The 72,089-nt window shown below is 38.0% G+C and overlaps 1 protein-coding gene and 2 long non-coding RNA genes across 4 annotated transcripts; 2 read left to right on the top strand and 1 right to left on the bottom strand.

Annotated features, from left to right (window-relative positions):
• Positions 1-27,180: 27,180 nt before the first annotated feature.
• Positions 27,181-27,753, bottom strand: LOC141631387 (uncharacterized). The gene has a single exon (XM_074444065.1). It carries the CDS (start codon positions 27,751-27,753, stop codon positions 27,181-27,183), a length of 573 nt encoding a protein of 190 aa, XP_074300166.1.
• A 10,820-nt stretch (positions 27,754-38,573) lies between these two features.
• On the top strand, positions 38,574-47,484 carry LOC141633261 (uncharacterized). Its single transcript, XR_012538059.1, has 4 exons — positions 38,574-38,691; positions 38,823-38,993; positions 42,181-42,374; positions 47,398-47,484. It is a non-coding gene; the product is annotated as an uncharacterized LOC141633261 (long non-coding RNA).
• A 3,216-nt stretch (positions 47,485-50,700) lies between these two features.
• LOC141633260 (uncharacterized) lies at positions 50,701-54,915 on the top strand. Of its 2 annotated transcripts, XR_012538058.1 has the most exons (6): positions 50,701-50,800; positions 50,925-51,009; positions 51,132-51,226; positions 51,366-51,422; positions 54,028-54,106; positions 54,350-54,915. It is a non-coding gene; the product is annotated as an uncharacterized LOC141633260 (long non-coding RNA). The 2 variants fall into 2 exon arrangements; XR_012538057.1 differs by having other exon boundaries at positions 54,028-54,915.
• The last annotated feature ends 17,174 nt before the right edge of the window (positions 54,916-72,089 follow it).

The raw sequence follows: 72,089 nt of genomic DNA, 5'->3' as shown, positions 1-72,089 counted from the left end.
AAGCATTCATGAGAAGATGAAGCTCAATTAAAGATTGATCAAGCTTGGATAATGAAGTAGCCTACACTCGAAGATCTCCTAACGAAGATTAGAATAGCGTAGGTGATTATCTCGTAATGGTAACGTAAGAATGCGCTTCTTTGATTGGTAAAGTTATAGCTTCACAGCCATAACATTACTTGTTAAAGAGCTCAATGTTATAGCTCTTCTACTATAACATTGAGATGTGAAGTTTATAAAACACACGACAAAATAGTTTTTAAATTGTTTTTGGAAAACCGTTTTAAATGTTTTAGTAAAAGTATTTATTTTACAAGGGAGCTTATTTTAATATTGAGTATGGTTCTACTATGAGCTTATAATTAGTAATTATGATTGAATCAACTTATGAGTTGAGACATCTTGCTAATTAGGGTTTCTAGTTTCTACATACTCTATAATACCCTAAACCTAATTTATCTTACCTAGGGTTTCGTGAAAGAGGAATGGGCTTATGAGTCGTTTCTTTCTCTTACACGATGACTCTTTGTACAAGTTAGGGTTTTGTGTAAATCTTTATAATATTTGATTAGAGATTTAATATCTCTTTTATATTATTTTGATTTATTCTTTCCTAACTTATAAGATATTATTTTTGTAAAGATAGAAGGAAAAGATTAAGTAAATCTTTAAAAGAATATTTGATTAGAGATTTGTTATCTCTTTATTATTTGATTTATTCCTTTCTATCTTATAAAAATATTAGGGATGAATAGTGCTGTGTGAATAGTGCCCGTGAACAGTGCCGCGTGAATAGTAAACGTGAATAGTACTTTCCTTCTTGCACATCAAGTCTTTGCTTGGATAAGGGTTAAGGTATTAGGATAATATTTGTTAGAGATTTATTTATCTCCTTATATTATCTTTCCTAATCTCCAAGATATTGGTGAGTTGTTAAGATAGGAAAATATTATTTATTAAGGCAAGTCTTGGAAAAGAATTAAGGAAAGATTTAACCTAATTCTTTTCTTGCTTTACAAGGCTTCCACACGGCATCTAGGGCACACGGCATCTAGGGTTTTTAAACCGAAACCCTTGCTCCTCTTTTACTATAAATACTCCATACATTACATCATTAAAGTTAAGACCTTTGAGCATAACTTTCATATATTTACAAAAAGCAAAAACCGTGTTTTAGAGCAAAAACCGCTTTGTTATTTTTCAAGAAAGGTCGTGTGATTTATAGACTTGTGCATTCGTTCTTTCATTATCGTTATAAGATAATAGTGCTATAATTGATTGCTTACTTGTTCATTAACGTGAACTATTAGAAGAATCATTAGTGCTTTCTTATTAGCGTAAGTTAGTCACTCGAGTATTTAACGGTACTCATTGAGTTACTGCTAGAGTTAGTTGTACGAGTTGGGTTAGTAAATTTGTAATCCGGAGAAAGGTACTAAATTTATTAATCGAGAATAGTGGACGTAGGTTTCGACTTGTGAAACCGAACCACTTCAAAAATCCGTGTGTCTCTTCTTCTTTCGTTTGTTTCGTTTCTTTTGCTTACAATCATTAGTTGATTAGTTAAAGTTTAATCAATAAACTTTAAATAATCAATTACATACGCACAATCGAAAAAGCTTTCAAAAAGTTTTAAATCCTCAATTCACCCCCCCCTCTTGAGTATTTTGGATCAATAGACTCTTCAATTGGTATCAGAGCCTCGTGCTCTTGATTGCCTAACCGCAAAGAGGCTGATCTATCTTGTTTTTCATTTATCTTATCGTTTTATATTCCGCTGCCTATCACGTGATAAATGGATTCCAAATATCTCAAGTGTCCCGTCTTTGATGGGAAGAATTATGGATTATGGAAAAACATGATGACTCACTATGTGAAAGGACACGATTGGGAGTCTTTGGAGGATTATTCAAAACGGACCGCATAAAATTCTTGTGGCATCCGAGGAAGGCACTACCTATGAAAAGAAAGAAGAGGACTATGTCGAGGCCGACTACAAGAAAGCTGAGAAGAACTCCAAAGCAATAAGTCTTCTGCAAAACGGAATGACTTCCACAGAGTTTGATCGGTTCTCCTCTTGTTCCACGGCCAAGGAGATATGGGATGGGCTCGAATTAGCTTATGAAGGTACTTCCATTGTTAGGAAGCACCGAATTGATTTGCTTATGCAAAAATATGAGCTATTCATCATGGAGCCTAATGAGTCTCTAGATAGTATGTCCGCAAGGTTTTCAAGCATCATCAACGAACTGAAAAACCTAGGTAGGAAATTCAGTACTGAGGACATTGCTAGAAAGGTTCTTAGGAGCCTTACTAAAAAGTGGCGTGCTAAGGTCACTGCAATGGAGGAATCACGAGATCTTGAAACCTTATCCTATCAAGAGCTCATAGGTGCTCTCATGGCCCATGAAATTACTCTTAACAAAGATGACGCTGAACCAAGCCGAAATAAGAGTATGGCCTTAAAGAGTGAAGAAGTGGACTCTGAATTAGAGGATGAAACTGTTCTGTTTGCACGCCGTTTCAAAAACAAAATATTTCGAAACAAACAAACAAAATCATCCTTTAACAACAACAACAACAAGTCATTCAACAAAAAGGTTAATGACTCAAAGTCGTCTTTCGCAAATAGAGGTTGCTTGGATGTGGAGAATCTGGTCATATGATCAAAGATTGTCCAACATGGGAGAAGATAAAGGACAAGACGAAACGTGAGAAGACAAAGAGAGAATTCAAGCAAGTTATGATGGCTTCGTGTTGGGGAGACCTTGGATCAGAAGATGACGAGGAATCTGAAGACGACGAAGTGGCTAACCTTTGTCCGAGCAAAGTGTTAGTCTTGACCTAATCTCCGACAAAGTGATGATGAAAGCACAACTTCTCACTCAAACTATTGTTTTCTTGGAGAATCGGACGAAGATGACGATGAAGAGGTAAGTTACCTTGAGCTTAAAAAACGTGTTAAGAAATTGTCTAAAAGTGCCCTAATTGAATTCTTTGAACAATCTCTTGATAAGTGCCATGAACAGGATTTGGAATTGAAAGATCTAAAGGAACAGATTCTCGATATTGCGGAAGAGAATCATAATCTCAAGACTAAAGCTAAGAAGTTGAAATCTAAAGTTACAAATTTGAGAAAGCTACAACATTAGATTCTACTATGGCTGAAAAGAAGGAATTAGAGTCCAAAGTTATAGCTAATGAAGCTATAACTTCCGACCTAAAGCTTAAAATCAAGCACCTTCAAGCCAAAGTTATAGCTAATGAAGCTATAACTTTAGAACTTAGAAAAGTCAAAGAAATCTTGGAAACTAAGGTCACATCTAATGAAGAAGTGATCTTGGATCAAAAGAAAGAGATAGACTCTCTTTCAAAGCAATTGAAAGAATCCAAGACCGATATGATCAATGTTAAGAAACACCACACCGACGTTGTGTTCATTCTTAACAAACGATTCCAAGACTTTCGTGACAACTTTAAAAGGACAATGATGTAGATCACACGAAATGTCAAGAGGAAATCAAAACCCTAAAAGACTTGCTTCTACACGCTAGAAAGGTCCATGATAAGTGGGAAGGTAGCACAAAAGTCCTGAACTTCCTAACCGAACAATCTGACAACAATATGAAGATGGGGTTAGGACATGAGTGCTACAGCCGTAGAGATCACTCTAAATGCAAGTCAACACCTTCGGATTTTGATTTTAGAAAAAGGAAGTATCTTTGATCTTCCGAATACTTGATTTGCAATTACTGTGGTCATACGGGTCACATCCAAATCAATTGTGTCAAAAAGGCTCATGACTTACGAAAAAATGCCGAACATGCCAAAACTGTTGACACAGTTGACGAGGATAAGGAAACTCCCACTGACGAACCTAACGAAGAAAGGAACAATAAATTCCGTTGGTTCTACGACATGGCCTTTGACTACTCTAAGAAACCTAGCACCTCTCAAAGCCCTTGTAGATCTCAACCCAGTAAACCTATTCACAAGACAACTAGTCAAGAGAGACCTAGAGAAGTTCCGAGACCTAGAGAAATTCCGAGACCTAGAGAAAACCCTAACCCTAGAACTCCTCCCAAGTCAAACAAACCTAAAATTAGAAAAACGGTCATTAGACGTGTTTGGGTTCGAAAGGATTTGGTATTTAGAGTAACTAATAATAAGGGACCCAACTTAGCTTGGGTACCTAAAAATTGTATCTAATTCTTTATGCAGGAAGTAGTGAAAGAAAACAACCAATGGTATCTTGACAGTGGATGTTCAAGACACATGACCGGAGACAAGAATCTATTTCTTTCACTCAAGCCCTTCAATGGAGGAAAAGTAACGTTCGGGGATAACAAAAAGGGAAAGGTTGTTGGCGTTGGCAAAATTGGAATCTCTAAGGCTCACGCAATAAGTGACGTTTATCTCGTAGATGGTCTAAAACACAACTTGCTAAGCATATCTCAACTATGCGACAAAGGTAACAAAGTAGTCTTTCATACTGATAGTTGTCGCATTATTATTGAAGGAACTAGCAATGTCATTCTTGAAGGCCACCGTAAAAGGAACGTGTATATGGTAGATTTAAATGCTGTGCCTACTAACTCTTTTTCGTGTATGAAAGTTACTCTTGATGATCCTTGTTTATGGCATAAACGATTCGGTCACATTAGCTCACTAACCTTGAATAAACTCAAGAAGTGGGACTTGGTTGAAGGACTGCCTAAGATAAAGTTCGACCAAGAAAAGATGTGTGACACATGTGCTAGATGTAAACAAGTAAGATCATCGTTCAAACCGAAACGAGTAGTGAGCACAAATGAAGCCTTGAACCGGTACATATGGATCTATGTGGACCTATGAAGGTAAGAAGTAGAGGAGGATCAAGGTACGTCTTTGTTCTTGTAGACGACTACTCAAGGTATGTATGGCCTATCTTTCTTCATTCAAAAGATGAAACTTTTGATGAATTTGATTGTCTTATGAAACGTGTTCAAAATAAATATAAGACTAATCTAGTATCTATTCGTACGGATCATGGCACCGAATTTGATAATCAAACCTTTATAGAATATTGTAGAGTTAATGGTGTAGGACATAACTTTTCCGCACCAAGAACTCCGCAACAAAACGGTGTCGTTGAACGTATGAATAGAACTTTAGAAGATATGGCACGTACAATGCTTCTGTGTAGTGGTTTACCTCGTAACTTTTGGGCCGAAGCCATTAGTACTTCTTGCTACATCCATAATCGTGCTATGATCCGACCTATCCTTAAGAAAACCCCATATGAACTCCTTAGAGGTCGAAAACCTAATATCTCTCATCTTCGTTGTTTTGGGAGTAAATGTTTTGTACATAATAACGGTAAAAACCGTTTAAGTAAGTTCGACCCTAGGAGTGATGAGGCGATTTTTATAGGATACTCAGATCATAGCAAGGCTTATAAAGTATTCAATAAGAGAACTCTCTGTATTGAAGAAAGTGTCCATGTTATCTTTGATGAAGATAACATGTTCGATAAGCCTTTACAGGATGAGGAAGAAGACTTGGATGAACCCGACTTCCGTCTCTCAAGAGATGATCCCCCGGATTTGGAATTAGAGGATAATGAAATTGAGGGAATAAACGATGAACTTGATCGTTCCTCAAAAGACAAAAAGGAGAAGGACAAAGTTATAGTTGATGATACTATAACATCTACTCAAAATAAGAACTCCCAAACCAATGTTATAGATGATGTTACTGTAACATTGAATCCAAATCAAGGTGTAGAGTCCGAGGTTATAATCGGCTCAAATACAACACCCGGATTGGATTCAGGGGGAACTTCCTCTAATTCCGAGCCAAATGAAGTCGGGACAAGCTCAAATAACGAGGAAGAACCAAGCACTTCGACGAAGTGGAAATACAAGAACTCACACCCCATGGACAATATTCTTGGGAATATTAAGAAGGGTGTTCAAACAAGACGGTCCTTAAACAACTTCTGTTCCTTCTACTCTTTCCTATCCATGGTCGAACCAAAGAACATCAATGAAGCTCTTCTTTGAATCAGATTGGATTGTCGCTATGCAAGAAGAGCTACGAGATTCGAAAGAAATAAGGTTTGGCATTTAGTTCCTAGACCAAAAGATCGAACAGTTATTGGAACTCGGTGGGTCTTCAGGAACAAATTAGACGATCCGAGTCATTGTCGAAAAACAAAGCAAGATTGGTGGTCCAAGGATATAATCAACAAGAAGGAATAGATTATGACGAGACTTTCGCACTGTTGCACGTCTTGAAGCTATTCGACTTCGATAGCATTCGCCGCACACAAAGGAATGAAGCTCTTCCGATGGATGTCAAGACGGCATTCTTGAACGGTTATCTACAAGAAGAAGTCTTCGTTGAACAACCTCCTGGTTTTAAGAATATCAAATTTGAGGATCACGTGTTCAAATTAGATAAAGCCCTATACGGATCGAAGCAAGCACCTAGGGCTTGGTACGACAGATTATCCAAGTTTCTACTTGACGGTGGATTGATAGAGGATCCGTCGACAAAACCCTATTTTTGAAAATCGAGGATTCGACCTTTTGGTTGTTCAAATATACGTCGATGATATCATCTTTGGATCAACCAACCGACGCCTATGCAAATACTTTTCTGAGTTGATGACTTCCGAGTTCGAGATGAGTATGATGGGAGAATTAAAATTCTTCCTAGGTCTGCAAATACAACAAACAGATGAAGGCATTAAGATCCATCAACAGAAATACATCAAAGAGTTGATTCGGAAATTCGGGATGGAAAATTCACACGCTATGCCTACTCCAATGGTCGAGAACAAGAAATTGACATTGGATGAAAACAGTAAATCGATTGATGAAACTACTTACCGTGGGATGATTGGGTCACTTGTTATATTTGACCGCAAGTAGACCGGATATCATGTTTAGCGTATGCGTTTGCGCGAGATATCAATCGTCTCCCAAAGAATCGCATATGACGGCCGTTAAACGGATTTTACGTTATTTAATTGGAACGGCCAACTTATATCTATGGTATCCTATGGAATGCAATTTTGACCTAGTCGGCTATTCTGATGCCGACTACGCGGGATGTTCTCTAGACAGAAAAAGCACGTCAGGTGTCGCCACTTTTATCGGACCATGTATCATCACGTGGGGTTCGAAGAAACAAAATTCGGTTGCTCTCTCAATCTTCAAGCCGAATATATTTTTCTGCAGGACTGGTATGTACTCAACTTTTATGGCTTAAGCAACAATTACGTGATTATGGTGTTGATGTAGGATGTATTCCTATTTTATGTGATAATACTAGCGCGATAATTATTTCTAAAAATCCCGCACAACATTCACGTACCAAACATATTGAAATAAGACACCATTTTATTAGAGACCATGTTGAGAAGGGGAATATAAAACTTGAATTTTGTAGTCTTTGAAAAACAATGGGCAGACATTTTGACAAAATCATTAGCTAGAGGACGTTTTGAGACTTTACGGTTGGAAATTGGTTTAATCGGTGGCACCTAAACTATCATAACTATTTCGTATCCGTATGATCGGCTAGTTAAGATGAGATTATATGACTGTGTTCGTATTTTCCGTTGCAAGTACATTCTTATATAGTATTTTATTATCTTATGAGAATATTCCATTTGCTAGTCTGTTATATTTTGTGTTGTATACAAACCATAACTCTTGTTCATCACATATACATTCTAAGGTTTAGAGATTCATAAACCAATGACATTCATGATTGGTTTCATTTAGGATGTGAGTAGTACTCCTTACATGGCATGTAACATCATAATTGCATAAGCATGAAATTTGTCTCTTATTACCTGTATACACTCGGGTTTGTGGTGGTTACACATGTGGAGAGGCAACCCTTCCTTTACGTTTTACCTATTAACCTCACATTAGCCAAATTTGCCTTGTTTTGACCTATTTATTCAACTACATTCCATATGGCCTACCCTTGTCAAGCTAGTCTTGTTGGTATATTTGGAAGTCTTGTTGTGGTCAATTTGGTTGGTGTTGTGATGAATATTGGAAGGAAGGAAGAAAAAGATGAACCGAAAAAAAAAAAAATGAAATGAAAAAAAATATACGAAAAAAAAAAAAAAAAAAAAAAAAAAAAAAAATGTTATTATAAAAGATGGAAAAGCAGAAATCTCTTATTACTCCTATTCTTATCATTCCATATTACTTGAGGAGAAGAACTTGTTGATGTGAGTGAGTTTGTGCCATACTTGGCATGGTGTATCATCCTTTATGTTGGGTTGGAAAGTGGAATATGGTTGCCTTTGGTTGTGATCGGTGCTAGCTTGGCTTTTACCTCCACATATCCAAATTATTTTACCCCTTCTTACCCAATTACCTCACCTCACATTCATATGTAAGTCCTCGGCATGTGTTTTGGACCTCGATTGGTTGGAGTGTATATGTACGGTTACTAGAGATATCTATCATGTTAGATTGCATGCATGCTTTTGTAGGTCGTAGTTAGGTGAGTGACTAATTTTCTTCTCTCCTACAAAATCTCTACTCATCTCGGTTTGTATTACACACTCTATATTTAGAGCTTGCTTATGTTGAAATCGTTCTTATACTATAATATGTGCTTTGATTAATATATATTTCTTGCCTCGGTTGATATCATTCTAGTCGTTTTATGTCTGTTCTCGTCTTTTCGATGATGTCAAGAGGGGGAAGAAATAACCATGATCTAGTATTTGCCTAAGCTTGCTCCTTGTCAAGACCAATTGTCTCTTAAAGTCCTTAAGTTTCGGTTTTTGAAAAATTGTCTTGATCTTGCGTTGATCTTTATCTATAAAGATAACGATATTATATTGAGGGGGAACTACATACTTAGTCACAATTTTAGGAGACTTGCCATCATCTAAAAGGGGGAATTTGTTGAACCATATAGGATATATGTTTATGTTTTGATGATGTCAAGAGTGCTTTATATTTTATATACTCGTTGCGCGTAATTGTTTGTTTTTTTTTTTGGTAAAAGGTAAATTTTATTAATTAAGCACAATTACATCAACTATTACTGCCTGGTCGATACTAGACAAAAACTATCACATTTTAATAACTTTACATGAGTTTTGCAATCCACATGAGATCCTTCCTAGCTAGCTTGCCTTTGAGTTGCTTGTTAATGGTAGTCCTGATTTCGTACTGTATCATAGCCACACACCCTTCAGGTCGAAGAAGTTTCATGTCGTGCCTGCATCCATTTCTTTGTCTCCACACATGATACGTCACAGCATTGAGAATGCTATGCAAGATGTCTACCTTCACTCTAGTCATGCTGCCATGCCTCCCCCAGTCATGATCCCTGGAATCAGGCATCACAACACCAGTCCATTCCTGAATACGCAGCCTTATTCCTTCACTATACGGGCATTTAAAGAACAGGTGTTGGGGTGTTTCCTCCTCATTTCCACAGATGCAGCAGAGATTGTCATTACTGATGTTGAGACGATAAAGCTTGTCTTTGGTGTTGAGACCTTGATGATGATACATCCACGCAATCATTCCATGCTTTGGTACAATCCAAGTATTCCATACCTGTTGGTGCCACCTTACTTCAGGGATAGCTCGTTGCAGCCAGTTGTAGCCTTTTCCAACTGTGTACTCTTTACCAGGTTCTATACTCCAAACATTCTGAGCATAGGCATGCTGCAGCTCATTTCTGAGTTTGCAGACCTTCTTCCACGTCCAGCTGACATCCATAGGGCACTGATATTCCCTCCAACCAGTCCTGCTTAGGTAGGTACTATGGATCCATTTAACCCAGAGTTTGTCAGGGTGAGCATGGATCCACCATAATAGTTTACCAACAGCAGCTTTATTGCGTATGCATTCGTCCTTCAGTCCCAAGCCACCTTGCTTCTTCTCTGTACAAATTTTATTCCAGGCCACTGTAGGTGATTTCGTGAACTCTGAACCTCCACTCCACAGGAAATTCCTGCATATAGCTTCTATTTTGACAATGACCCCCTTTGGGAGAATGAATATTGATGCCCAGTAAGAGTGAAGTGTCTTGTATACATTTTTAACCAGAATTAGTCTCCCTGCGTAGGACAGTTTTTTGGTGCCTAAACTCCTGATTCTTTCTAACACTTTGTCAATGATAGGTTGACAGTCTTTGATGCTCAGTTTAGAGGGTTTTATGGGGACCCCTAAATACTTGAACGGCAATGCTCCTTCAATGCAGCCAGACACTTGAACAATTTCACTTCTAATAGCAGCTGGCACCCCATTAAAATACACGTTGGACTTGCCCTTACTCATCTGTAAACCAGATGCCTGAGAGAATGTAGAGAAAGTTCTGAGCAATATCATCATGGATCCTACATCCCCTTTGCTGAACAGCAACAGATCGTCAGCAAACATAAGACTGCTCAACTTCATGGTTTTACAGAGTGGGTGGTACTTGAAGTTCATAGTAGAAGTTGTCAGAGCTAGTAGTCTGGTAAGGTATTCCATACAGATAGTGAAAAGCAGAGGGGAGAGAGGGTCGCCTTGCCTCAAGCCCCTTTGACCTTTAAACCACCCAAAAGAATCTCCATTCAGGGACAAGGTGTAGCTAGCTGAAGTGACACATTCCTTGATGAGCATAAGGAACTGATTAGGAAAATTGAGCTCAGCCATCACTTGGAACAAAAACTCCCATTCCACTGAGTCATAGGCTTTTTGAAGATCAATTTTAAATAGGCAACGTGGGGAGACTGCTTTCCTTCCATAGAGTTTTACCAAGTCTTGACAGATGAGGATATTCTCCATGATGCTACGCCCTTGGATAAATCCTCCCTGAGTTAGTGAGATGAGGTGGGGAAGGGTTTTGGCCAGACGAGAGCACAACAGTTTGGACACACACTTATATATCACATTACAGCATGCTATAGGACGAAATTGCATAACAGAAGAGGGGTTGGTGACTTTGGGGATAAGAGTTATGCTTGTAGCATTCATTTGTTTAAGAAGCTTGCCATTCCTGAAGAATTCCTGGATAGCATCACAGAAATCTCCCCCAATCAAGTCCCAGCTAGCTTTAAAGAATTGGCTTGAGTACCCATCTGGCCCTGGGGCTTTATCATTAGGGATGCTGAATAGGACTTCTTTAATTTCATCATTGGACACAGGCGCCATCAGCTGTTGGGTTTGCAGAAGCTCACATTTATTCCCATATTCCATTGCTTTCTTGCTTACCCTCACAGTGGAGTTACTTCTTCCCAGCAGGTTGGTATAGAATTGAATGAAACTTTCCTGGATACCATGGGGTGTCTCATGAAGCTCTCCTTTCTGATCAGTAATTTGGAGGATCTGATTTTGTCTTCTCCTGGTTTTGAGGATACCATGAAAGTATGCTGAATTAGTGTCCCCATCCAGGGTCCATTTGAGTTTGGTTTTTTGTTGAAGAAAATCCTGTTGTGCCTCAGCAAGTGTCGTGTATTCCTCCCTTAACTGGTTTTCTTGCTTGATGAGCTCCTGATCTTGTGGTCTAACCCCAAGTTCCTGCTGAGCCTGAGTTAGTTTGATAAATGCTATGTCTGCCCTCCTCTCAATATCAGAAAATTGGGAGGTATTCAATTTCTTCAGGTGGTGTTTCAGGTTTCTCAATTTCCCAACCACCTCAAACATTTGAGTGCCCTTCCTACTGGTCTGCCACCCCTCTTGGACCACATTTTTGAAGTTGGCTGCCTTACTCCACATATTGAAGTACCTAAAAGGTCTGACCTTGGTTGTCTGATGAACCCCATTCCTGAATAAGCATGGAGTATGATCGAAGAGCCCTTCAGGGAGGAAGGAAACAATCATTTCAGGGAAATTATCTTGCCAATCCTGGTTAATGAGCCATCTGTCCAGCTTGCTATACACTCTAGTTTCAGGGCATTGCTTGTTATTCCAAGTATAGAATGCCCCCTGATAAGGACTGTCCATAAGTTCACAGTGATGGATGCAATTCAGGAAGGGCTCAGCATCTGCTCTAGAAAACGCCCCCCCAATCCTTTCATCAGCATTTAAAACACAGTTAAAATCTCCTACCACACCCCAAGGACCCTGAGTATTGTTAGCAATTCTGGTGAGATTAGTCCAGAGGGATTCTCTTTCCTTTGGGCCATTAAAGGCATAGACAACAGTCCAGTGGAAGCTTACTTTATCAGGTTGAGTAATGATATGCATATGAATATACTGGGAATTGTACTCTATGAACTGAACATTGTAAAGATTGGCCTGCCATAGTATCCAAATACGCCCACCAGGGTGGTAGGCAGAATTTGTAGAAATGCTCCAGTTATTAAAAATAGCCATAGCCTTGTTCACATTAGTTGGTTTGATCTTGGTTTCTAACAATCCAAACATACCAACACTATTCTCTAGTAAAAATTTATTAATGACAAGCTGCTTATTCTTCCTATTCATACCTCGGACATTCCAGAATCCAAGGCTTAACATTAATTATTTTTTGGAGTTGTGTGACCCTCTCTCTCTATCAGATCTGACCCTGAGGTGCTTGGTGCTTCATGGTTGTCAGGGGGGGTCTTACTGTCATCCTTATGCACCTCAGTGGGTTGGTCTATACCCGGTGCTTCATCTGTTGGTAAACCAGGCTCAGTTACCAGGGGTTTATCAGTAGTAGGGGTAACTTTGATTACAGCTACTGGCCTCCAAGTCTTTGGAACAGGTTTCGCCTTTGGGGCAGGTTTGGTCTGTTTCTTGTTAAGGAATCTGCAATGCTCTTGTTCATGTCCTAACCTCTTGCACCCCTTGCATATAACTGGTTTCCACTCATATTCTATGTCAATCTCCGTCAGTTGTTGCTTCTCATCTACCACCTTAATTTTCTTAGGGAATTTCTGGTTTACTTGCACTTCTACCATGATCCTAGCATAGCCTAATCTGGCTTTGACATTTGTAGCACTATCATTTTGAATGTAGGTCCCTATGGCCCCTGCTAGTTTAGGTAGACTCTGTCCCCAGAATTTCAGTGGCAGCTTGTGTAGCCGCACCCATGTTGGGACACTCTTAACCTCCTCTTTCTCGAGGGGACTGTCCTCTTTCCATGGCTTAATAATAACTGGTTTACTATCAAACAAGTAATGACCAGCTTTAAGCACCTGCTCCTGCATATCTTTCGTTTGAAAACGAACAAGGAAAATTCCATTGGGCATAAAGGAGATTTTGTCAATGGTGTGTTTGTGCCATATACGTCGTAGGTATCCTTCTAATATGGCCATGGGAGGATTAGCTCCTAAGACAAAGCCATAAATGGCCTGTTTCCAATACTCCACTTCTTCACACACATCCTCACTAGTTATATGGACTACAGGAGCATCATCAGATTCAATTGCAGAGGAATTCTTACCTTGGACGTGTGTCCATTCTCCTTGTGTTTCCTTCGATTGATCTGCTTCTTTTTCATTCTGAATTGGTTCAGTATCCTCCTCAGTGGTATCAACAATTTCCTCATCATCATCCAGCTTGAATGGAGGGATACCAACTATACCCTGCAAACTAGCATGGTTCGTTGCCTCCTCTTCATTAGGATGTGTTTGTCCATTTTTTTTCGAGCTATTAGGTTGTTGTTGTTTCCCTTTTGAAGTCACTATCTTCCTCTTGGTGATGTTACGCAGCTTAGCAGATTTAGAAGCTGAATTCCTTGCCATTTTTGCAAGAAAAACGAGCTCTAAATCGCCAGGGGATCGCACTCACCAAGGGAAAGTTAGAGAGATGTTATCAAAAATGTAATTGTTTGTTTAGTCTCTTAGATTGGGCTTACTAATCGCAAGCATTAAAGAATTGTGACGGAAGTATACAAGAACATATCATGATCATGCCCTCAATCAAGGATCAAGATATTAAAGATAATGGAAGAATTGTTCAAGCATTCATGAGAAGATGAAGCTCAATTAAAGATTGATCAAGCTTGGATAATGAAGTAGCCTACACTCGAAGATCTCCTAACGAAGATTAGAATAGCGTAGGTGATTATCTCGTAATGGTAACGTAAGAATGCGCTTCTTTGATTGGTAAAGTTATAGCTTCACAGCCATAACATTACTTGTTAAAGAGCTCAATGTTATAGCTCTTCTACTATAACATTGAGATGTGAAGTTTATAAAACACACGACAAAATAGTTTTTAAATTGTTTTTGGAAAACCGTTTTAAATGTTTTAGTAAAAGTATTTATTTTACAAGGGAGCTTATTTTAATATTGAGTATGGTTCTACTATGAGCTTATAATTAGTAATTATGATTGAATCAACTTATGAGTTGAGACATCTTGCTAATTAGGGTTTCTAGTTTCTACATACTCTATAATACCCTAAACCTAATTTATCTTACCTAGGGTTTCGTGAAAGAGGAATGGGCTTATGAGTCGTTTCTTTCTCTTACACGATGACTCTTTGTACAAGTTAGGGTTTTGTGTAAATCTTTATAATATTTGATTAGAGATTTAATATCTCTTTTATATTATTTTGATTTATTCTTTCCTAACTTATAAGATATTATTTTTGTAAAGATAGAAGGAAAAGATTAAGTAAATCTTTAAAAGAATATTTGATTAGAGATTTGTTATCTCTTTATTATTTGATTTATTCCTTTCTATCTTATAAAAATATTAGGGATGAATAGTGCTGTGTGAATAGTGCCCGTGAACAGTGCCGCGTGAATAGTAAACGTGAATAGTACTTTCCTTCTTGCACATCAAGTCTTTGCTTGGATAAGGGTTAAGGTATTAGGATAATATTTGTTAGAGATTTATTTATCTCCTTATATTATCTTTCCTAATCTCCAAGATATTGGTGAGTTGTTAAGATAGGAAAATATTATTTATTAAGGCAAGTCTTGGAAAAGAATTAAGGAAAGATTTAACCTAATTCTTTTCTTGCTTTACAAGGCTTCCACACGGCATCTAGGGCACACGGCATCTAGGGTTTTTAAACCGAAACCCTTGCTCCTCTTTTACTATAAATACTCCATACATTACATCATTAAAGTTAAGACCTTTGAGCATAACTTTCATATATTTACAAAAAGCAAAAACCGTGTTTTAGAGCAAAAACCGCTTTGTTATTTTTCAAGAAAGGTCGTGTGATTTATAGACTTGTGCATTCGTTCTTTCATTATCGTTATAAGATAATAGTGCTATAATTGATTGCTTACTTGTTCATTAACGTGAACTATTAGAAGAATCATTAGTGCTTTCTTATTAGCGTAAGTTAGTCACTCGAGTATTTAACGGTACTCATTGAGTTACAGCTAGAGTTAGTTGTACGAGTTGGGTTAGTAAATTTGTAATCCGGAGAAAGGTACTAAATTTATTAATCGAGAATAGTGGACGTAGGTTTCGACTTGTGAAACTGAACCACTTCAAAAATCCTTGTGTCTCTTCTTCTTTCGTTTGTTTCGTTTCTTTTGCTTACAATCATTAGTTGATTAGTTAAAGTTTAATCAATAAACTTTAAATAATCAATTACATACGCACAATCGAAAAAGCTTTCAAAAAGTTTTAAATCCTCAATTCACCCCCCCCCCTCTTGAGTATTTTGGATCAATAGACTCTTCAGTAAGTGTTGAAAGATGGACCGTAGAAGGAAGGACGTTCTGGGATAGTGGGGTGGAGGAACAAGGTAACAGTAGAGGAACGAATGACCGGGAAGGTATCTAGAAGACTCGGTGAGTTGAACATGAACAGTTCCTAAGCTAGATTGTGACTAATCTATTTTTGATCTCTGTGGCCATTATTGCAACCTCTTGGTTTGATTTTTTAGTTCCGTCAACTTTATATATACTTACATTCCCTTTAATATATCCATTTGATCTTTTACGGTCTACGAAACGACACTTTGACCATGTTTTTCTTCATTTATATATTATTTTTCTGTATCGAAATTATAATTTTTCCGAGACCTCCTTTTATAACAACCGTAAATATGTCAATATTATATGTAAATTTTCAAAATACTAATGATTAGGGAAATTGTTCATATTTGATATGTCGTCGATGTAATGTATGCAATGCAACAAACATAGATTAATCCTAGCATGTGAGATTAGACTAAGTCGGTTAACACGTGTTTTAGCAAACAGTTTGGGTCGAAGTAAGAAGTTAGATTAATTACATGTGAGTGCCATACAATTAAATCATACATAAATAAACAATAAAGGAATACGAATTACAATAATTAAAATTACAAGTATTACATGGTTTATTTGATCTACGTCAAAAGCACGCTCGAAAACGGGGTTTCAAAGAAGAAAATAAAAGAAAATAAAAACTCAGAATTAAAATACAAAAATACGTCAGGTTAGAGGTGATAATACAAATAATAGTTGATTTAAACCGTAATTAGTAGCTACGCCAAAGCAAGAAAGAGTTTAGAGACAGAAACTAACCCAGAACAGGCGCAGCATCAGCTGCGTCCTCTGGAAGAGGTGCAGCGATCCCTGCGTCTGTTCTTGAGCTGGGCTCTTGCTTCCTTGAGCTAGCTAGCTTAGCCGGTTCATGAAGTTAGAACCGCAACAATGTTATCGTTCGTTGGTAGATTTAAGATTGATTATTGATATTAGACTCGAGTTGAAGTGTTTTAACCGATTATATGAATCTGGGCAAGTCATAAAACGAATTAAAAACGAGAAGTTACAACGGTTTACATGATTACGATGAACTCGTGTCGGAAATACAAAAGGGAAACTTGAGATTAGATTAAGATGGAATTAGAAAAATAAGACTCGAAAGAAAACTTATGTATCAAATTAGGATTCCAGAACCTCGACATGAACAAGTCGAAACCCTGAAGAATCGATTTGAATTAAAACGGCGAAAACCCGCAAGTATTGAATTACTCGGGATTAAGGACGAATTAAACGTTGTAATTAAAAGGATTTGTTAAAAACACGATTTACATACTGAAACAATGGAGAAAACAAAGAAAAAAATGAAAGAAAGAGAAACTTGCTGGAAGTCGAGGAATAAGAAAAAGAGCAGGAGCAGCAAGCAACCTCTGGAAGAGGCGCAGCTGCTGCTGCGTTTATTCTCGACGTCTGACCTCCGCTGTTTTTATAAAAACGGTTTTAAAAGATGGATTTTCGAACGTGATTTTGATATAGATCTACATTAATTGATACAAAATAAAAGTACAATAAAAAAAAGAATTTACACCTTCAGACTTACATGTTTGACGAAACGAGATTGACCAAAGTTATCGTTTTAGTGATTGCTCGACTCGAATATGCGTGGAAAGTGCCCTCGTTAGAGGATTTAGTAAATTGATTAGATTGATTAAAAGTGGAGTTGGTCAAATTGGTCGGTCTATGCAACGTGGCTGGGACTCAGAATGATCTGAGCCTACGTGGTCGATTGATCAAGCACGTAGGCGTGGAAAGCAATAGCGTAGTCTAGAATGCAAAGAGAGAAGAGAAGGGTGGAACACTCGCGTGTCAAATATGGAGGCAGAAGGCCTCTATTTATATTAAATATATGGAGGAGTTTAGGAATGACACGGATTTGGAAACAAATCACGGAAATATTCTAAAAAACGTGAAAAGAGGGCTGGAGAAGAGGCGCAGCAGCCACTGCGATCCTTAGAAGAGGCGCAGCACCTGCTGCGTCCTTTCCCCAGAGGTTTCCTCCTCAGCAAGAAAGAATTCCGCGTTTTATTATGGAATTTCGGTAGATATACACTTCCTTATTCCATAAAACACAACATACGGAATATATTTACGTAAAATATTAATTTTAATTAGGAATGAATATCCAGAGAATACTAGAACATTCCAGAATATTCCGACCCGGCACTTAAACGGTTTTTAGGAAATGAAGCGGTTTATTGACCCGGACTCCAATTGAACTCTAATTACTGTCAAAACGACCGTATCGGTGCGTAGATGACGACCAAGGGTTGACTCGAGTATTTGAGCTATCACTTAACGATGAACTTACGGACTGTCATAAATCGTTCCGTGTATCAAAAATGCGGCCCAATCATCACTGGGTGGTTGGCGGGAGGTGTAGAAATGAGGTATCTACAACAACAACAAAAACAACAACAACAACAACAAAAACAACAACAACAACAACAACAACAACAACAACAACAAAAAAAACAACAACAACAACAACAACAACAACAACAACAACAACAACAACAACAACAACAACAACAACAACAACAACAACAACAACATTAGAGCCTTAATCCCAAAACGATTTAGGGTCGGCTGACATGAATCATCCTTTAGAACCGTCACCATACTTTCCTCAAGCCCCAGAAATCTCATATCGTGCTCTATCACTCTCAACCATGTCTGTCTCGGCCTCCCTCTACCCCATAGGTCTCCTTCTCATATGTCCATGAAAGAGCATGACCCGAAATTTAATCTGAACATTTCCATATATCTATCCCCTCCCCTTCCGTTCAAAGTCGGGGTATATTTTACGAGGAATGACAATACTAAAAGCGAACAAATCGATCATGAACATTACCTATGAAAACTAGATTTAATTACTTAGGATGTAATGCAACTACTTATATTGCTTTTTACATTTAATTGAGCAACTAAATACATTAATATTGTCAAATATTTACAGCCTATCAGTGGGGGCAGTCGGCATCAAATTCTAGAATTCCATCTTTTTGTAGGTTATTAGAGTTGACAAGTTAAACTCATATTCTACCTAATATATGACTCATGTTTGAATAAGTCGGCCAATTATACTAAGTTAGATATTTCATGATAAATAGATAAGCTAAAACCAATCTTCGTTTTATTCATTTCACTTCATTAGTACTAAACATGTTTGTATATATTAGAAGTGAGTTTGTATTTTAATTTTGAAAATCGTAGGAGTATGTGTTCACCAACCCAATCTATTATCTATGTTGCATTTTATTTCTTTCGAGTGGCATTAAAGCGATCTCCGAGAGTCGAAGTTTTAAGAAATTATAGAAGCTATTAATAAAATATATAGAAAAGTAGCAAATGACCCTCTTAGCTTTGTTCAATGGTGAAATTAAGACATTTTAAGTTTCATTTGTAGCAATTAAGCACTTTAAGGCCGTAACTTATGAAAGAATTTTTAGAGCGATATTAGAGAGTCTAAATTAACTTTTGGAAGCAACTTTCAAGAAATATTAGAGAATTCGAATTTTGCAAACTACTAATTCTATAAAATAATGTATTTAGATGTGCAATAGTGAATGATCTTCATCGAAATTCCTACATGTATAAAAGCTATATGAACTGGGATGGGATACTGATACAAACAAGAGAACTACAATAAATCTAAAACTTCTAAATTTCTATCATTATCTTTTTTTTTATCATTATCTATCACTACATTTATGTATATATTGTGGTATAATACATGTTTGGACATCTATTTATAAGGACACCATTATTGATTTGTATATCATTTGATATGAATGCATCATTTAGAAATTTATTGTCTCTATCATTATTTTTAATTTACTTATATAGTTATACATGAGTGTTTGTTGATTAGAGTGACCATAGAATTGTTTTTTCGGTATTATTGATCGTTAAGTTACTTAATTGTATATTATATCGCACATAATGCTTGTACTTATATTCCATCTACGATTTCCATCCAATTTCTACGATTAGTAATGTAAATGTATTCACTAGGCCGGATTTTGTCGCTCTACAAAGGTTACTATTTGACCCTTGTGCGATCATATTAGTGGCTAAGTGTAGCGGAGTTCTAAAAATTTGTACAAGTAAAGCCAACATAAGACAATTTTTTTCTCAAATAAATGCACTATGTCACGGGTAAGAATCGAACCCCCAGAGATCATAAGACATTAGTACAAATTATAAAATACAAGAAAAAGAAACTCTCTACATTGCAACATTAAAGCATTTTTCATTATAAAATACTTCAAAGTAACCATCTCAAGATCAATATTTAGAAATTAATTTTTGATATTACCCGGCCAACGACCGAGCATGAAATCTAGTATAGTATTAAATTGGCCCAAAACATAAACAATATTACGTTGACAGTGGGAACTGCAGCCGCAACCCTTGATACATATTGGGTAAACCCCCGACTCCCCGAGTATACATGATACCAGGTAAAGGTGGAAATCGGGTCACTCGGGTCGGTTACGGGTCGGGTCAAGGCGGGTCGGGTCATATCGGTTTCGGGTTATGTCGAGTCAGTGACGGGTTCGGGTCGGTTCGGTTCATGTCGGGTCATCTTCGGTTCGGGTCATCAACGGGTGGCAAGTCGGGTCGGGTCATTAGTTGGTCAGTTTCGGGTCAGGTTATCAGCATATATTTTATCTTATATATTTACTTTTAGATGGTTATTTTATGTTTAAATAATGGGTAGGTGTATTAATTGTAGTTTTAAGTTAAAATAATTAAGATGAATGTCAATTTGGTGTTATTTAAACCATTATTAAGCTAATTCATTATCGGGTTGAAAATATCGGGTCACGGATCGGGTCGGGTCGGTTCAAGTCGGTTTCGGATTGGAAAAAATAAGGCTGCTATCGGTTATCAGGTCGGTTCGGGTCAGTTCTGTTTGGTTTCGGTTCACCCAATTTTCGGGTTTTATCGGCTCGGGTTTCGGTCGGGTCTGTTCGGTTTCGGTTCACCCTGTATTCGTTTTCATCGTCCATCCGAAAAAAAAATCATTACATTTTTTTTTAAGTTTTCTTATACTGTAATACCTCGGTGTTGAATTTTGGTTTTTTTTATATTTTTTTTTTGACAAATGTGTACTAGCATTATATATATATATATATATATATATATATATATATATATATAGAGAGAGAGAGAGAGAGAGAGAAGGGTTCTTATAAGGCCTTGATACCATATAAGGCCCTAAGTCATTATAAGAACCCTTGGATGGAAGGGATGGAGGGATGAGATTACATCTCAATGGATGGCCATAAATCTCCCTCCCTAATCTCTCTTCCTAATCCTTGTACAACTCTTCCTAATTTGTATAACTCTATCCTCATTCTAATTCTCCCAACTCACTCACCCATTATTCACTCTCTCACACTTCTCTCATCCTTCTTTCTCTCTCATTTTCCTCACATTCTCTCAAAACAAAAAAAAACCCAAATAAAAACAAACTAAAAAAAACCAAAACAAAAACCAAAAAACAAAAAATAAACTTGCTCTCCTCCTCCTCCTCACCCACGGCTCAACCGGGTACCACCATCCCGTCACCGTCGACCCTCCACCAGCCGGCTTCCCTTCTCCACCGGCAGCCACCATTGTCGCCTTCCATCTCCTCTTCTCCTTCTGTTACTTTCTTCGGCCGACCCTCCACCAACCACACACTGACCCGCACATCTCAACAACCACCGCACCACCGCAAACTATCCCACCACCATCCCGACTCACGCACCGCCTCCTCCCTTCCTCCTGCACCGCCTCCTCACGCCGTCACCCTCTCTCCTCTCTTTCTCGCCCCACACAACACCACTGCAACCGCAACAACAACAACACCAACCTTGCCGCTGTCTCCCTTCGCTGCCGACACCTCCATCTCCTCCTTTCAATTTTTTTTCTTTTTTCTTCCCAGATATGGCTGTGTTCCCTCCCTGCTCTTCCTTTCTCCCTTTCTCCTTTTTCCTTTCTCCCTCCCTGCTCTCCCTTTTTCCTTTTGTTCGTTCTTTTTTTTCTTCAATTTTTTTTTGTCAATTTTTTTTCGTCCTTTTTTTTCGTTCCTTTCATTTAATCAGTGTTTGTTTTTTTGTTTTTGTTTTGTTTATTGTTTTTTATTATTGTTATTTGGTTTTATTATTGTTATTTGGTTTTTTGTTATTGTTATTGTTATTGTTATTTGGTTATTTGGTTTTATTATTGTTTTCAGATTGAATATTTGTTGATTAATTACGATTTTTCATATTTATTTGGTTTTTATAAAAGTTATACTATTTACGACTAAAGTTATACACTTAAAACATTAAAGTTATACTATTTACGACTAAAGTTGTACACTTAAAACATTAAAGTTATACTATTTACGACTAAAGTTATACACTTAAAACATTAAAGTTATACTATTTACGACTAAAGTTATACCCTTAAAACATAAAAGTTATACAATTTACGACTAAAGTTATACCCTTTAAACATTAAAGTTATACTATTTTTTGTTATTTGGTTTATGGATTAATGTAGTATTGTTTAGTTTGTTTCTTCTTCTCATTTGTTTTTATTTTTCAGATTTAAAAATTAAACTTATATGTGCAACTTCAGTGGTCATTGTGTACAACTTCAATGCCCTTATGTACAACTTCAGTGATCATTGTTATTTGGTTTTTTTTGGACTAAAGTTATACATCTTGTCTATTAAAGTTATACACTGCGTGCATTAAAGTTATACGCACGATATATAAATTTGTCAAATTTAAATATTTAAATGTTTAGATCTGACGTTTTTTATTTCAATTATTGTTATTGTATTGTATTTCATTGTTATTTGGTTTTTTTCTTAGACTGGTTTTTTTTGTTAGATTGGCGGGTTTTTTTATTTTAGATCTAGTATTGGCAAGATTTGGTTTTTATTTTTTCAGTTTTGTTGGTTTTTTATTTTTGGACTAAAGTTATACAAATATGGACTAAAGTCATACAAAAATGGGCTAAAGTTATACAAAAAATTGGACTAAAGTTATACAAAAATGAACCAAAGTTATACAAAAATGAACCAAAGTTATACAAAAATAGACCAGAGTTATACAAAAATGCACCAAAGTTATACAAAAAATGGACTAAAGTTATACAAAAAATTGGACTAAAGTTATACAAAAATTGGACTAAAGTTATACAAAAATGAACCAAAGTTATACAAAAATGAACCAACGTTATACAAAAATAGACCAGAGTTATACAAAAATGCACCAAAGTTATACAACAAATGGACTAAAGTTATACAAAAAATTGGACTAAAGTTATACAAAAATTGGACTAAAGTTATACAAAAATGAACCAAAGTTATACAAAAATGAACCAAAGTTATACAAAAATGGACTAAAGTTAGTCCATATTTGTATAACTTTAATCCATATTTGTATAACTTTAGTCCATTTTTGTATAACTTTGGTTCATTTTTGTATAACTTTGGTTCATTTTTGTATAACTTTAGTCCAATTTTTTGTATAACTTTAGTCCAATTTTTGTATAACTTTAGTCTTTTTTTGTATAACTTTGGTCTATTTTTGTATAACTTTGGTTCATGTTTGTATAGCTTTAGTCCATTTTTGTATAACATTGGTTCATTTTTGTATAACTTTGGTCCATTTTTGTATAACTTTAGTCCTTATTTGTATAACTTTAACCCATATTTGTATAACTTTAGTCCATTTTTGTATAACTTTGGTCCATTTTTGTATAACTTTGGTTCATTTTTGTATAACTTTGGTTCATTTTTGTATAACTTTAGTCTAATTTTTTGTATAACTTTAGTCCAATTTTTGTATAACTTTAGTCTTTTTTTGTATAACTTTGGTCTATTTTTGTATAACTTTGGTTCATTTTTGTATAACTTTAGTCCATTTTTGTCTTAGATGAAAAAAAATTATCTCACAAAAAAAAACGAGATTTAAAACACGAAATCTTAAAAAAAACGTATAACAAGAAGAGATTTAAGAAAATGAATAAAAAATGAGAACTAACAAAATAAAAGACAACTAAAATAAAATAAAAGACAAAAAAATAATGAATGGAAAAAACAACTCAAAACATACAAATTAACACAAAACGAAAAAAAAAAAAAACCGAGTCAGCGGCGGTGTGGCGGCGGCGGTGGGGTGGCGGCGGCTGGGGTGGCGGCGGCGGGGGTGGTGGGTGGTTAGTTGGTGTCGGGTGGGGTGGTGGTGAATGAAGATGAGAGGAGTGGGTGATTTATTTGGGTTTTTTGATTTATTTGGATTTTTTGGGTTTTTTTATTTATTTGGATTTTTGGATTTTTTTATTTATTTGGATTTTTTGGGTTTTTTTTATTGAGGTTTTGAGAGAAGAGAAGAATGAAATGTGTGAGATGAGAGAGAAATGGGTGGGTAGAAAACAAATATATAGTAAATTAGTGGTTAATTAGGGTGGATTAGTAAAGTGTGTTAATTAGCTTCTATAATGACTTTGGGTGGGCTCATCTCATCCCTCCATCTCCCTCCATCCAATGGCTCATAATAGAACTTATGGACTCAAATATATAAGTGGCCTTAGTTGATCCTTACTCTCTCTCTCTCTCTCTCTCTCTCTCTCTCTCTCTCTCTATATATATATATATATATATATATATATATATATATATATATATATATATATATATATATATATATATATATATATATATATATATATATATATCAAAAACAAATTACAGAAAACCAATAACATACCAGGTTTGATTACTAGTAAGAAAAATCTTAATACGACTGATACTACTAAAAACAGCTGTAGGGACTTTATGTAACACGCCCATACACCAAGGTGTCTTACCAAGACAACCAAATGCATGAGAGTGCTTCCATCGCGGTTGCCCGAGGCAATGAATATCAAATAGACCATAAAAGAACGTACTTTAAGTAAATAAGTTTAGAGTGATTACATGTCAAAACTCAAAACTGCAAAGTATGATACAACTGTTCCAAAAACCAAACCAACAAAAGTGAATAAAATGTTCGACATAACAGCGGAAGACTCCTAGATGACTCATGGTGACTCATGCCCAGCTAATCCCTCCCGCATCCGAATCATACCTGCTCAACAACTGCTCACCATCCCCGGATGGATCACCACAATTTTTAAAACAATTAAACGGGGTCAGTTACTGCTTACACAATATAAGACAATACAACAATAATACACAAACACAATTACCAACACCGTCACATCACCAATCACCTGGGTAGCCTGAAGGTCTAGCCCTGCCAGATTACCAGTCGCAACCAGTAATCCACTCCGCCAGTGGGGGACTGCAGCCGTTCCCACCTAAGCCCCGCTCATCTTTACCGAGCGCAAACCCATGTTCCTTAATGTGCACATTCCCTCTTGTGGCGGGTTCCACAAGGGGCGAATCAAGGGTGTGAAGCCACTCCCGTAAGTGACCCCACTCAGCCGAGGGCGCACCTCGCGAACCACAGACCAACAACCACAACCAATTACAATATCAACAATACCAATTCAATTACGATATAAACAAATGCCACTAACCAACAACCAACAAACATCTCATAATCATGTAAAGAATAACTGAGTAGGAAACCATACCTGGAATGCAATCACCACAATCGACACAACAGCAGATAAAAAACGCTCCTCTACAAAATCACCTCCTATCAACATATAACCATACAATCACAATCTAATACCAATAATACTCCCCAAAACCCCCAAATTAACCAATTAACATTTAAACCAACGTTAATGAATCAACATAAAAATTGTACTAGGATCTTACCCACAATACGACGGTCTCAAAGGTGTAAAGAACTCTGCAATCCGATGACATTAGCCCTTTGGATTTGATAGCAATACGAGAGAAGATTCAACGTAGTTTTTTCTCTTATGTAAAATATTTAGAATGAAGTAAAAAGTAAAAAGAAACTTGTGAAAATACTTTATATACCATTCTCGCGTTGCTATAAAAACCCGGCCAAAAACCCGTAAAAACCCACGTACTCGATCGAGTAGCCCCTACTCGATCGAGTACCCAACAGACAGAACACTGTCCAGAATGCAAAATTCACTTACTCGACAGAGTACCCAACAACTCATAAAACCGTAGTATTACACTTTAGACCCGTCACTTTTAGTAAGCAACTGGAATGTGTTGCTGATTCTGAACAACACATTCTGCAGCCTACAAGAGGAGGCATGAGTCATAACTTCTAGTAAAGCGATAGTGGTAGCTTGAAGATGAGAATAACAGAAATAAAGAAGAACTTCATGAGTGATTTGGTTGTTGCAACGGATTCGAAAGGAGCAAGTCCAACTCGGTTTATTGAAAATCACAATAATTCTAAAGCAATGCTGAAAGAGATGTAGTGAATAGAGATGGGGGCTGGAATCAGCGTGTTTAGAAGGATCGTGCTCATTCCCAGTAAAGCGGGCTATAAAATCATGTTGCTGTTTGAAAAACATATCGAACTCTCGTAAAATGGCAACGGGATTCACAGGGCAATTACTAAAGATTACATTGTTTCTATGCTTCCAGGTAACAAAAAGAAGCAGAGAAAATTGCAATCTTGTGCCAGCTATATCCGAGTCTGTTTGGGTTAAATATCTCAAGAAGTTTTTAAACCATGCAAGAAAGGGTAAGTTGGTAACCTTATCAGTTCGAAGACCAAGGGAGCTAGCAAACCAAACATGTTTAATTATATCGCAGTCACGGAAAAGGTGTGCCATATTTTCAGAAGACAGATGGCAAAAAAAAATAAGAAGGGTTAACAACCAATCCCCTTCTTATTAGCGCGTCAGCTGTTGGTAAAATTTGATGAGCGATTTTCCAAAGAAAAATCTTGATATGAGGCTGACATGGGAGTTTCCAGATCAAATTCCACTGGAAATCAGAACATATATGCAAAGTAGAAGAAGTTGCAAGTTGATTTTTTCCAAGAAGGAACAAGTAACCAGAGCATGTCGAGTACAATCCATCTTCTGTTAATTTCCAATAAATATAATCATCCGTAGGTTGATGAGGAATCTCTAAGAACAAATATTATTTGCTGATGTTTTTGTAAAGACTTGGAAAATTATCTTATTGTTCCAGTGAGTTGAATCTAACAAAATATCATCAAAAGTGATTGTTGGAAGCGGCATCTGTGATTTAAACAATGGTTTATTACCCAAAATCCATGCGTCATTCTTAAGGTCAATTGATCTTCCATTTCCAAATTTTCACGCAATTCCATCGCGGAGTAAATAAGTGGTCTTTAAAACTCCTTTCCAGGCAAATGACGCTGCTGAATATTTTGAGATGTTGCCGGGGATTGGAAAATCTTTATGGTATTTCGAGCGAAGAACTTTGGAAACAAGTAAACACGGGTGCTCGTGACATCGCCAAAAGTTTTTCGTCAAAAGAGCTTGACTAGAATGTCTTTCATTTTTTAATCTAAGACCACCATCCAACTTAGGAAGCTGCAACTGTTCAAATGATAACTAATGTTGGGCATATTTATTATGAGCTTTCTTCCACCAGAAAATTTTAATCAGGTAATTGATTTTCGATGTGATTTGCTGAGGGATTGGAAGAATAAAGGCGACATAAGCAACTGATGCCAAGAGAATGGAATTAATAAGAATCAGCTTAGCAACTTGTGAAAATTTCGAAGGCCCCCATGATAATATCTTAGTGAAAATCTTGTCTAAGAGAAACTGAAAAGCAGATGTTTTCCTTCTTCCCAAATCAATAGGGATGCCAAGATATAGACCGAAGTTCTGTTTTGGTTGTACTTGTAAAATATCAAGAATATGCTCCTTAAAGTCGGACGAAGTATTGGGACTGAACTTGATATAAGATTTTTGATGCTTAATCATTTGGCCTGAAATAGAGCTGAAGTTATTCAAACTACTTCTAAGAGATTCACAACTCGCAGGTGTAAGACGGAGGCACAAAAGTGAGTCATCAACATATAAAAGATGAGAAATAGCTGGGCTCTGCCATGAGAGCTTGATACCCTCAATAAGACCATTTGTTTCAGCTTTGGTAATCATAAGAGACAAAATTTCCATGCAGAGGATAAACAGGTATGGCGAAATTGGGTCACCCTGTTGCAACCTGTTAGGACCTATTTGTTGATGATGACATGCCCAATTTAATCGTGTTTCTCAGTGTACCATTTCAGGAATAATGCAACCTCCTCAAGCAAGAATTAATCAATGTCAAAGTCAAGAATTATTGATAACTTGCTACCCAAGATTTAGAGTCGTTTTGTCATCCTATGTAAAGATGAAAGGGTAGAATACATGTAATGGTAACAGTCAAGTATACCGTTACTCATCACGGGTAACAGTGTGTTTGACTGTAACGTTTGACCCGTCACACTTGAAGCAAGTTTTTCATCTTGAATATTTCACTTTTATTAAAATGGCCTTTTATACATCAGATTTAAAATATAGTTTTAAGTTTGAAATATTTGAAGGGTGGTCTTTGGAAAAGGATATGCTAATTTCTAGTTCAAAAATTTTCCTAAAATGTGCTAAAACTTATCTTTGGCTTTTGTAAAACAAAGTTTCCTTTTTTCCATTTCTTCTCAAGATTTGTTTTATTGTGAATGTCTTTTCTCTTTGTTTATGAAAAAGCCAAAGCCTCTTAAGGAAAATTACAAATCCTCTTTTCCTCTTTTCTCTTCTTAGAAGGTAGCTCTTTTGGTGCAAACATGGGAAAGTTAAAGTCTTTGTTTCTTTTCAAATGCTTTGACTCACAAACCCTAGCCTGCCTCCTCTTGTGTGCTTCCTCTATAAAAGGAACCCTTCTCTTCACTTTGCAAGTAAGACTTTTCTTGAGAAATCAAAGTATTTTTGCAAAATCAGTTTTTAAGAACTCAAAGTTTTTCTTTGCAAAAAATCTTCTAAGTCTTCAAGTGTCTCAGTCATTACCAATGTTACTTCATAGTATTGTACTCTCTCATCTAGAAACGTTTCTATCAATAAGTTGTACTTCTCATTTTTTTATAAGAATCAGTCTAAGGAAACTTCGTTTGTAAACATTCTAGTTAGAGTGTAGAGTTCATAGACGAAGTAGTCTTAGAACTCGTGTCGCAATCGGAGTAGGTTGTTGGTCCTTTTATTGTAAGTGTCTTAAGTAGTCGGAGTAGATCACTTCACTTATCAATAAAAGAAGATTGGACGTAGGCCTTTAGAGTGTCGGCCGAACCAATTCAAAATCATTGTATTGATCTTTTCTTCGCTTTTAATTCCACTGCAATTTACTTACTCGTTTTTCTTTTACGATTTTGCTGGTAACAGTCCTGAAAAATGTCACTCCTGGTCTTCTATTTTTACTTCATAAACTAAGACCATTGGGTAACAGTCAGAACAACTGTCACTTCCAAACTTCACTCGTCTCCTCGATCTTTCGTGATACACATTTAATCATTTAATTTAATTGATGTATCCACTTGTTCTTCATATTGTTCATCAACTTATCTTTAAACAATAAAGATTTAAGTTAAACTTTTAAAAATATTACCTAATTCACCCCCTCCCCCTCCCCCTCCCCCTCTTAGGTACTTAGAATACTAAACTCTTCACAACCACATTGAGGAAAGATATGACCGGAAGGAGTACCATTAATAAGAACTTGTAACGAAAATGTTTTTGACACAGGCTTTGATAAGCTTTCTAAATACCTTTGGGAATCCAAAACACTTCAGTACTTTGAACAAGAATGGCCACGATACTCTATCAAAAGCTTTGTTCATATCGAGCTTAATAGCGCCATAACAACGCTTACCCCTTTTGCGTTGGTTAATGTTTGTCATAATTTTGTAGCCAAGAAAACCCCAATCACTAAATAAACGTCCAGGAATAAAGGCATTTTGATTTTGGCCAACAATACAGTCCATTACCTTTTTTAGCCTTAGAGTAATACATTTTGAGGCAGCTCTGTAGATGACATTACAAAGACTAATAGGGCGGAATTGAGAAATCGTCTCAGGTAGGTCGACCTTCGGTATGAGAACAACATGAGTGTTGTAGAATTTTGTCAATTGAGACTATAGTTTATTTTTCGTTTAAGGCATTTAGGCTGAGTTTAAGTTAACTCGTTTGATCGAAAAAGGTTAGAACACTAATTTATGTTGCTGTCAACTTACCATTATCTGATGTTACAATAAATTAGGATATTTATGCACAATTTTGTTATAAGGGGTTCTCAAAAAACTGTGGAATTCATGGTTACATTAGAAGAATACACACATTTTAAAAAATAGAACGGAACAATGGCCCGATTTATGATAGTGTATAGTCCATTCCTAAGCGAAGTAGCAACATTAAGTATAAAAAGGATTTCGCTTTGTTCCCATGTCTCCGATATGTCAAAATTAGTGTACTAGTAGAATATCATCGTCCACCATTACTATAACATTACCACCAAAAATTGCACTTTCTCTCTCTAGCCTAGAGAGCTCTTCTCCCAAATAAGGGAGCTTTTTTCGTGTAAATCAAAATCCAGAAACTAAATCAAAATCCAGAAACTAAAGATCCTATTTGAGTGATCAATCGTCTCATTTAAACTCTTGTGCTCAAGCTACAGCTAGCTCATGATTGTGAGCAAGTGTGTTTAATTGGTGGTCTTGTTTTCATAGAGTGCTTTTTTCTGGGAATCTTAAATTTATCCCTTTTGTTCTTTGATCTTCCCAATTAATTTCTTACAGTCTTTCTCTTCTTTGATTGGGGGTGGTTTTCTTTCACTTTTTCAGCTGCTAAACCTGCATTAATCATTACTGAAGTGCGTATTTAATTGGGGGTGTGTAACCCTAATTTTTTCTGGGCTTTTGCGAAGAGACGATTTTAGGTGCGTTTGGAAGAATCTTAATAGCTACCTATTTACTACTTCTATAAGTTACTGGTATTGGAGTTTTTTTGGTATATTGGGGGGCTCAAGAAGTTATTGGATTCTGATTGGTCATTTAGCTGCATTGATTAGCTAAGACGCTGCTTATTCTCCTTAGGAACGAGTGTCTGTTCGTTTGAGCTTTCCTATTTAAGTCGAACATAATGGCTCTAGGAGTTGTATCACAATCATCACATTCCATTAATCTTCTTCATTCCCATAAAAAATCACGATACAAGCTTCAGCTTCAAAACACTTCTCCAGCTTCTTCATCGCTAACTTCTTTATCTTCTTTGAGTATGGAGGGTGAGTTTTTACCAGAAAGTAATGATCATGCTATGGGGGTGAATGATTTGGGAGATCATCATGTGGATGGGCACCAACATGTTCAGCAACAGCCACCCTCAACTGAGTTTAATCCCAACAATTCACTTCATGCTAATATATGGAGATACCCTCGCTCAGGTGGGGTCATTAACATAGACCCATCTGAACTGGGTAAGTCCAGAGAGTTCTGGGGTAGGTGTGTCTTGGGGTTCCTGGTGGACTATCGGTTGTTTGAAGCAGAGCTCTTGAATGATGTTATTAGACGTAAATGGACTACTAATGGTAGGATCACGACTTTTCGCATGGGGGAGGTGTATGTCTTCCACTGTTCAGCAGTGGATGATATGAAGGCTCTGCTACAAAGGACCACAGCTACCATAGATGGAGCAGTGATGGTCTTTTCTAAGTGGTTCCCTGACACGGTGCCGCGCACTGTTAGGTTCCCTTATGCTGAAATTGGGGTACGTGTCTGTGGTCTACCATTCGAGTATCTGAATATGGAGGTTGCTAAGATTGCAGGTAAGCTGCTTAGTCATCAATTTCACATTGAGCCTTTCCATTTAGTACCTGATGAGGATTATTTGAAGTTGAGGGTGTATTTATGACTGAATGAACCACTGATGCCGGGTTTCTTCCTAGCTATGGAGGGGGGATACCTTTTATGGGTGCAATTCAAATATGAGGAAGTGTTCAAATATTGCATTAGGTGTGGTAAGATTGGTCATAAAGGGTCACAGTGTAGGGAGTCTTTAATGACGGTGGTATCGAGTGTAAATGGTATGTTAGATAGGTCTGTGGCAAGGGGATTTCCTGTTTATCAAGCAAATAGTAATCATACGATGTTCAATTTAGACCTTCGTGCCACTCCCTCAACAACCAAATTTCTGTCTTCACGGGTCAAATTAGGTGACCCTGCGAGGATGCCAAGGAGGAGAAGAAGATGGGAGTCTCCGGAAAGGGCTGTTGATTTTGAACTGGGTCTCACCCCAGGGGGCAGGGTCACACCTGGTATGATGTTTGCTGTCACGGCTCAGCCTTTTGCTGGGCCTGTGGTGTTCCATGTTGAGGAGAGGGCTGCTGAGGGGGTTGGAAACCAAGGGGTGAGGGTATCTGGAAATTCTGGTATTGGAATTAGGGGAGGTTTTCATTCTCAAGGGGGTATTAATGATTTTGGTATTAACAGGACTAGGGAAAATGAGGATGTGGTGATGACTGAAGTTCAGGAGGAGGGACGTGTGGGAGTGAGTAGGAGAGGAGAGGGTGCATCTCACGGTCAGGATGTGGAAATGACATCAGTAAATCATGGCATAACTGGTGGGGGAGTCCCAGGGGCTGGTGGGTGGTTGGAAGAAGAGGGTATGAATAATGATGAGTATCACACGGCTGGTGAGGAGTTAGAGGGGCCTGCTGAGCCAAATTTACTCCAGCAGGGGGTTTTGATGCAGTTGCAGGCTGAGGACCCATATGTTGTCTTCTCTAAACAAGACAGTTTGAGTGGTTTGGTGGATAGGGATCAAAGGATGCAGGATGCTATCTTGAATAGGATTGAAGGGGATATAGGGTGGGCAAGAATTGAGGATGAACAGAGGGGTTTTAATCAGACTTTTGAGCCTCCTGAAGGGGGCTTACCTAACTGGTATCATACTTCAGCTGGGTTTTCTACTAGAGAAGTGGGGCAATGTTCTAGGCCAAATGGGGAGGTAGCTGCTGAGGAGGAGATGATGGGTCTGCTTGTGGGTTCAGAGAATAATGTGGAAGATACTGGATTGGTTGGGGCAGGAGATCAACATGTTGCTGATGACATGGGGGATGCAGATGATGAAGCTTCCTCTGATTCTGAAGGCCCTGATTCTAATGGGACTTTGGCTATGGAGTCTTACTCCCATCATGATACGGCTAGTGACAGTGATAAAGAGATTATCATCATCTCTTCTGATGATTCTGATGGGGAGTCTGAGCTGAAGCAGGATGCTGTGGGGATGGGGTCTATTTCTGGGCAGCTGGGTTTCACTTCTTCTTTTCCTGAAGCTGAGTCTGATTTAAGGGCAATTCAGCAACCCTCCCTGGAATCAACTGCTATTTTAAGGAAAGGAAAGGAGCTTGATGAGGGCTCTTCAACTCTGGCTCCCCTTGAAAAATTATTTCAGGATGCAAATGAAAGGGAGGTAAGTCAAGTTAAGCAAGGACCGGGTAAAGGTAAGGAATTACGGTTTTTTGATATTCCTGCTGTTGGGAATAAGGCTAAGCTGATTGCGGAGTTACCAGTGGGAAGCTCATCTGATGGGTGCCTTGGGTTGGTGGATGCTTACCATATTTCTGATCTGCGTGAGGACTATAAAGATGTTATGGGAGCTGCTAGGAAAAGGAAGTGTTGTACTGATGTAGGGGATTATATTCTCCCTGAGGAGGCAAAGTTATCAATGGGAAATGCAATGGCGTATTTGTACCGCCTGGCTAAGAGGAGCAAGGGAAGTACTGGACCTGGGAAGGGAGATCAGGCAAAGACAGTGGCAGCAACTGCACAACAACCTTGGACTTTTAGGGTTAACATTGAAGATGTGGTTATGGTGGACTCTAGTGATTCATCAATTCCATCTGTGAACGGTGGAGCAGCTGATTTCGACGGCTTTGCGGAGGTTGGGCCTTCACAACCTCCTCGGTCGCCATGATGGGACTTGTGTGGAATTGTAGGGGTCTAAATAACACGCTCGCCCCTACAATTCCGAAGCTAAGAGCGTTATTAGGTAGTAAGTTTTATGATTTTGTTTTTCTAATGGAGACTAAATGTAGTCCGAGTCGTATTTTCCCTTTGTTTCGTTCTTCTGGCTTTGTGGAGAGTTTTGGGGTGGAGGCGGTTGGATCTTCGGGTGGTCTTTGGGTTGGGTGGAGAAGGGAGTCGAAGTTTAAGTTTGTCAAAGCTTGTAATAATTTTATCATCTTTCTAGTAGAGAAATATAATGGACGATTATGGTATCTTGTTCTTTTTTACGGTGCGCCGAATGTCCATAGGCGGGCACCGGTTCTTTTAGACCTAGAGAGTTGGCTCGATGCATGTTCTCTTCCCTTTCTTATTGTAGGGGATTTTAATCAAGTGGAATACCGAAGTGATAAACTTAGTACTAGTCAACGTCCGATTGAGGGTGTGGAGGATTTCTCTTTGTGGAAATTAAGAAATGAGTTGGTGGATATCCCTTATAAGGGGCCGCGGTTTACTTGGTGCAATAATAGAAAAGGGGATAAGCGAGTTTATGAAAGGTTGGACAAAGCCATGGGTTCTAAGGATTGGCTGTCTGCTTTCCCGGATACTGGTATTAAACACTACCCAATTCAACTTTCGGATCATGCCCCGATTGAGGTGGATCTGAATCTCACCCGTACTACCGGTAAACGACCCTTTAAACTGGATGCTTGGGCTTTGGATTATGAGGAGTGCTTGGAGCAGATTCGAAATGCATGGGTCATTGATGATAATGGGTCTCCGGCGTTTCGTATCACTCGAAAGCTGGCAAGAGTTCGAAGTTGTGTTAAAAAATGGACTTTGAATAAAAAGGCGGAGTGGAATGAGAAGTGGGATGACTTTGACCGGAAGTTAGAACATGGGATAACTGCTGCTTGTTTGGGGAGAGGTGAAGAGGATTATACGCGAGTCCATGAGGAGCTTAGGGAGTTCGCTATTGCTGCTGAAAAGTATTGGAAGCAACGGGCTAAGCTGCGGTGGACGGTGGAGGGAGATACTTGTACAAAGTTCTTCTTTAACTGGGTTAAAGGAAGGTCTGGAAGGAATCTCATTCACGGTATAAGAGGCGAGGATGGCCAGTGGAGGTATGATGACGTGGAGGTCGGCGGGATTTTTCAAAATGCTTTCATGGACTTGTATCAGGCTTCACGTCCTGATGTGGCTCCTGTTGATACAACGCCTTTGGAGCGCGTCATTAACCACGTGTCTTTACGACTTGATCATGATGAGGTTGATCGTGTAGCTAGACCTTTTTCGGCTAAGGAGGTACGTACCGCAGTTTTTCAAATGGGGGCTTTTAAAGCTCCGGGTCCGGATGGTATTCCCGCGTGTTTTTATCAAAAATGCTGGTCCATGGTCAAACAGGTTTTTACAAAGGCGGTGCTGTCAATTCTAAACTCGGGGAGAGTTTTACGGGAATCAAATAGAACTTTTATTACTCTTATCCCTAAGAATGACACTCCGGAAGGAGTGTCAGATTACCGTCCCATAAGCCTGTGTAATGTGATTATGCGTGTGGTCACCAAGTGCATTGCGAATAGGATTGCCAAGGTTATGGGTTCTCTTATTAGTGAATCCCAAAATGCTTTTATGCCGGGTCGGAATATTAGTGATAATATTTTGTTGGCACATGAGGCGATTCACAATATATCGCGTTTCAAGAAAGGCTCACAGGGGCGGTGTGCCTTTAAAGCTGATATGAGTAAGGCGTATGATAGGATACGCTGGGATTTTTTGGAAATGACGCTGATTAAGTTTGGCTTTCCGGTGAAGTTAGTAAGACTTATCATGAACTGTGTTACCACGGTGAGTTATGAGGTGCTCCTTAATGGTGTACCTTTACCTCAATTCAAGCCCAAATGTGGTCTTCGCCAGGGAGATCCTCTCTCTCCCTTTCTTTTCCTTTTGTGTATGGAAGTTCTTTCGGCTAATGTTGAATATGCCCGAGACTCTGGCAGATTGCATGGGTTTACTTTATGCAGGGGGGTACAGCCGATGACTCACTTGTTCTTTGCAGATGACGCGATTTTCTTTTTCAAGGATAAGGGAGATTCAGCCTCTCATCTTATAACTCTGATCAACGATTACTGTGAGGCCTCGGGGCAGAGGCTAAATACAGCAAAATCAGGACTCATCTTCAGCCCGAATATGACTCTGGCGGCGATACAACGAATCCTTAAAGGTTTCAATATTCGGAATAACAGAGGAATTGGGAATTATCTTGGTATACCTGCTGAATTTCAAGAGTCTAAGAAGGACATTTTTCAAACTTTGGTGGAGCATGTTACTAAGCGGATCTCTTCTTGGAATGGTATTTTTCTATCACCAGCGGGGCGCTTGACTCTAGTTTCCTCGGTCCTTTCCAATCTCTCAAATTTCTTTCTATCGGTCTTTAAGATTCCGGTAAGTGTGGCAAGAAAGATTAATTCTCTCTTGGCACAATTTTGGTGGACGGGGTGTAAACTGGGGAAGAGCGTTCACTGGTGTAGCAAAAACTTCTTGAGCCTTCCTAAATGTAAAGGAGGGTTGGGGATTCGCAATATTGAATGTTTGAATAAAGCTTTGTTGGCCAAGCATGGATGGCGTTTGATTTCGGGAGATAGGTCTTTTTTCAGCAAGGTTTTTAGGCAAAAACTTTTCGGGACCCAGATGGTTGATGCGGGATCGGTACCTTGTTCAGGTACTAGTTCCTCGTGGGGAGTTCGTAGTATTCTGTATGGTTTTCAGAATCTCAAAGGTTTTTTGGGGTGGAAGCCTGGTGGTAACTCCCGTTTAAATGTTTGGACGTCAAGGTGGGTGGGAGGTGAGTTCCCGGAACCCAAGGATTGCTGGCTAGGCCATGGGGATGTTCATCTTGTGGATTTGCAAGTGGGCCATCTTGTGTCTCCAAATGGGCAATGGAATGGAGAGCTCATAAGGTCCTTGTTCGTAGAGGAACATGCTGAAAGGATACTGGCAATCAGGCTTAGGACAGAGGGCCTGAATGATGAGGTGTATTGGCCTTTCTCCAACCATGGGTGTTTTACGGTAAAGAGCGGTTATGGGTTGTTTTTCGAGGAGTATATAAACAGAAAGGGGTCCCAAAAGGACTTCACTAGACTGGGTAAGCGTGGACAGATTTTTTGCCAAAAGCACCTATGGACTATGCCGATTCCTAACACTTGGAAAATTCTTATATGGAGGATTCTTACGGGTACGCTTTCTGTGGGAAGCGAATTTCAACGAAGAAATATGGGGGACGATGTTCTCTGTGGCTTCTGCGGGACCGAGCGTAGTATGTTGGAGACGGTCGAGCATCTGTTTAGGGACTGCGATTTCTCGGCTAGGGTCTGGGCAGGGTCGAATCTTGGTATCCGGGTAGAAGGCGCTAGACACCTCACTATGACCGACTGGTTTATTGACTGGGTCCTTTATCTGGGCAAGCAGGAGGAAGGATTGAAAAGAGTTATTCTATTCATTGCCATTATCTGGGGTATATGGGTTATTCGAAACAAGGTAAAATTTGACGGTTTGGTGACCAACTTTCAGGTTTTGAGTGGTGCCTTGTTTGATTCTATTAAGGAGAGGGTGCATCTTCTAGGCAAGCAGGTAGATAATAAGGGATCCTTCAAAGAGCCCGGAGGGAGCTGTGGGGACCAGATTGATCAGCTAAAATTAGACCTACGGAATGGGATTCCGTTTCACATGATCGGACAACGGGGCTTGTGTTCTGCACTTCAGATTAAGGTGGACGCGAGTTGGGATCGGTCTTTTAAGGCGGCTTTTGGATGGGTGGCATATGATGCGATGGGGCGTGAGTACATGCGCCGGCAGGTGAGTACTAGGGCGGAATCGGCTCTTCAGGCGGAGGCTCTCGGTGTCAGGGATGTGGTCTCTTGGGCGAGATCCGGAGGTGTACTCCACCTCGAAATTTCTTCGGATTGTCTACACTTGATCAATGTGATTGCTGAATCGACTAAAACCGATCATCTTATCAAGGACTTATTGGAGGAGATTCGTAGTTCTGCTAGGTTTTTTCATTGTTTGAGTTTTTGTTTTATTCCGAGGCACCTTAACAGTGTGGCACACGGCCTGGCTCGGCAGGCCATGAGACTGTAGAAATTTTCTTTACAGTTGTCAAAAAAAAAAAAAAAAAAACCATTACTATAACATTATTAGCTCAATATCTTAAACCCTCTTATAAACTAGTAGACTACGAGTTAAAGAAGGTTGAAATTAGCTACCTTAGAAGTTAGAACCCTATGTTGCCAAATATACGAAGGTTATACTCCCTCCTATTCACAATAAATTTCCCTATTTCCTTTTTCGTCTATTCACAATAACATCCTTATTTCCTTTTTTGGTAAGTATTTGTGTGGTCCAAATTTAATTGTATGGTGGGGTAGTGTATTTGTGTGGTCCAAATTTAATTATATGGTGGGGTAGTGTGTTTCCTTAATTTTTGTATCAAAATGAAAGGGGAAGTTTATTGTGAATAAGATGGAGTATATACGTTTCCCAGAATGAAAATCACAATTAATTATAGTATCAACCATTTAATAAATTATTTTACTTAATTCGATCATAACCACCGATAAAAAGTCACAAAAATCACCATCTCTCATGCAAAAACCAACAACTTTGCAAACTAAACACGCATTTGAACATGTTGAGTTATATTACTCGTGAAGATTTGTTAGAAATGAATTAACTATTCATGGATTTTCTAATCCAAAAAAAGCCTAAACTAAAACCATCATTTAAACTCAAATATTTATTTCTATATCTATACTCTTAAAAAACCCAAAGTCCTGTTACTGTAGCTGTAACAGTAACTTTGCATATTTCTGACGATTTTGCCCTTTTCTATTTTCATCTTATTCATTCCCATGTCCAGCCACTTCCGTCATCTGCTTAATTTTTCTCTTCTATTCTCTCTCCTCTCTTTTAATTTCATCATTCTTTCACGAGAGCTCTCACAATAGTTTTTCTTGAAGATCGGACACCATCGAGAAGCAAGACTAGCAATTTCATTCCCCCCTTTCATCTACTTTTGGTAGATCAATCACAGGTGAATTGCCCTCTCGATTCTTCTATTTCTTCTTCCTATTTTGTCCTATTACTGTAGCTGTAACAATTACTTTGCATATTTCTGACCATTTTGCCCTTTTTTATTTCCCTCTTATTCATTCCCATGTCAAGCCACTTCCATCTTCTGCTTAATTTCTCTCTTCTCTTCTCTCTCCTCTCTTTTAATATCATTCTTTCACAAGAACTCTCACAATAGTTTTTCTTGAAGACCGGACACCATGGAGAAACAAGACTACCAATTTCATTCCCCCCTTTCATCTACTTTTGGTAGATCAATCACAGGTGAATTGCCCTCTCGATTCCTTTGTTTCTTCTTCCTATTTTGTAGAGTTGTGAAGCATATTGAGATGAATTATTGACTGTGAGTTAATTTAAATAATTTAGGGTTTCATTTTTCCGTTTACATTGATTGCATGAATGATCTGGGCCATTTTTAAGATTTAAATTGATTGCTTGCAATAATTTGGGCAAATTGAAATTTCTGTGTTATTTTGGGAGTTAAGCAAGTACTTATGTGCCCAAATTATGGTTGAAATCGTTTCCTTCACTTGTTTTAGTGCATACTGCATGAATATCTGATGCTTTTGCTGTTCTTACGGGGGAAGGATTTTGAAACTTAACTATAGATTAGTTGGGCAGTGTGTTGGTAGCCTTATGGGTGTGTAATGGTTGTTCGCTGTGTAGATATACGGTGTTGTTGAATACGATATTTTGCTGTGCTTATTAGATAGTGGCCTTGTGAACTTTTGTACTTGTTACATTTTTGCATTGGGTTTGGATCATGCTTTGCTAACTATGTTAATTCAGTGATCACAGTTTATCGTTCATTCTGTTCTGTGAGTGGTAGGCATCCGGCTACTTCACTTGCGGCTGTAAATTCTTATTTGCGATTTTGTATTACCATTAAATAGTACCACCTCAATCTAATAGCCTTGGTTGTGCTAGAGATGTGATATTGACCATCACATAATTAGGAACAAATCGACTCTAAACTCTAAGAAATATGTTTTTTTAGTAATTAGTGTAGATTTCCCTCGTGGGAGCAAGTATTCATAATTCCATCTTTAAGGTAAAAAGTTATTTGGGCGTAATTAAGGAAATGGAAAGGAAAAGTAGGATTTGTACCATATTCTTCCAAGTAGGAGTAGGAGTAGAAGGGAAAAGGGAAGGAGAAGGAGAAGGAGAGGGTGATGATAACGTCATCGACCTTTGCGTAATTTCACAGTAAAGATTTGATAGAATTTTGAATTTTTTTGAGATATTTCAGGATAAAAGAATTGAATATTAACAATTCCATTGTTATTTTAACCAAATACTGGAAGAGGAGGAGGAGTGGAGGAAGGGGGACTAGGAGAAAGAGGAGGATGGGGAAGGGGAGGTCTTATGCTGTATGAACGTCAACTACTTCATGAATATAATGAATTAAAATGATGAAGATATAATATGGACGAAGAAGTAGAGAGAATATATATAGAGAGAAAAAATTATATTTTGTTATTTTGAAAGTTGTACAAGATGATCATATGTATTGCCTCTTTATACAAGATACTAACCGACTTGTAACAAACTCCAACAATTAGTTAACTAACTAATTATGTTAGTCTTAACTGTTAGTTGACTACTTAATTTCCCCCCCCCCCCCCCCCCCACCCCCCCCACGGCCCCGCCGCCCGAGCAGTACAGTCAGTCTAAGCTAGGTAGAAAGAGACTGATGTTCCAAAGCCCCTAAAAAGGGAGATAATCAATAATAGAGAATAATCAAGAGAATTAGGTTAACATTTGTTCTTCGTTAGATTCATCTCTCACTACTGAAGACTGCTCAGTATCACCCTATGGTAAGAAGTTAATTGCCCTTTCTCACAATAATTACTGTTTTAATGTTAAATTTATCCAATTTTGTCAAATTTTTGATCTTTTTGCTGCTCAAATTTGTGTCTTTTTCAATTAAACATATGGATTTTTTTGGGGGATTTCTTTAAAATTGGATAGTTGGTAGAATTGGATAATGGAGAGATATATAATGGGCAGTTGGTAAATTGTGATACCTGGATGAACATTCATCTTTATGAAGTTATCTTTACTTCTAAGGTAAATTTCACGTTTTCCACTTTAGCGTTTTTTTATCGTTTGATACACGGAGTAGTTATCTTATGATTGTTTTACTGGGTATCGAAATTAATATCGTTGATCTTTGATGATTGAATGAAGGATGTCGACCGGTTTTAGAGGATGCCTGAATGTTATCTTTGGGGGAACACTATCAATTATATTTGAGTTCCTTATGAGTTATAATTTTAAAACTATTCTTATAATCTTGTTTTGTTTTACTGACTTGAATGGTGAACTTATATTATGTATATGCTTTATAATAGGATTATTAGCTCTTTTTGAGGCACTTTTAACGTGTCATAGGGCTAGGGAAGGTAGTTACTACTGCTGCATTTGCAAAAGGTTTTTCTATGATGCTTGGTTTGTAAAGTGTAATCACAAGTGTCGTAGCTGCTACACGAGTTGCGTTTAACCATTCAAGGTCTTTCAACAAATTGTTGGCCGGAATCCACCATTTTCCTCACATAAAGTGGCATTCAAAATTCAGCAGCAATTTGTTTTTAAGAGGGGTGCCTTATGACTGTCACAAGTAAGAATTTGTGATTTAGAAATGTGACCATTATTTTGAGACAGATTAATGAATAGAAATGAAAGCCTTTATAATTGTTTGGCTAAAGTTATCCTTGATAACTGCTTATGTTAGAGTTTCATTCAATCTACTTAAATAGGGAAGCAAATGCAAGTTTAAAAGAAGAAGACATGGCTACAAGCTGTTTTTGCATCCCAAAGCATACATTTTATCAAAGCATCTCAAGTTACAAGGCATAAAAAAAAACAAAAAATTAGGGTACATTTCTGCTGTTAATTACCCCAATAAGTGGAAATAGTAATTATCTGTATAGCAGTAACAAATATTCGCTGGTGTTCCATGAATTAACAATGAGATATGTCACATGTTGATTTGATTACCTACTAAATGCCATAGTCATGAATGGGACTGTGGGAGTCTCAGCCTCTGTTGCTTAAAAGTTTTGTTTGTTCATTTCTGGTCAGTCTCGAAGGAATCGTGTTTTTGATTACTCTATTGTATTAAGTGATGTTTCTTTGAAGCCTGATTTCTGTAATAAACTAATGTTTTGGAAACTTCTACCCTTATAACCATAATCTTGTGAGCATGAACTCGAAGTGATCCAAAGTGCTTATCTTAATTGTTAGGTTTGATCCGATTTGTGTTGTGTTCGGGTTTTGGCGCTTTCATTTTTGTGAATGATGGACTATGATTATGGTCATTATCAACATTTCTGATCCTATTTCGGAGCATACGACTTCCAAATTATGAGTAATGTGACAATTGTATATTTGCGTGAAGTTTTACTTGTATAGATTCCTAATAAAGTCTAGAATATTTTAATTCCTTTAGAAATATGAAGAACGCAACCTGTTGTCAAATATGATAGGATATGATGAGTGGAGCCATGTTTAAACTATGGTTTGGCTCAAATTCATATATAATACATGACCAAAGATCAGCAAGCAAGCATTTATGCACATATAAAGTAAAGCCGATTCCATGAGACAGCTGAGGCAGAGAAAGAGTTTGCTGAGATTTGAGATGTACGTTTACTAGAAATGCTTTATACCCCTCCAATTCTTCATGTTCTTCCCATTTTTCAAATATCGCTTACATATTTTTAAGAGTGGTTACATAATGAAAAGGAAGTTAGTATAGAGTCTTTGATTATTGGATTGAATGCTCTTTGTTTTTGTTTAGCCCACTACTACAAATACAGGCAACCACAACGGCCCTTTAACAACGCTTATTCACGAAAATCATCAAAACACGTTGTAGAATTGATTCCGCGAATTTTACCAAACTTAATTACAACGGTTCTACGTTGTTAACCGTTATTATTGGTTTTAACAACGGGTCATACTTGAAAAACCGTTGTTAATGAAAAAACTAATAACAACGGTTAAATTTTAACCGTTGTTAATGGTTTGGCGCCAAATTAGTGAAAAGTAATCACAACGGTTATATTAGAACCCGTTTTTAATACTTTTTAACAACGGTTGTAGACTCAATAACCGTTGTTATTAATGTTATGAAAATCTTAAGAACAACAGATTGCTTTATTCTCGCTTATACGCTACAAAACACAAACACAAGCTAATCTCGCTACTACATCATCCTCCATTCCTCCCCGATCGTCTCTCTGTCTTCATCTCCGCCATCGTTGTCACCGTCTTTCTCTCCTCATCGTGTTTATCAATCGGTATATATATGTTTCTTAGCAACGCTTATAGATATAGTATTTTTTGGGTTATTATCTAATTTGTTGATAATTTAGCTTAATTGCTTTCCTGAATTTCGTTTATTTGTTTGCCTATTATTGTATTTTCTGAATTAGTTGCCTATTATTACGAATGTAGAATAATGACTCGAACTTGGATGATTGATGCAAATATGAGTGACCGTACCTACAAGGATGGTTTAGCTGAATTTTATGAATTCGTTTCGAACAATTTGAAAGGTTCTTCTAGTATTGCATGTCCTTGTAAAAGATGTGGTAATATTAGCTATATGGCTTTTCCGGACGTTAAAATACACCTAGAAAAGTGGAGATTTAGTCGATCCTATACACGTTGGATTGTTCATGGGGAATCATTAGAGGAAGAGAATAACTCTGAAGAAGATGATGTTGAGGTACACGAAAGGCCAACTGATGATCCTGAGTTTGCCGAGTTTTTTGAGTTGGAAGAGTTGGAAGTAGAGAAGTTGAATGTTTGGTCTATAGATAACGAAGAGAATGATGATGAGTCCATTGCTTTTGAAGATGTAGGTGGTGACACTAGTAATTGGGATGACATATGAGGCGAAAAAACTAATAAGAGGAGTGGGTATGAAATATGAGAAAATACATGCATGTCCAAATGATTGCATATTGTATCGGAAATTATATCAAAACTTAACCAATTGCCCTAAATGTTTGGAGTGGCGTTATAAGGATAAGGAAGGGATCCCGACTAAGGTGTTGTGGTATTTTCCATTGATACCAAGAGTCATAAGGATTTATGCGAATCCCGATGATGCAAAAATGTTAACTTGGCATGACACAGGAAGAATAAGTGATGGAAAGCTAAGACACCCGGCAGATGGTAAGCAATGGAAATCGTTCGACGCTAAGTATTCCGAGTTCGGCAATGAACCTAGAAACTTACGTCTAGCGTTGTCCACTGATGGAATGAACCCACACGAAAACATGAGTAGCCAACATAGTACTTGGCCAGTAGTGTTCGCTATTTATAACTTACCTCCATATGTGTGCACGAAAAGAAAGTATTTGATGTTGTCGTTGATAATTTCCGGCCCTAAACAACCTGGAAATGATATAGATGTATATTTGGAACCTCTTCTAGATGATTTGCGATTGTTGTGGGATAGAAGTATTTGATGCATATAAGAACGAAACTTTCAATTTGAGAGCGATGTTATTGTGTACAATATCTGACTATCCGGCTTATGGCGACCTTTCTGGGCACACAGTTCATGGGAAAGAGGCTTGTACATTGTGTGGGGAGGATATCGAGTCTGAATACTTGAAGTCTTCTCATAAGTATGTGTATATGGGAAATAGGAGGTTCTTGTATCATGACCATTGTTATCGCAAGATGCAGAAAGCATTCAATGGAAGACAAGAACTTCGTCAACCTCCTAAAATTTTGAGTGGTCATGAAGTTTATCAGAAAGTAAAGCATATTGAGATAGATTATGGGAAGAAGAGCGGCTCTAAATTATCTACTCGTGGGTATCCATATTGTTTGATAAACTTCCATATTGGCCTGACCTGGAGGTCAGGCATTGCCTCGATTTCATGCACATTGAGAAAAATGTCTGTGATAATATTATCAATACCCTTCTGAATGTTCCTGGTAAAACAAAGGATAACGCCACAGCTAGGGAAGATATGAACATGATGGGTATTAGGCTAGAGTTGGCACCACAGAAGAGAGGTAATTGTACATTTTTACCGCCAGCAGCTTATGCCCTTTCACGGAATGAGAAAAAAGAGTTCTGTGCATGTTTGAATGGAATTAAAGTGCCACATGGTTATTCGTCGAACATCAAAAGCCTAGTGTCGATGCAAGACCTAAAACTCACCGGGTTAAAGTCACATGATTGTCACACTTTGATGCAATAATTACTACCTGTGGCTATTCGTTCCATTTTACCTGAAAAGGTAAGATATGCTATAACTAGATTCTGTCTCTTCTTCCCGTCCATATGCGAGAAAGTCATCGATCCCGATGACGCGGATTCATTGCAGGACCTCGTTGTAACCTCTCTTTGTCAGTTGGAAATGTATTTTCCACCCTCTTTCTTCACTATCATGATTCATCTGACCATTCACTTGGTTAGGGAGATTTTGTATCTTGGGCCCGTGTACTTGAGATACCAGTATCCTTTCGAAAGATTGATGAAATTCTACAAGGACTATACATCTAATCGGTATCGTCCGGAAGTTTGTATTGCTGAACGCGCTATTTTAGATGAAGCTCTTTCATATTGTTACGCTCATCTCTCCCCTGAGAAGTTGATTGGCGTTCCTAAGAATCGTCATAGTGACTGGATGACCGGAAAAGGTATTAGGGGCCGGGTTGAAAAAATTGTGACACGTGAAATGTTGCATTTAGCACACACGTATGTGCTAAACAACGAAGATGAGGTGCAACCTTATATTCAACAACACAAAGATGAGCTCAAATACGATCACCCAAACAAGACCGAGAAGTGGATTGCGAACGAGCATACGAAGACGTTTGCAGAGTGGTTTAGGAATATTGTCTTAGAGTGTACTGATCAAACTGGTGATGACATCTCTCCTAGGTTACTACGTCTTGGTTTAGGTCCAAATGCCAGGGTCACCTTTTACAACAGTTTTGCCATTAATGGATATACTTTTTACATCCGCGAGCAAGATGAGTTGAGCACAATGCAAAATAGTGGTGTGAGTTCTGAATTTGAGGCAATGCACTTTGCTACTTCAAAAGATAAAAAGCCTATTTGGGGAAAATGCCTTTATTATGGTGTTATTCAAGAAATATTGGTACTAGATTACATTGATTTCACAATGCCTTTGTTTCGATGTAACTGGGTTGATAACAACATCCATTGTGTCCGAAAGGATAAGATGGGATTTACGTTGGTCAATTTGGGTAAGGTTGGCAATAATAAGGATGATCCTTTCATAATGGCCTCCCAAGCTAAACAAGTGTTCTATGTCACCGATCCTATGGATAAGAAGTGGTCGTTGTACTTGTCTATAAGGAGTAGAAGGAGTAGTCCATCCGATAATGGTGATGATGATCGGGATGTCGTTTTTGAGGGAATGGATCACTCTACCATTGTATCTTATTTCGACGATGTTGACACTGATCATGAGGACACCGAAAGCATCTATATGCGTGATGACCATGGTGAAGGTATTTGGGTTAACGAAGAAACTATGACATCCAAGAAACGCCCCGATCCCGAGATAGTTCATCGGACACGGTGATATGGACGACCAACATTTTGAGTCATTTTCGGACCAATAATTTGATGGTTTAATTTATTGGTAAATCAATAATGGTCATTGTTAAATAAAAATTCCCAAATTTGCATGGCATGGTAAATCCTGTAGCTTAGATATGCAAAAGATGCATGCATCTTTGGTGTTGTCTTATTTTCTTGATCTTATTATTAGATGTGGATCTTTGGTGTTGAAATTGCGGAATAATGTTGCAAAGATATGGTGCTTCTTTGTTAAAGTATGTATTGTTACAGTTTGGACTGTAATTGAATTCTGATAATTTAAAAAAAAAAAGGTTCAACAATAACAACGGTTATATTTAAATTACCCGTTGTTAATACTTTCAACAACGGGTATAGTTACATTACCCGTTGTTATTACTTTCAACAACGGTTGTAGTACCCCTACCCATTGTCATTGATTTTTTTGACATATTTCATTTTGGCGCAAATTTGGTGAAAATATATTACAACGGGTATATTTTAACCGTTGTAATAAAGTTTTGACAACGGTTGACTTTTATTGACCCGTTATTAACATATAACAACGGTTTTTCTTTGAGCACCCGCTGTCAATAGTTTGTCTTAATAAAAAACTAATTTACAAACACATACAGCATACCATACACAAACACACACAACATTAGTTCAACCGTTGGTATCCTGAGTTAATTCTTCTCTCTTCCTCGCTTTCTACATTCTCGTTGCCGGCCGTCACCCAATTTCCGACGCCCGGATTCCGTTCCCTTCCCTTATCATCCTGCTCGTTCTCTTTATCATCATCATCATCATCATCAGGTATGTTCACTTTAATTTTGTGTTTCGTCATTAGGGTTTTAAGACGATCATCTTTTTTCTTTTTCATGCATCTGTTTGTTTTTCGTCTTCTTTGTTATCTTTATCATCCCGCATCATCTACTTCACTCCTCTTATTAGGGTTTAGGATTTTAGAAGCTCAATTTGTTGTTTTAAATTTTCATTCCTATTAGGGTTTAGGGTTTTAGATAATACTCTGCATGTACGTTGTTAAGTTGTTCATTTCCTATATCATTCATATTTGGGTTTTAGGATTATCATGGGTGAAAAACGTAAAAGAAGTCAAAAGAATAATAAGCCTGAGGATAATAAGCCTGGTGAGAGGGGTGCTACGAAGTGCCGGAAAGTCCTTGCGACTATAGTCGCTAAACGGTAGTTGGAAATAACATGGAGCTCGAAGGGTTTCCCTAATGGTCCAAATGCGGGTTATTTCTCCAGTTGGATTGGATGTTGCACAAGACAGTTTGTGCCTATCCATTTAGATGATGTTAGAACTTTGAATCCAAAATTGGCGGAGTTATACTTGGCTCGTGTAAAGGAAGGCTTTATTATACCCGATAAAAGCCATGATAAGTATTTAATGCATAAGGCAGCGGATGTCCACAGGCAGTGGAGCTGTGACGTTGCTAGGGATTGGTTGTATGTGGACAAGGCAACGGGGGAGATGCGTAAGAGCCCACCGGAAAACAAGTGTCCCACCATCAGTCATGAACAATGGGATCTTTTCAAAAAGATGAGAACTACTGAGAAGTTTCAGGTTAAATATCCTCGCCTTTTAACGATTTACCTATCATTTTTTTAATTAATGAGTCCTTTATATAATCTTTTTATTATCTCATCTACTTGCGCTTTTATATAATTATTTGAAGGCCGTTAGCAGAAGAAATCGTGCTAACATTTCATGCAAGAAGGGGAAATGGTATGGTTCTCGAGGCGGTTCTGAGAAAGATAGAAGAGAACCTCGTAAGTAGCATGCATTATTCCCCTGTGAGACTTTATTTTTTTAATCACACTTAGACTTGCATTGATACACATTTACGTGTATAAATGTTACCATGTTAATGTGTAGGTGGCAAAGGGAGTGAAAGAGGTGGATCGGCATGTAACTTATACAGAAGGGCACACGCCTAAAGGATCCCGGTCGCGTGACAAATATGATGAGGAAGTGTTGGCCAACATAGTAAGCATTATTTTATTAAGACGAGTTCATTACTAACTTTATTATTTTAGTCACAAATATAATTTGAAGTTTATTTAATATATTATAGGACAACGTATTGAAAGAGGTAGAAGAAGGGAAATTCACTCCCAGTGGTCGTAATGACGTTCTTGCTAGAGCGATCGGCCGACCAACATCCGGTCGTTTGAGGGGCGTCCGTTTACAGGTTGAGTAACGAAATATTATGGGACAATCGCCCGATAAAGAAGAAAAGGAAGACTAAGTCTGAGAAGGCTGACATGGTACCATTTATTCTATTATTTTCATTTAAGTTCAATTCACATGTTATTGTTGGGATAAAAATTGCTGACACATTACATTCTTGGTACGTAGCTTCAGTTAATGACATCCGTACTACTAAAGATGAGTGCTGGAGGCAAGCTTTCCGAAGAAGAAGTGAAGATGATGGAGGATGTCATTTCTAAAGGGGGTAATAATAAGGTACAACAGATTGGTCAAGAGGCCGCTACTACCTTGGCAATACATGAGAAGGAAGTATCGGTCAACGAGATTCAGAAAGATCAGGTACCTAATGCTTCTGAAGTTGTAACAACTAAAGTCGATCAGGTACCTAATACTTCCTTATTTTTCTTTTCTTTTCTTTTGGGTAAGATCAGGGGGTGTGTTACCTGCTAGCTCTAATGCTATAACTTCTGACATGGTGCCATTGGTTAATTTTATTAGGTAAATAATGGGTCTGAAAAGGAGATGCAACTTGAGAAGACGGCTGATGGAAAAACAAAGATACATCCCTTTCAAGTCGGTTCCTGTTTTGTTAAGGTATGCATGAAGTGTTTAATTAGTTAAATTTATATGAATTCTATTAAATTTTGGGATATAATAATGTATGTGTATATTCTTCAGACGGTAAACAAGAGGCCGATTATTCTTCGACCCCTAAACCGAAAAGCCACATGTGCGTGTTGGCCGGGGTCTCGTAGAAATGCACACCAAATCAGCAGCAGCGAAAACTGTAGTTCATGGTGAAAAACTTTTGCCGAATCATACCAAAGTAGAGATAACTACAGTCTTTCCAGGCCATGAAAACTTTCAACTGCCTGTCCCAGTTCGTGACGACATTACCATTCTGGGAGATGCGGTTGGAAGTTTCATCCAATGGCCTGAAACTCACATCTACTTGGCTCGGCCGTCTCCGCCTCAGCAGCGGAAAGCAGTTGGGGTTAGAAGAAATACCTTTATATATATGTTAAATTTTTAATTGTTGAATGTTTTTATATGTTAAATTTATATGTTATTTTTTTTTGTAGGGAACAAAAAAGCCGGATTTGGCGGATAAGCCTAAGTCCACAGACATGCCAACGACCTCGTCGAGACAACAACTTGATGTGGTATTTAATTAACTTCTCCATTTTTTTAAAACCTCACTCCCTTTATTTATATTTTGTCTGTATTTATAAAAAGCATGGTAATTTTGTGTAGGGGACAAAAAAGACTGATAAGCCTAAGTCCCCAGTCTTACCTGCTACAACTACCTCATCATTGAAAGAGCAGGTTGACGAGGTATTTAATTAAGTACGCTTTTATTTTTATTACTCCAACTTGGATATGTTACCTTTGGATTTTTTATTATTTTAATTATCTACTACATGTGTAAGCTGGTGGTAGTAGCACAAAATCAAAGACTCATTCTTTCCCGGACCTGAAATAAGTTAGGAGTTTAAACTCCACACAATATACTAGGAAGGATTACATGCAAAAAGTAAGAACGGTGACGATGAGGAAACTGCATGAGGAGGCTGACCATCGCATAGCCACCGAGCAATTGATAGTTATTCCACTCGAGGAGAATATTCTAGGGGTTGAGCGCGAAGCACTTCTATCATGGAATATGCTAGCCATTTGGGCTGGCCTAGACCAGATTGATGTCCAACACCTATTTGTTTGGATGAAGTAAGTTTCTTAATAAATAATTTCATATTCTAATATTCTGACTACTAGATAGTGTTTTAAATACCGGAATTAATACCGTAATAATGTAGGATATTGAAATTGAGAGTGATCCCCGAGAATAGGATTCTAGGTGATCAATACGGATTCCTGTGCCCCTTTGTTTTATCTTTATTTATTACAGAATTCTCGTTCGAAGATCGGGTTGATTATATTGCTCAGCAATTGGCGACAACCAAGAAACTGGTTTTTGCCGCTTATAATGAAAAAGGGTAATAAACAAATTAATATTACGTTTCCCCTACAATTGCATTTTCATAACTAATATATATATATATATATATATATATATATATATATATATATATATATATATATATATATATATGTACTTGTTAATAATGATGATGTCTCTTGATGTAGGACTCATTGGGTGCTAGCGACCATCATCCCGACAAGGAATAAAGTTTTCTGGTTGGACTCTTTACATAATCAACCAAGCGAGACTTTTAAGCACTTGATTAATAAGTAAGTTTATAATACTGATTTATTTATAATAACATTAAGTTTCAATTTTTATTTATAGCAAAAAGCTCATTTTTGCTCCTAAAAAAATGAGTGTCTGCCTCCTTTTGTTTTTTTTTAAAATAAGGGCCTTTGAGAAGAGAAGAGCTAACGAGCAGGATCAACCCACGAAAGATTCTGATGATGACCCTAATTTTATTACGATAACAGGGGTACGTGCTCAAATACAATACATTAAGTGCAAAAATCTGTGTTTAATACTAATACAATACCTAAAGTTCAAGATTCTGATGTGAGCCTTCTCTCGTCTGTTTTTTTTTTATGTAATAATAAGCCCCTCGCCAGCCAGATAGCATACAATGTGGATACTACGTTTGTCGGTTCATGTTGGAGATTATTAGGCGAAGATATATCATTATTCCATAAAAGGTTAGTAATTTAATAATGTGTTTATTACTTTTTTTAAATTAGAGTTAATGTTGTCTTGCTTGCTGCTATATACACCATGATGTTGCTATGCAGTAATTGATGTTGTTACAATAATGTTTTCTCTTTGTTTTTTCCGCAGTATGTAATCAACCCATCACAACAGATTGAGCAGTACTCAAGTATAGATATAGACGAGGTAAGAGACATGTTGGGCAAATACGTCTTAGAAAATAGAAATGCATGATACTCAGAGTTTAGATCAGCTTATTAGTAAATTTTTTGTTGAAGTTAGGGAATGATTAGTACAAGTAATTTCAACTCCTTGTAAGTATATATATATATATATATATATATGATGCTGCTGTTGTGGTTGAATTGAATCTATTGAGTTCTGATAAACCCAACCATGATTTATCTTCAGTCTTTGGTATATGGTGTTTTTTGATATATGCGAGGTTTTGAATGGCATGAAACAAATTTAATTTTTCAAAACATTAGGAGTTCGTAATAAAAACGGTTACTAAAAAAAAACCGTTGTGAAGACCTTTCACAACGGTTAATAAAAAAAAACACCGTTGTGAATGACTTTCACAAATACCGCGCATAATATTCAACAACAGGTTTTAAACGAAGAACCGTTGTTAAAAGTCTTCACAATTTTGGAGGTAAAGTTACAACAATGGGTTTTAAACTAAGAACCGTTGTTACTTAAAATTTCAACAACGGGTATGTAGCATAAAACCGTTGTTAAAAGACTTCACAATTTTGGAGGGAAAGTTACAACAACGGTTATACATATGACAACCGTTGTTATATTATTCCTTCCAAATTTTTGAAACACTTTCCACAACGGAGAACACCCAACAACAACGGCTTTTAACCGTGGTGAATACTTTCGACAACGGTTTCATTAAATAACCAAACCGTTGTAAATACCTTCTACAACGACCGCTTTAACAACGTCCGCTTTTTGTTTTTACAACGGTTTTTACCTGTTGTTATAGCCTGTATCTGTAGTAGTGGCCTTAGTATATGATCCTTGTTTCTTTATTTTATATTATTAGCCTAGGTTGTAGAGCAAGTGAGCAACTAAAGTTGTTGAAATTTTCATTTGTCAATATGTCATACTTCAAACAAACATAACATATTTATTACCGAAGTTTTTTCATAACAAATTGAGAATTAAGAAGCAAACGATTTGTTTGTTTTGTGTATCCCTTACTTTTAACACTTAGAAAGCCTTCCTTTAAGAAGAAACAAACTAAGCATTTTATAATGTTAGACTCTTTTTTTTTTCCTTTTTGTATCTTTTCCTATTTACCTCATATCAAGATTTTCTTTAAGTATTGACTTCACACGGCCTTTCTTTCGGGCTGAAATTTATGGCATCATAAAGGTATATGACCTCAAAAAAACAATCTACAACTAACTTGAAGTTATGTTCCTATCTCCGTAGATTTCTTGTTGCATGGATAAGAGTTCACTTAGATGTCTTCCTTGAAATTGTTTTAAATCACTTTCTTTTTAGTGGTTCTCTTTTAATGGCTTGGTCACGGTTCCTCTCTTTACCGGACAAATTGGGGCCTGTCTGCTGATTTTGGCGCTCTAGGTTGTCTTCGGTAACAAATGAAATAAAGCATGTTACTTAGATTGGCTTCAAGTGTCGAACACGTGTGCATATCAACGTGTTAGACTTGGCAATTTTGTTGTAAAAAAAAATATCAGTCTTTGGCCTAAAATGAAAAGTCAATACACGAAACACGACCAAGGTGAAATGTTGATGTAAATAGGATAAACGTATTCTCTTCATTCATTCCTTTTATATTATGTAATCTTTTAGAATCTAAACCGAATCTCAAATTTAGAAGGAAATTTAGAACCACACAAGGAGCCTTGTGGATGGTAAAATAAAATTATATTTCTTCCTTTATCTTTCTCATATTGTTTTGTACCTTTCTGGTTCTGTAGTTGCATAATCAATGCCTAGGCAAACCATAATATTATCATATTGGGTTTTTATTAATGATTATTCTGCTAAGTAACAAGTGACTTAATCTTCAGTTTTTTTTTAGATGAATGCATATGCTAGAGACTATGAGATTCTGTTTGGATAAAGGCGAACATAAGTTAATTTGATATCGTTAACTATTACTTTTCATGTTAGGTGAATTTCATTAACTAGCTGAACTTAGTTTAATCACTAAATCACATAACCCAGGAAAATGGTAAACGAAACAAGGTGAACAATCACCTTTATCATTGTTAACCTAGGTTCTCCTCAAACCAAAGATACCTTAATTAGTTGATGTTTGACATTCTTTTTCACTGTAAATGCCTGATTGTTTTAATTACTGTTCAATTTTTCTAATGCTTACATTTCTTATATGCAATGTTGAGTTAATAATATGAAGATTAGTTAAATCCATGCTAGAATTAGGCTTCATTCTTTAAAATATATTATGTGAAAACTGAAAAACAATCTGTAGCCGTGAAAACTCTGTTCGCGAGGTCGTCCTTCTCGACTAGAGGTATACTTTACAAGTTGTTCTTTCGAACCTGACCCTTTACACTAGCGCCAATCTAACCCCATTTAAAATATAATAGTTTAGAGCAACCGGTTGTATTCTCGACATGGAATGAGATTGCGGAAACTGAATCCGACAAGTTGGCTTCACTGCCTCAACCATTCACAGTACTTGGTTTTACACCATTGCGAATGTCTCCCCATAAAGGTAATTTAATGAAAGCAGGCCTATACAAACTCTGTGTAGCATACTGATTGTGGTTCTTTTTTTGCATAGGTTTTTGGCTAACCACCACCAAGTCCACAGACATTTATTTTGCCCCAGGAGGTCCCAAAGAAATAGCCTTGGCTGAATGGTAGTGGTTTACTTTCCATTCCATACTTCAAAAAATTGTACAGGTGGAGAGTTTGCATGGCCTGCGGTCCCACACTATTTCTAAGCCTTTATTAAACTTGCTCTCTACTATAAGATCGGTTGATACGTGGATTTTATATGTCTTTTAATGCCTTTTATGCACGTATTTTTATGCGGTTCTCGTAGTTTTATATTACAAAATGCACCGAATATTCTACTTTGATTTGTTTGGCTTTAAATGCAGGAATGGACCCGAAAGTAGCGGAATCATGCCTTTCATTGCCCCTTTAGCTTGCATTTATGGAGATGGAAGAATTGGAGCGGAGATATCACTGCCTCGAGGTGCGTAAAGTTGCCTCGGAAGATAAATCACACGTTCCTTGGTCTATTTCAGTGGTAATCGATTCGATCGAGAGCTTGTGGATGGTGAGCAGTGCTCGATCGAGAGCTTTTGGTTGGTGAGCAGTGTTCGATCGAGACCCTGCTGAGCTCGATCGAGAAGTGGGATTTTGAGGTTCCTCGATCGAGTATGCCAAGTACTCGATCGAGAGGTTTTGTTAAGGATTTGTTCGATCGAGAAGAATTAAGTTGCTCGATCGAGAGGTTTTCTATCTGAACGCGAGATTTTATCGCGTGAACTTATTTATTTTGTTAAGTGCGAGTTTAATAAATATCTTTCCTATATAAAGGAAAGACGTCATTAGGTTTAGGTTATCTTTTATCATCTCTTAATTTACTCTTAAGCATTCAGTTTGCAGCATTAATCTTGTCAACGTTACCGGATCTTAAACTTTTGTAATCTCTATTTACTCTCTCTATTTTATTTAATTCTCCTTTGCATACTTTATATTGCTGTCTTTAATTTCTGCTTTATTAGTATTGTTATTAGTTTATGCAATTTTGACTTATTAATCTCTATATCATGTCTTCTATTATTTCATCAATCGTTATTGTTTCATTTACCGATATGCGTAGCTAAATACCTTAGTGCTAGGATAAGGGGAGCCATGATAGTAAAACAATAATGTTATAATTAGATTAGACGGTTTTGATTGTTTGAATAATATTCATAGCAATTTAATTATAATTGTTTAGTTGAGTGCACGCTTCTAAATCAATTAACTCGGTTAACTTCAGACCTAGATCGGAAGATTAGAATGAATAGACCTGTTATGAATAATAGATTACTCTGATGAGGGCAGAAGCTAAGTTAGTAGTATTTTAGGGCGGATAGCGGACCAGAAGGACCTTTCTTTTACCCTTCTCATATCAGACCGACTGACCTACCCTTAGCAAAATTGTGTGATATCATGGTGAACCGACATCTTAGCATTTCTCTCTACATTTGATCACATCCTCTCATCTCTATTAATTTTATTATTGTCTCTCTCTTTGCCTTTTATTTCGGTTATTAGTTTAGTAAAACAATTCAAACTCCCCCTAATTTGTTACTCTAACGGACCAGAATAACAAGTAGATACAATAGCCTCCCTGTGGAGTACGATACCCGACTTACCTCTACTATATTAGTTAGAGCCGGTTGGTTTATTTTTGATAGGGTTGCGACAGCCATGTCAAATTTTGGCGCCGTTGCCGGGGAGGCAACTATCCTATCTGCTTGGTTATTTTAGTTTGTTTTAGTCTCAAGGGATTTTTAATTCCTTGAGGAAGTTCTTATTCTTTTTCTTTCCTAGTTTTGTGTATGCCCAGGTCCAACAGGTCTGAATTAGTACCAGCTGATCTTGAACCGGAGCGGACTTTTCGCCGTAGACATAATTTGTTAAGAAAGATTCGTCAAGATGAAGTCTTGAGTACTCTTGAACCTGTTCTAGAAAATTTTACATTTGCGGAAGATAAGTCTTTAGAGGAAGACATTTCTATTTCTGCAACAAATCTGCGAAGATGCCTAACATTGCTAGTCATTCTGAGCCGACAGCTGAGTCTATTCGTAAAGGCTTCAAGCTTTCGACTGATGATGAGGGGAATACCTTTGACATTCGGCCCTCTTATATTAATATGGTGGAAAGAAACCTATACAGAGGAGTAGCTGGTGAGAATCTGAGGAAGCATATGGAGGTCTTCACGGATTATTGTTCTACCATTCCCGCTACTAAGGGAGTGACATAAGACAAGATAAAGGAAGTACTGTTTCCTTTTTCTCTTACTGATGGAGCCCGAGAGTGGTTAACTGATTTGGATAGGACTGCTGCTTGGATTACTGATTGGGAGACCTTGGCTCTTGTTTTTACAAAAGATACTTCCCTCCGCAGAGAACTAACGCATCGAGAGGGCAGATTAAGAGTTTCAAGCAGACTCCGACTGAGAATTTGTACGAAGCATGGGGTCGATTTAAAAAGTTGGTTCGGTCTTTCCCACATCACGGGTTTAGCCAGTGGTTTTTTTGCAACCAATTCTACAATGGGTTGTATGATGATCACCGCGCTATTTTAGATGCTGCAGCCAATTGTAGATTTCAGAAAAACATTGATGATGATAAGGGCTGGGGTATTATAGAAGAGATGGCCACCCATTGTGCTGAATATGGGAATCCTAGAAGCGATACTAGAAAGGTCTCTACAGATAATAGTGCACTTGTGGCTCAAATTGAAGCCATGAATGCAAGATTTGATAAGTTTGAGTTGCAGACCGCAGGAAATCAATAGACGGTTCACTTATTGACTAAACAAGAGACCGTCTCATGTGAGAGATATGGTAGTACTGATGGTCATACTGCACTGGAGAGTTTGGCTGAAAAGGAGCAAGTCTATGCCTTTCAACAATTCAGGCTAGGAGGCTCCTATTATAACAATCAAGCTGGAGTTCAACCCAACTTGAGGTGGACTAGCCAAAATGTGTTAAATCCTACACCTCCACCACAACAACAACAGACTTATGTACCGCCGCATCGTAATCAACAACAAGGCTTTCAAAAACCTCCTTCTTTCCCACCGCCGTAACAAGGTGCCTCTTCTAGTGGAAAAAGTTAAATAGCCGAGTTGAAGTCCATGGTGCAATCATTAACAATTCAATTGCAGAAAAGTGACCAAGCAATAGATGCTTCTATTAAGTCACTTGAATCCCAGATGGCTCAACTGGCTACTAATCAAGCTTCAAGACAACCGGGTCATTTACCGTCACAACCTGACAAGAAACCACACGAGACGGTGAATTTGATCAATCTGAGGAGAGGTCTTCCTTATGAGAGACCCAAAATGCCGACTGAAAATGCTGGATTTACAGACCTTGAAGTTGAAGTTGCTGTACATGAACCGTCGTCTTTTGACGAGAATGCTACTGTATCACGTGAAGTACTCGATCGAGGGGTTGTTGATGTTCGATCAAGTACAAATGATGAAAATTGGTAGATCGAGAGGATAGAAGTGCTTGATCGAGCACTGAGGAAAACACTGTTCTCGATCGAGTGGATCAAAGTGCTCGATCGAGCACTGTTGCTGGGAAAAGTACTCGATCGAGTGATTCTAATGCTGAATGTGACAATTCGTTGTCAAAGAAAAATGAAGACCTAGCTATTCCAATTACGGTCCCATTTCCGAGAAGATTGCAGAGCAAAAAGATTGAGCAACAATTCGAAAAGTTTGACGAAGTTTTGAAAAGTCCTCATGTTTTTGTACCATTTGCTGAGTTACTAACCCAAGTACCCTCCTATATGAAATTTATGAAAGACATTTTAGAGCGTAGGAGGCATATTAATGACCATGAGACAGTGGCTTTGACTTAAGCGAGCACTGCCCTTATTCAAAATAAGACCCCACCTAAGTTGTCTGACCTGGGTAGTTTCTTTATACCATGTCACATTGGAACCCATTTAATTGATAATCCTTTGTGCGATTTGGGAGCTAGCGTGAGTGTTTTACCATTGTCTCTAGCTAAGAGGCTTGGTTTAACCAAATTTCATTGTACTAATATGACCGCACAGATGGTCGATCGTACTGTATCACGGCCTTTAGGTATCTTAGAGGACATACCTGTCAAGATCGGGAAGTTTTTTATTCCCGTCGACTTCTTAGTCTTAGATATCCCCGAAGACTCTTATACTCCTATCATTTTAGGATGACCATTTCTATATACCGCTCGTGCAGAAATAGATGTCGGGGGGCAGACTTTGACTTTTCAGGTCGATGATGAGGAGTTGACCTTCTATCAGTCTAGTGTTCGTAGGGCCCCTATGTTGGTCAAGACTTGCAATGCTATTTCCTCTACAGACCCTGACACGGAACCTCCAATTGACAATATTGAGTCATGTGCTGCGATATTAACACCTCCGCCCCAGATTGGGAGCAATATGAAGGACCATTCTGTTATTTCTGTTGTTACAGGTCTAGGCGGATTTTCCATTGGAGATCCCGGTGATAAGCGTACATTAGAATTGGAGCTCGTTGCTGAAGACAGTGTCAAAGGCGCGAAAGGCGCGAAAGAAGAAGAAAAGGACAGGTCCGATAAAGAAAAGAAGAGAGTAAAGGCATACGTAGATGCGGACTACTCTCCTTTGATCAATTCAAGTACATGGAGGCCTAAAGGGACGGTCCGCGATGCTGAAGGGACCTCCTTCAGTCAGAAGCCCTCCTTCGGGCTGTTCAAGTGTTTCGGAAGATAAAACGGGACGTTATCCCGTTTGTAAAAACAATTTGTAATTTGAAACTTCCGTTAGACATTTTATTTTCTTATTAGTCATAGACAATAGCATTAGATTAGTTAGATTTAATTGCTTAAGACCGAATATAGACTGCGTACTGTTATTTTGGTATTTTTGCGAGAACTATTTTTGCGTAAAATGCAGGTTTTGGGAAGGTGATGATCATTGCGAAGCATTCCAAGAGGAAAACACTCAATCGAACACTTTAGTGTTCGATCGAGCAACTTTTCAAGAAAAACACGTCGATCGAGTAATGTAAAGCTCTCGATCGAGCAAGCAAAATGGGGGCTTTCGATCGAGTAAAAGAAGGCCTCGATTGAGCAAAAAAGGAGTAAAGTACTCGATCTAGTAACTTCAAAGTTCTCGATCAAGTAGAAAGGACGCATATACTCGAGGGAGTATCTCTTTTTCCTTATTCTAATTTCATTCTAATTTTAATCCTCACTTTGTCTTCCCCAATTCCTTCGACACCCTCTCATTCCCAACCTCAAATTTTCATTTTCTTCCCTTAATTTACCAATTAAACTACCCAAATACTCTTTATTAATCAATTAGACCATTTCCCCCTTATTTGCTTCATAAAATTTCGACTCAAATTGAAGATTTTGAAGCTGGGGTTTCGAAAAAAATCGAATTTATTTCGATAAAATTGTGTTTTTGTCGGTTTTAATTGATCCTTTTATTGGGTAATCATAAAAGTAAGTTCATTCCCCTTTTATTTAATGTTTAATTGCGATTTTACCTTAATTTTGTGCAAATTAGGGTTTCAGAAATCGATTTGGGGAAAATCCGATTGTGTTGATTGTATGTTAATTTAGAACTTACTTTTGTTTGTAGGATGGATAGTCGTATTTCGACAAGCTCTGCTTCTACTTCCGCTACTACTCCGTCCGTTTCACAGGCGGTGGTCCCTGCTGTTACCACCGCCACTGTCACCACCACCGCGGCTACTACTGCTGCTGCCGTTGTCACTGCAGTGGGGTCGACTCCTGCTGCGTCGACACCCACACCCGTGACCACTGCCCTTGTCCCTGCTACTGTTGTTTCTACTGTGGTCACTGCGTTGCTGCTTCGGGTTCACGCTCTAGGACGACTACGGGGTTTCGTGCCGCTGCACTACAGGCTGCTGCCCGACGCGAGATTGAAACTTCCACGGATACTTTACCTGAGTTTCCGCAGGTACGATTCATTTCCCCGTCCCACCAAACTCGATTTTTAAATTTAATGGAATGTGACATGACATCGACCAGTTTCTTGTGTCGATCATCCTTAGAGAAATTGGGAATTTTTGAGCCCGTTGTTGAGCTGCTCAACGGGACGGAAATGTCGGGATTGGCTAACCTGAAAGAGCTCATATATTGACAATCGACCTTAGAATTCTTCAGCTCTTTCACCTATGCGACTGACCACGGGAGCAAGTGCATTACTTTCAGACTGTTTAACACCACTTTCACCTGGACTTTAGCTGAGTTTGGGGGGGGGGGGGGGGGGGGTGGGTGGGTTGGGTTTACTTAGTGACGGTCTTCTGGAGCCTCCTAGGAAGCTTCTGGCTTGGCTTTGGCCTACACTTGCACACACTTCCTTCAGTCACCGACGTGTTGCTCACGTCCACTTACCCCCAGCCCGTTACTTTGTTCATCTGCTAGGAGAGACCATTTTTAGTCGTCACAAGCCCAACAATGTTAACAATATCGAGCTGTCCATTTTAGCGGGTTACTTGAAAATTGAAAGCGGTAACCCCTTTGTTTTTAACATTTCCTACTTGACTGCTCAACATTTTAACACTGTCGGACAGAAAGTGACGCGCACGATAGCTTGTGGTGGGTTAGTGACTCGCATCGCTCGCGGCCTTTTCCCCGACTTTCCCCGTGGTCTTCGTTTTTTAGGTAAGGATTATGTCATTGACATTCCCGTCATGCTTTCTATGCACTGGCTGGCAGCTGACCAAATGACGTGGAAGATAGGCACTTTTACGTCCGTGACTTTACCTTCACCCTCTCTACCCCGTCTTTTACCGTTGACTATTATGACGGGTAGACTGCCACCACCTCCACCTTCTTACCTCCTTGACCTCACCCATACCGCTTCTAGGAAGCGGAACAGGACTTCGCCTGCTGTTAGGGAAGTCGGTGAGGGGTCTAGACAGACACAGGCTGGGCACACGCACACACCCACGCCCACGTCCACGTCCACGTCCACGCCTACACCTACACCCTCCGTACCTTAGCTGGTTCTACCGGCTAATTTTGTTGCATCTCCTACTTTTAAGGCGCCTGAGGTCATGGATCAAGGGCGTCGTGATGGTCTTCTTTTGGATATATGTAGGAGATTGGCTCGTATGGAGCGGGATCAGGCACTTGCCTTATTCCCTCTTTACGAGTACCACATGATGAGAGGTCGTCCTGTTCCAGCTGGCTGGCTGCACCCTTCCTTCTACCGGTACCCGGCGGAGGGGTACCCACAGCTTGCGAGTGAGGAGGACACTGCTGAGAGGGAGGAGAGGTTTAGAGCTTAGCTTGCTGCAGGAGGTCGTTAGAGGACAGGAGAGGAGGAGGACGATCCAACCTACGAGGTGGTTGACGAGGAGGGTGGTGACGAGTAGTGTGCTGGCTACTCACCTCCCCAGTTTGCTGACTGGTTTGGTGAGGTTCGTCTTGTAAGTATTTCTGCTTTTTATTTCTTTTTCATCTCCTTTAGTTTATTTCATTTTGTTTGCATTTGATTGTATTTTTCCCGTCCCCTGCTATTCTTCTAGTGTATGCTGGAGGACGATGAGGGCATTATCCGTTTTGGTTTAGGGAGGGTAATGCATTCTTTGAGTCTGCATTTGCATTTGTTTTGCATTCACGTTATTGCATTTTCTGTTTGCATTCTCTCTTATTTTCACCAAAAAATGAAAAATCCAAAAAAAATTAAAATATTCGAAAAATTCAAAAAATATTCACGTTTATTTTTGCATATAGGTTGAGTCAGAACGGTAGATTTCAATGATGAAATTGCACTACTTTTGGTCCTTTTTACTTAAGCCTTGCGAAAAACTGATATCTTTTTAGCTTTGTCTGTCTGCATATCCACGGTTTAATGTTAAAATTTAGCTGAACAAATAGACTTGACCTGAAATTTTTCAACCTACTTATAATTTCTAAGAATTAGAGCCTTAAAACTGGTGTCATTTATGACCAGTTCATGTAGGATTGTGAGTAACTATTCCTTGCATAGCATTTATCATTAATTTGCACGTATATGAAATTCAATTGCTTTTTACCTACATACATTCAGGTTATGGTTGGTGTCACATGAAGGGAGGTGCTTATTTTCCCTTTTCTTCCATTTTACCCATTAAACTCCACATTTAGCCAAATTTGCCTTTTGACCCTTAACTACATCCAAATTTAGCCTGCCTTGTCAAGCTAGTTTAGTGATTGTTTTGCGGTATATTGCTATTGATCCGAGTTTTATTTGCATTTGATTTTCGGGAGTTGGTAATATATGGAGTAAGGAGGATGATGGAATGAGAAAAAAAAAGAAGATGAAAAATGAAAAAGAGAAGAAAAAAAAACCGAGGAAAAAGAAAAAAAAAGAGAAAATTTGAAAAAAGAGTTGATTAATTTCGGTTTTGCTCCTCTGTTTTATCTTTATCTTATGAGGAGTATTTATTTGGTTAGTGAGTTTGTATGCCAACTGAGGGCATTGTGCTTAATTTTTGATGGATTAAGAATCGAATATGGTTTATATGGTTCTGTTTAGGTAGTTAGCTTGGCTAATTACCTCAAATTTCCAAAAATGTTTTGCCCTTCTTACCCATTACCTCACTTTTCTATACTTTTGTAAGCCCTCGGCTGTGACGGGACCTTGTTTGGTTGAAATGTATGTGTACGGTAGTTAGAATTGTCTATCATATTAGTTGCATACATGTTTATGTCGGTCGTAGTTTAGGTGAGCGACTATTATTCTTCTTCTCTTACATTCATATGCTTACTCTTTGCCTCATGAGATAAGAGTGACCCGTGAGAGTCCATTATCAAACGTCTTGCAAGGTCGACAGTTCAGCTTTATTATGAACATCCTATAATTCCTTTGCATTTGACAGATATGCTATAAGAATTAGTTGTTTGCATTAAACCGATTTAAGTGGACAACTTGTAGCTATCTCTGAGTTTTCTATTCCGTTCCATTAGTTTTGCATATAGTTTGCTTGGGGGCAAGCAAAGGTTTGGTTTGGGGAGATTTGATACGTGCATTTTATATAGTCTTTTTAAGCCTTTTATGCACGTATTTCTATGCGGTTCTCGTAGTTTTATATTATGAAATGCCCCGAATAGTCTACTTTGGTTTGTTTGGCTTTAAATGCAGGAATGAACCCGAAAGTAGCGGATTCATGCCTTTTATTGCCCCTTTAGCTTGCATTTATAGAAATGGAAGAATTGGAGCGGAGATATCACTGCCTTGAGATGCGTAAAGTTGCCTTGGAAGATAAATCACATGTTCCTTTGTCTATTTCAGTGGTAATCCATTCGATCGAGAGCTTGTTGATCGTGAGCAGTGCTCGATCAAGAGCTTGTGGATGGTAAGGAGTGTTCGATCGAGGCCCTGCTGACCTCGATCGAGAAGTGGGATTTTGAGGTTCCTCGATCGAGTATGCCAAGTACTCGATTGAGAGGTTTTGCTAAGGATTTGTTCGATCGAGAAGAATTAAGTTTCTCGATCGAGGGGTTTTCTATCTTAACGCGAGATTTTATCGCGTGAACTTATTTATTTTGTTAAGTGCGCGTTTAATAAATATTTTTCCTATATAAAGGAAAGACGTCATTAGGTTTAGGTTATCTTTTATCATCTCTTAATTTACTCTTAAGCATTCAGTTTGCAGCATTAATCTTGTCAACGTTACCTTATTCATTTCCGGATCTTAAACTTTTGTAATCTCTCTTTACTCTCTCTATTTAATTTAATTCTCCTTTGCCTACTTTATATTGTTGTCTTTAATTTCTGCTTTATTAGTATTGTTATTAGTTTATGCAATTTCGACTTATTAATCTCTATATCATGTCTTCTATTATTTCATCAATCGTTGTTGTTTCATTTACCGATATGCGTAGCTAAATCCCTTAGTACTAGGATTAGGGGAGCCATGATAGTAAATCAATAATGTTATAATTAGATTAGACGGTTTTAATTGTTTGAATCATATTCATAGCAATTTAATTGTAATTGTTTAGTTGAGTGCAAGCTTCTAAATCAATTAACCCGGTTAACTTCAAACCTAGATCGGAAGATTGGAATGAATAGACCTGTTATGAACAATAGATTACTCTGATGAGCGCGGAAGCTAAGTTAGTAGTATTTTAGGGCGGATAGCGGACCGGAAGGCCCTTTCCTTTACCCTTCTCACATCAGACCGACTGACCTACCCTTAACTGAATTGTGTGATTTCATGGTTAACCGATATCCTAGCATTTCTCTCTACTTTTGATCACATCCTCTCATCTCTATTAATTTTATTGTTTTTTCTCTTTGCCTTTTATTTCAGTTATTAGTTTAGTAAAAAATTTCAAACACCCCCCTATTTGTTACCGTGACGGACTAGAATAACAAGTAGATAGAATAGCCTCTATGTGGAGATACCCGACTTACCTCTACTATATTAGTTAGAGCCAGTTGGTTTATTTTTGATAGAGTTGCGACAGCCGTGTCATCGGTTAGCATAAAGAGCTTCTCTCAGAGTTGCAGGCACGAATTTTGAAAGTGAGGAATCATCAACCATAGCTTCAACTAATGAGCCTTTTTAACACCCCCATGTATTCAGGTGCCCTTAGCAAGACATCCCAAGTAAATAAAAGCGTTACCATCTCGGTTTCCCGAGGTAGTAAATAACAAAGTCCAACTCACCAAGTACTTTAAATAAAACTTTAGTGATTACATGTTTATTACAAATTAACCAACTAAACTTAATATAAAACAAGATACAACTCGCAGCGGAAATAAATAAAGTGAATAAATCATCTATGTGGTCTAGACTTCTAGGTAGACTGGCCAAATCCTGGCGCATTCTCATAAGCTCCTAAGTCAGCTAATCTTTAGTAACTGTCAAATCTGCTCCCCATTATGGTTCATCACAGGTGTTCACTGATACCTGTCGTTTAAGTACCAAAAATAAATACCTAAGTACTACTAACAGAAGTCAGCGGTAAGTAGGGTCGATCTCCACATGGAGGCGGTCACTATCTACTTGTTAATTTAGTCCGTCTGAGCTCACAATTGGGGGTTTAAAATATTTGTACTAAACTAAATGAGATTAGAGTAAGAGAAAAGAATAAGAGGGATTAGCAATAGAGAAAGGAAACTAGGATTGTCGGGTCATCAATGAATATCAGTTATTTGTAGCTAAGGTCACAGATCGATCAATTGTATCAGTCTAAGGGACAACGAATATCTCCTTCCGGTCTCAATTCGCCCTAAAATACTATTAGCTTAGCTTTCGCCCTCACTAAAGCATCATATTGTTCACTACGGGTCTCACCCCTTCCAACCTTCCGGTCTAGGTCAAGGCTTACCAAGGTTAAATAAGCTAAGTGCATCAATTCAAGTACATAGTTATAGTTAATTGCAGTGATCAACAACATAAACATGACAACAATGAAAGATCTGTAAACTTAATTAGCAATTAACAATAATCATCGAATCCCCTAAACCCTAGCAATTAAATTAGCTAGACATAATAGTGGTAGAACAAGAGCGAGAGAATAGAGAAATAATAAGCATTGTAATTAAAAAGAGAATAAAGAAAGAGGAGGAGTAAGGCAAGAATTACAGATAAAGAGATTTGGGAAAAGAATAGAGGAACAAAGTAGCAGCAGTAACAGGAGGTAAAAGTAACGTCTGATCCCCTAAAACCTAATTACCCTTCTCCTATTTATAGGAGAGGGATTTTATTATTCGACCTAAAACACGTTACTAAGTAAAAAGCCCACGTCCATGAGCTAATCACTCGATCGAGCCATTTAGAAATGCTCGATCGAACAAAAACCAGCAAAAACCTCACGATCGAGTAAACAAACAACTCGATCGAGGAAACCCTAAATCACACATTTCGATCGAACACAATGAGCATTCGATCGAGTCTTATAATCCTCCAAAATACTCGATCAAGCAATTAAAGCTTTCGATCGAGGGACTTTAACTTGGCCAGCTCATTAGGTCGTCAGTTTCAGCATTGACTTGTTGTTTTAGCTCCCGAAATGACTTCACGCGTCCCAAGACAGTAGCATTTCCGCTCCAAATCCAATCATCCTCTAAATGCAAGCGAAGTGGACGATAAAAGGCTTGATTCTACCACTTTCGGGTCCATTCTTACAAATGAAGCAAAACAAACCAAAGTAGAATATTCGGGGCATTTCGTAGCATAAAACTACGAGAATAGCATAGAAATACGTGCATAAAGAGGCTTAAAAAGACTATATAAAATGCACGTATCAAATCTCCCAAAACCAAACCTTTACTCGTCCTCGAGTAAACTAAATGCAGACTAATGGAATGGAAAAGAAAGCTCAGAGCTAGCTACAAATACCCACTTAAACCAATTTAATGCAGATAAACAAATACTTATGGCAAAATAGTCAAATGCAAACGAGTTGTAGGATGTTTAAAATAAAGCTGAACTGTCGACCTTGCAAGACCTTTAAAATTGGACTCTCACGAGTCACTCTTCTCTCATGAATCAAAGGGTAAGCAAATGATGTAAGAGAGAAAGAATAATATAGTCGCTCACCTAAACTACGACCCACATAAACATGCATGCAACTAACATGATAGACAATTCTAGTTACTATACATACAGTCCAACCAATCAATGTCTGTCACATTTGAGGGATTACAAAAATATGGTTTAGTGAGGCAATGGGTAAGAAAAGGCAAAACATTTTTGGGAATGTGGAGGTATAGGCGGCCAAGCTAGTACCTAAACAGAATCAAACTGACAACATCCATTTCTCATCCATTAAAATTAGGCACAATGCCCTTAATTTGGCATTCAACTCCCACCAAACCGAACCAAACATACTCCTCAATAGATATAAATAAATCATAGGAGTGAAACCGTCAACAATCAAACATCTTTTTTTCTTTTTTTTTTCGGTTTCCTTTTCTTCTTTTTCACGTTTCTTTTTTTCATTTTTTTTCTTTTTCAACTCTTTTTTTTTATCTCATCCTCCTTCTTTCCTTTCTACCAACTCCAAATCAATATAATACAAACCAAATTCAGACCGATAAAATATATACCGCAAAAACATACACTAAACTAGCTTCATAAGGCAGGCTAAATTTGGATGTAGTGAAGGGTCAAAAGGCAAATTTGGCTAAATGTGGAGTTAAATGGGTAAAAATGAAAGAAAGGGGAAATATAAGCGCCTCCCTACATGTGACACCAACCATTAACCCGAATGTATGTAGGCAAAAAGCAATTGAATTTCATATACGTGCAAAAGTGATAAGCATGTTATACAAGGAGTACTACTCTCAATTCCTACATGAACTGGTCATAAATGACACCAGTTTTTTAAGCTCTAGTTCCTTAGAATTTATAAGTAGTTTGCCAAAATTTTCAGGTCAAGTCTATTTGTTCAGCTAAATTTTAACATTAACTCGTAGATATGCAATAAGACAAAGCTAATAAGATATCAGTTAAATACAAGGCTTAAGCAAAAGGACAAATTATAGTGCAATTTCATCATTGAAATCTACCGTTCCGACTCAACCTATATGCAAAAGTAAACGTGAATTTTTTTGATTTTTTAGAAATTTTTAATTTTTATGAGATTTTTGAATTTATAAAAATAAACAACAATGCATACAAAAATTAAACGTGATAACAGAAATGCAATAAAAACATAAATACAGACACATATATGGATGCATAACCTCCCCAAATCAAACCGTACAATGCCCTCATTGTACTCAAAAATAGGGAAAGGAAAATGCAAACTGAAAAGGAGAGAGTGGAGATGCGAAAAACTCACAAGAATACGCGAAGTAGAGACCTCCCCAAACCAGCCAACAACATGGGAGGTCGCTAACAGCTTCATAGCAACATCACTGGAAGCGAATGAAAATGGAAGTACTCGATCGAAATTATATAATGATCGATCGAGTGACCTGGGCGTCTAAGCAGTTCGATCGAGGAAGTAGGGCTCTCGATCGAAAGACCTTCTTTTGCAGGCACTCGATCGAGGAGGAGATATATTCGATCGAGTGAAATCAGCGGCAAAAGGGTTCGATCGAGTACAAAAAGTACTCAATCAAACCATCCACGTTAGATTCCTGCAAAGATGCAATAAACAGCCCGCGAAACTAACAAAACAAGCTAACTCTTCGAGTCTATGGTTTAAAAACCAATTATTACATACGCAACAGAAACTTAAAAGTAAATCAACTAAAAATTTAAACTCCGGGTTGCCTCCTGGACAACGCTAGTTTCAGACAGGTCCCAGCTCGACCATCTTTTCTTCATCCATCCATTTTAATTGAGCCTAGTCAAAACAGCTCAAAGCACGCAGCAGACGATCAAATAACTGCGCATGTGCTACGCAAAACTGTAAGTAGCACCATAATAGAATAGTAATATAGGAAATTAAAATGTGCATCCGTTTAAGCCTAACTAATTTCCTATGACAGCTCCCAAATTTATCCACAAAATAATTCTGCCCTCCAGCTACGGGCGGAATATAAAATCTCAAATTAACCGTCGGTGGAAAATAAGAGAGCTTAGGAGCATTTAAAAGAAATCTAAGGTTCCGTCTTAGCTTAACGAATTTCTGATGACAAGTATGGTGAAAAATTGTTAACTTATTCGTTCAACCGGGAGGGGGTAGAGTATTGAAATATAAAGCATAAGTCATATGAGGTAGTATACGATTTATACCAATAATAATAAAATTATCGTTAATTACCTCAGGTTGGTCGCTCCTAACGTCGGAATCATTGACAAAAGAATACATTACCTCTTCCATGCTAGGAATAACCACTAACTCAGCTACCTTCTCATGCCCCTCCTTTTTGGGTCCTATCCCGTAAATCGCAGCCTCCAAGGCATCCAGCTCGGCTTTGAAAATGGGAGATTCACCATAACCATTGTCTTCTTCAAATTCGTCATTCAAAACAGACGAAAGTGACTCAGCAATGCCCTCCGTGGCCAATACGTTCGATCGAGTAAAGATAGAACTCGATCGAAAGCTTTCTTCTTGAATATCACTCGATCAAACACATGTAACTGCTCGATCGAGGTCTTCCTTATAATAGTTGTTCATTCGAGATGTAGTTTTTGTTCGATCGAACACTTCCTCAGATAATCCCCTCGATCGAACACTTTGACTAATTCGATCGAGTATTTGTTGCTGTGCAGCGCAGAAATCCTCGTATGATGCTTCATTTTCAGATAGATCTTCGTACTCCGAGTCATATAAATCATCAGTATCGATAGGCAACTCGGGTCCTTCATGGGAAAGACCACTCTCTGCGTGCCTAAAGTTCGTCTTAGCAGCTAACTGAGCTATTTGAGACTCAAGCTCATAGATTTGAGCAGCATTAAATCTATCACGTTCTTGCAATTGAAGTGCAAGTGTCTTCACCAAATATTTCAGTTCAGCAATCTCTCCTTTCTGTTTATTAGGAGGAGGAGCTTGTTGTTGAGGTGGCCAGACGAATGGAGGCTTTTGGTAACCTCGTTGATAAGGCGGATGTGGCGGCACAGTTTTAGTGGAATGACTAGCTTGTCTACACTGCTTGAATGCATAGACCTCATCATTCCCCGCCAAGCAAATAGCAGCATTGTGCCCAGCAGGACCACATCTCTCACAGTAAGCCACCTGCTGCGCCATAGAATAGAATATAGGTGGAAGATCAATGGTACTCAAGCCTTCCCTTTGACGATCTTTTACCTAGAATTGTCTAGGTAGGACCTGTAGGACCTATCTAAACAACACTAAGAAAAAAGATGAGAACTGCCTCAAGGAATAAATCCCTTGAGCCTAAAAACAGACAAAATTACACAAGTGAATAAAATAGTTGCCTCCCCAGCAACGGCGTCAAAATTTGATACCTGTCGTTTAAGTACCAAAAATAAATACCTAAGTACTACTAACAGAAGTCAGCGATAAGTAGGGTCGATCTCCACAGGGAGGCGGTCACTATCTACTATTAATTTAGTCCGTCTGAGGTTATAATTGGGGGTTTGAAATATTTGTACTAAACTAAATGAGATTAGAGTAAGAGAAAGGAAGAAGAGGGATTAGCAATAGAGAAAGGAAACTAGGATTGTCGGATCATCAATGAATATCAGTTATTTGTAGCTAAGGTCACAGATCGATCAATTGTATCAGTCTAAGGGGCATTGAATATCTCCTTCCGGTCTCAATTCGCCCTAAAATACTATTAGCTTAGCTTCCGCCCTCACTAAAGCATCCTATTGTTCACTGCGGGTCTCACCCCTTCCAACCTTCCGGTCTAGGTTAAGGCTTACCAAGGTTAAATAAGCTAAGTGCATCGATTCAAGTAGCTAGTTATAGTTAATTGCAGTGATTAACAATATAAACATGATAACAATGAAAGATCTATAAACCTAATTAGCAATTTACAATAATCACCGAATCCCCTGAATCCTAGCAATTAAATTAGCTAGACATAATAGTGGTAGAACAAGAGCGAGGGAATAAAGAAATAATAAGCATTTTAGTTAAAAAGAGAATAAAGAAAGAGGAAGAGTAAGGGAAGAATTACAGATAAAGAGATTCGGGAAAAGAATAGAGGAACAAAGTAGCAGCAGTAACCGGAGGTAAAAGTAACGTCTGATCTCCTAAAACCTAATTACCCTTCTTCTATTTATAGGAGAGGGATTTTATTATTCGACCTAAAACACGTTATTAAGTAAAAAGCCCACGTCCAAGAGCTAATCACTCGATCGAGCCATTTAGAAATGCTCGATCAAACAAAGACCAGCAAAAACCTCTCGATCGAATAAACAAACAACTCGATCGAGCAAACCCTAAATAACACATTTCGATCGAACACAATGAGCATTCGATCGAGTCTTCCAATCCTCCAAAATACTCCATCGAGCAATAAAAGCTTTCGATCGAGGGACTTTAACTTGGCCAGCTCATTAGGTGTAACACCCGCGAATTTCCCATTTTGACATTTAAAATTTATTAAACCGTTTAACCACTTTATTATATATTTTTGAAATTGAATCATTCAATTTAATTAATTTTATGTCAAACACGATTTTTATAAACGTATTATATAAAAGCTCGTTTATATAAAAATACGTACGATTAAATATATCTTTAAGGCATGATTTATATGATAATATATGTATACGTATTTTTTGTCGGATAATAATAATGACTGTAATAATAATAATTCGCGTCTTAGATTCCGTCTAACGTTAGACGGTCACATTTCAATGGGGAATTTTATCTAAACTTGGACCAACCGTATGTCGACAACACATACCCTTATCCACCCCACACTCTACTTTTATATCATTATATATATATATATATATATCTATTATATATATATATATCTATTATATATATATATATATATATATATATATATATATATATATTATATTATTATTGTTGCTCATGGTGTCCCACGCTGCACAATCCTCATTTCTTCGTCCTCTTCTCTTCGAAACACACAAGCAGCAACAACAAACCAGTCCGCCATTCTTTCCGATCTCAAAACCCAGATTTCGCCTTCGTTTCTCAATCAAATTTCATAATTCTTGCACCATTAACTTCCCCTTTCCTTCCTCATTCTTTTAAGGTAAGAAAGTTGCAATCTTGTATGACTTTCGTTTTTGACCCATCTTATAAAGTTTCGGTTTTACCTCAATCTCTTTCGTTTTTTCGCTCCATGACAAAGGTTTCGAAGACCATGTGGTAGATTGAGGCTTTTGGGACCATTTATTCGAAGAATAAGGAGCGGCTAAGGTAACAGTGATAGGTTACTCGACAAAATGTCGATATTCCGTCCCTTATCTCGGTTTCATACCTCATTTGTTGTAAAGTTCGGCTCTTTAAGTTCCTCTTTTGTGTGTGGCTGAAGGTATGAGTTCATCAGCCTTCCATTTGCGGGTTTGTACTAATTTTCTTTGGCTCGGTTTCCCCATGGGATTTGGAGGTGAAGGGTGCAGCTGGGTCTGAGATTCCGTCTCAGAAACAGTCTATTTTACATGACTTTACGAGTATTGCTAGGTTGAATTTAAAGGTTACTACCCATTCTTTAGTTGCGTCTCGTGTTTGTTTCATTTTCGTTTTTATTTCCGACTTGA

Source organism: Silene latifolia, chromosome Y, assembly GCF_048544455.1.
Source record: "Silene latifolia isolate original U9 population chromosome Y, ASM4854445v1, whole genome shotgun sequence".
NCBI classification, from domain to species: domain Eukaryota; kingdom Viridiplantae; phylum Streptophyta; class Magnoliopsida; order Caryophyllales; family Caryophyllaceae; genus Silene; species Silene latifolia.
This window is presented reverse-complemented; position numbering and strand designations above follow the sequence as displayed.

Excerpts from the sequence above, each read along its gene's own strand:
- LOC141631387 (XM_074444065.1), bottom strand. The coding sequence starts at position 27,753 with ATGGAAATTTTGTCTCTTATGATTACCAAAGCTGAAACAAATGGTCTT.